General features: G+C 52.7%; 7 non-coding genes and 2 pseudogenes across 7 annotated transcripts; 7 read left to right on the top strand and 2 right to left on the bottom strand.

Annotated features, from left to right (window-relative positions):
- The first annotated feature begins 18,654 nt into the window (after positions 1 to 18,654).
- TRNAN-GUU (transfer RNA asparagine (anticodon GUU)) lies at positions 18,655 to 18,728 on the top strand. Its single transcript has one exon. It is a non-coding gene; the product is annotated as a tRNA-Asn (tRNA).
- Positions 18,729 to 28,409: 9,681 nt separating this feature from the next.
- TRNAF-GAA (transfer RNA phenylalanine (anticodon GAA)) lies at positions 28,410 to 28,482 on the top strand. Its single transcript has one exon. It is a non-coding gene; the product is annotated as a tRNA-Phe (tRNA).
- A 2,169-nt stretch (positions 28,483 to 30,651) lies between these two features.
- LOC144273082 (U2 spliceosomal RNA) lies at positions 30,652 to 30,832 on the top strand (annotated as a pseudogene).
- Positions 30,833 to 33,190: 2,358 nt separating this feature from the next.
- Positions 33,191 to 33,365, top strand: LOC144273081 (U2 spliceosomal RNA; annotated as a pseudogene).
- A 5,230-nt stretch (positions 33,366 to 38,595) lies between these two features.
- TRNAN-GUU (transfer RNA asparagine (anticodon GUU)) lies at positions 38,596 to 38,669 on the top strand. The gene has a single exon. It is a non-coding gene; the product is annotated as a tRNA-Asn (tRNA).
- A 2,093-nt stretch (positions 38,670 to 40,762) lies between these two features.
- Positions 40,763 to 40,838, top strand: TRNAK-CUU (transfer RNA lysine (anticodon CUU)). Its single transcript has one exon. It is a non-coding gene; the product is annotated as a tRNA-Lys (tRNA).
- A 4,997-nt stretch (positions 40,839 to 45,835) lies between these two features.
- TRNAN-GUU (transfer RNA asparagine (anticodon GUU)) lies at positions 45,836 to 45,909 on the bottom strand. Its single transcript has one exon. It is a non-coding gene; the product is annotated as a tRNA-Asn (tRNA).
- Positions 45,910 to 51,914: 6,005 nt separating this feature from the next.
- Positions 51,915 to 51,996, top strand: TRNAS-CGA (transfer RNA serine (anticodon CGA)). The gene has a single exon. It is a non-coding gene; the product is annotated as a tRNA-Ser (tRNA).
- A 5,348-nt stretch (positions 51,997 to 57,344) lies between these two features.
- On the bottom strand, positions 57,345 to 57,438 carry TRNAI-UAU (transfer RNA isoleucine (anticodon UAU)). Its single transcript has 2 exons — positions 57,401 to 57,438; positions 57,345 to 57,380 (listed from the first exon to the last, which is right to left on the bottom strand). It is a non-coding gene; the product is annotated as a tRNA-Ile (tRNA).
- Between the last annotated feature and the right edge of the window lie 12,848 nt (positions 57,439 to 70,286).

Here is a 70,286-nt window from a genome sequence, read left to right as displayed (position 1 = left end):
CCTTATCACCCCCAAGGTGATCCTCAGCCAGAAAGGTTCAATCGAACCCTATTAGATATGTTGGGAACTTTGCGACCAGAGCAGAAGGCAACCTGGAGCCAGCATGTCGCATTTCTGGTGCATGTCTACAATGCCACAAAGAACGATGCCACGGGAGTCACCCCATATCTCTTGATGTTTGGGCGAGAACCAAGATTACCCATAGACTTGTGCTTTGGTGTATCAGAGGATGGAGATAGCTATGAAACTCATCAGCAATATGTATCCCGACTAAGAGAAAAGCTGCGGGATGCTTATCGCTTAGCTACCGCTGCGGCTCGGAAGAACGCAGACCGCAACAAACATCGATATGATGCTAGAGTGCGTTCGCAGGAGCTCCAGCCGGGGGACAGAGTCCTGCTGCGAAATTTGGGTATTGCTGGCAAACACAAGATAGCTGACAGATGGAAGGCAATACCTTACCTGGTGATGGAAAAGCTGGGAGATCTGCCGGTCTACAAGATCAAACCTGAAGACAGTCCAGGGCAAATAAAGACGGTGCATAGAAACCTTTTGCTCCCTGTGGGGAAATTGGTAAGCACCCCTTATGAGATGGGCCATGACAGGGCAGCCGGGCAGAACAGAAGTGCTAGACCAAAGCTGCCATCCAACACAGACAGTGGGCCCCCTGCAGCTAACTTACCCCTATTCTGCACATCTGAGAGTGAGTCTGAGGAGGAAGACACAACCCTGGTGTATCCTGGGATGGAGACAAGATTTCAGTCTCGATCAGCTGAACCAAACGAGAGTTTTCCCTCTTCCGCCCTAAACCCAATGGCGGAACTATTTAGGCCCCTTTCTGATACCCCGGTGCTGCTGATGAGACCCCCCTGTGATGACGCACACAGGTTACTGGACAATGGGGACAGACAGGTAGAGGATGTCCTGGGCACCTTGGACCCTCCAGCGTTAGAACTAGGAGTGCAGGGGCCTACGCCAGTAGCCGAGGGACCCTCCAGGGAAGCCTCTCCATCCATCACTCAAGAGGATGTTCCCCCTACCTCGGCAACAGAGATTCTCAATAGACGAGACAGGGTGATAAGACCAGTGAAACGGTTAACTTATGATGCACCTGGGGTGACTAGTGAGGAGCCAATACATTTAGCACACAGGCTTGTGGAAGCTAAAGTGGGCTTCCTGAGGCCCTTTGGAGGAAACCAATGAGTTGGTATAAAGGGGGTGTGATTTGTCGGGACGACAAAGTCTCGGCTGGGGGGAGGATGTAAGCAGAGACAGGGTGGGCTCCACCCTGACATCTGGTGGTGAGGTGTGGCAAGTTGTGGAAAAGAACTTCAGGGGCTGATCTCATTTGCATAGGCACACCCACCCCGCCTAGAATGAGGCCATAACTGCCCAAATGGTCACTTTGGCTGCTGTGGGATCCCCAGTGTCTCTGTTATTGGGGCGGGAAGAATAAATTGTTAGTACCCTGATTATGGGAACTGTGCTTGGAACTGAACTTGGCCTTTTTGTTATGATGGAGGACTCACCATCAACTGAGTAGCACTCGCTAGGCAAGGGACATGGGTTCCAAAACTCTGTGAATTGAGAGAGACTTGAGACAGGTATTAGTGCCTGGTGGTGTAGGCCCCTTTGTGAGGGCCTGAAGCACCAATTGCACCTCTGTCTCTCTCCACTGTGGAATGTCAGAGCTAATTTTGGGTCTATTAAGAGTTTTGTTACAGGTACTGTGCTGAATTCACTTCAGCCTTATGGTGCACCAGCACTAAGGCTCCCACTACTATGAGCTGAAATCACTGAGCACTGTGTCAAGTAGTGGGGAGCCGGAAGATCTAGTGTGCAGCGGAGCTGTTCGTGAGACGGCGAGCTGAGCGGAGCTGGTCGTGAGACAGCGGTGTGTTCGTGAGACGGCGAGCGGAGCTGGTCGTGAGACGGCGAGCAGAGCTGGTCGTGAGACAGCGGTGTGTTCGTGAGACGGCGAGCGGAGCTGGTCGTGAGTCAGCAGTGTGTTCGTGAGACGGCGGTGTGTTCGTGAGACGGCGAGCTGAGCGGAGCCGGTCGTGAGACGGCGAGCTGTGCAGAGCGGAGCCGGTCGTGGTGGAGCGGAGCGGAGCAGAGCCCTGTGGGGCAGTCAGCTTCAGGACACGTAAGGTGCCCCTTACCTCTTTTCCCCCCCCGCCCCCAGGCACATTCCGGCCAGACTGGGGAGTAACACTCTGCAGATGAACTTTTGAACTCCGGGGCTGGACTTTTTTGGACTTTGGGTGATTTGTGGATTGCTGGACTCAAGAGACGTTTGGGTTCTGGGACTCAAGGGCCTAAGGGAAAGGATGTGGCCCAATTTTTCTGGGGTGGGTCGGTGTTCATGGTTTGGTTAATGAACACTAGTTGTGGTGTTTCCCCAATTTAATGCTGATGTTGTTTACCTCATGTTATTAAAGATTCTCTACTACACCGAGACGCCGTGCTTGCGAGAGGGGAAGTATTGCCTCCTTGAGGCGCCCAGGGGGTGTGTAAGATTTTCCCAGGTCACTGGGTGGGGGCTCGAGCCAGTTTTGCATTTGCTTTAATGAGAGGGAACCCCTGTGTACTGAACCCGGCCCTTGCTGCTATCAACTTGGCCTGGCAGAAGGGTTACACGAATGTAGAAAACCCAGCAGAGCAGTCCAGCAGCTGAAATCCGCTCCAGTCCTCACGTCTCCAAGAGGGACACTCTGTATTTGGGGCATGTGTGACACCTCTGGGACGGTGACAGGTGAAAAATGCTGGATTCCATGACAGCTGAGACCACAGAAGGGGAAGGTGAATGGCAGCACCGCACAGGGTCATAACACTCAGACCCGGGGCTTCACTGTCGCTACCCCTGTGTTTGCCCTCATTTATATCCTAAGAAACACACCCTTCCCCCTCCCCCACACACTGTCACACCCAACCTTTTCCCCTGGAGCCCACCCCAACCCTGCCCTACCCCTCTCCCCCACACAGGCCATGGGACACAGCCTCTCTGTGACTCACCCAGGTCGGGACTTGCCTCTGCATCACCCCAACAGGGGAGCAGAGAGCCTGAAGGGCCAGAGGAGACAGATGGAGATCGGCCGGAATAGAAAAGCCTTCCCTTCGCTTCTTCAGAGTCTCATTAACCTCACCCAGGAGAAGTTCCAGCACCGGGTGGGCTCAAAGCACCAACCTTCCCCTCAGCAGTGGAAGGTGGGAACCAGCTCGATCACACAGAAGGAGGCTCCCCACCTCTGTTGCTGCTGTCCTGCAGCCTTTCATATGGATTTGTTTTAGGTAATGCAACCCCCTCGCCCCCCAATCCATCCGTTGAATAGTGAGACTCCAGTGGGGCAATGGGTTAGCCCACATTACCTAGAGAGCAGTGCTGTGTAGAGTGATGTTTACGTTACGAGTTCAAACCTCAACCGAAGCACCCACTTTCTTTAAGCGAGTGGCTTCTGCTAATCATTTTGCCCTGCGGAAAATACAATTGCAACCCAGCAGACACCGAGTTCCCTTCCTTTACTGAGTGCAAGGCAGATTCCACACATCTGCAAGGCTCCGCTCTCCACCCGCCACCTGTGTCAGGAGGGGTAAAGCCGAGACAAGAGCTCTGCCCATCCTGTGATTCTTCACCCCTTGACTCCTCCTCAATCTTTGATCCCCAAACCACCCTTGTGCACACTTTTGTTTTGTGCTCTTTGTTTACGAGTTGTTTTCTCTTGGGACTGACAGAGGCCAGACAGAAATCCATCTTCCTCATCCAAGTCTAAGATATTGCATCCAGTATTGGTAAGCCAGGCAAGGCGGATTGCTTCATCTTTTGTTTTATGTGAATTTTCCCTGTGTTAAGACGGAGGTTTATTCCTGTTTTCTGTAACTTTAAGGTTTTGCCCAGAGGGGGATCCTCTGTGTTTTGAATCTGAATACCCTGTAAAGTATTTTCCATCCTGATTTTACAGAGATGATTTTTATCTTCCTTTTTTTTAAATAAAATCCTTCTTTTAAGAACCTGAGTGATTTTTCCATTGTTCCAAGATCCAGGGGTTTGGGCCTTTGATGATTTTGTAACCAATTGGTGAGGATATTATTCTCAAGCCTACCCAGGAAAGGGGGTATGTAGGGCTTGGGGGGATATTTTGGGGGAAGACGTCTCCAAGTGGGCTCTTTCCCTGGCCTTTGTTTAAAACGCTGGGTGGTGGCAGCATACCGTTCAAGAACAAGGCAAAGTTTGTACCTTGGGGAAGTTTTTAACCTAAGCTGGTAAGAATAAGCTTAGGGGGTCTTTCATGCAGGTCCCCAAGTCTGTACCCTAGAGTTCAGAGTGGGGAAGGAACCCTGACAGCTAGACTGGACGCACCTGGAGCTCACGCCCTAGCTTTTGTGATGCCCAACCCCCAGCTCCTTCCCAGGGCTCTAGCTGAAGCCAGAGCATTGGCCTGAGCGGCAGAGAAGAGGTTTCAATCCTGAAGAAAGCAGGACTTTCAGCACAAAGGGAAAACTGCACAAGCCCATCTGCGAAGGGACTTGCGCCCTCAATTGCCTGATCGGAAGTCAGATGCCTTATCCATTAGACCACAAGAGAAAACCCTTTCCAAGCACTTCTTTTGAAAAGGTGGACACTGTGTTTCTCAGGTCAGCTACTGAGGGGGGCAGAGACTCTCTGGGCACAAGAAGTTGAGTTCCCAGCGAGACGTGAGACTTAATTCTATGGAGCCAGGTGCAGGACTTTGGCAGGGAGGCTTAGGCATGGGGGGATTGGGGTGCAGCAGGCGTGCCGGCTGTCTAGGTGCAGAGATTTATTGACCCTGAGGTGCAGGAGGGAGGAAGAGGAGGAGGAATCGGCAGTGGGCATGGAGAAAAAGAGGACGGGGAGAGGCTCTCAGCAAGCCTGGCCAGCTCAGTCCATTGAACGTCAGGCTCTTAATGGGAGGGGCCAGGGTTCAAGCCCCTGTCCAGGCACTCAGCTCTTGAGGTCCAGGAGCCAAATCATTCCTGGTGGTGTCCAGAGCTATGTGTGGGAAAGGGAGGCTGAGACTTGTGCACCCTGCTCTGTGGCAGGGATCCTGGTAGCTCAGACTCAGGGAAGGCTTCTGTACTCAGAGGTGCTGACTTGGAGACTTCCTGGGGGTTTCCTGCCCCCACCCCTGTCCAGTCTCTTGCCATGCCACCCTATTTCTTCCTCTCCCCAGTCCTTCCGCATGCCTGATCACTGGCAGGTGGGAGGAGCTGAAGGAGAAGAGGAGGAGCTTGTGGGCCAGGCCTGCTAGCAGGTGGGAGGTGCTGGTGGGGAGCTGGCTGCCAGTGGGTGCTGAGCACCTGTTTTTTTGTTTCTGTTCGTGCTGCAGCCCCATAGCACCCAGGGAGTCGGCGCCTCTGTCTGCACTGACGGCTCCTTTCACACTCTAGAGGGAGGAACAGAACCAGGGTTATGGCTGATCTATGGGGCAGGGGGCATTAGGTGAGTGGCAGAGGCTTCAGGTGCTGAGAGTTTGCCTGACACCTCAGGGGCACAGTGTGAGGTGGTGTCCCAGGGATCTCTATGAAAGGAGCAGAACAAGATTTACTTGGGGTGGGGAGAGAATTGAGAGCATCTCAGGGGTTGTAGAGAGTATTGGCTGGGTTAGAAACTGGCTGTCATAAATATAAAGGGAAGGGTAAATACCTTTAAAATCCCTCCTGGCCAGAGGAAAAATCCTTTCACCTGTAAAGGGTTAAGAAGCTAGGATAACCTCGCTGGCACATGACCAAAATGACCAATGAGGAGACAAGATACTTTCAAAAGCTGGGAGGAGGGAGAAAAACAAAGGGTCTGTGTCTGTCTGGGTGATGCTTTTGCCGGGGACAGAACAGGAATGGAGTCCTAGAACTTTGTAAGTAATCTAGCTAGATGTGCGTTAGATTATGATTTCTTTAAATGGCTGAGAAAATAAGCTGTGCTGAATAGAATGACTATTTCTGTCTGTGTGTCTTTTTGTAACTTAAGATTTTGCCTCAAGGGATTCTCTATGTTTTGAATCTAATTACCCTGCAAGGTATTTACCATCCTGATTTTACAGAGGTGATTCTTTTTTTTACTGTTTCTTCTATTAAAATTCTTCTTTTCAAGAACTGAACGTTTTTTTCATGGTTCTTAAGATCCAAGGGTTTGGGTCTGTGGTCACCTATGCAAATTGGTGATGATTTTTACCAAACCTTCCCCAGAAAGTGGGGTGCAAAGGTTGGGAGGATTTTGGGGGGAAAGACATTTCCAAACAACGCTTTCCTAATAAAATAAACCCGGATAAACGTTTGGTGGTGGCAGTGGAAGTCCAAGGGAAAGGGTAAAATAGTTTATACCTTGGGGAAGTTTTAACCTTAGCTGGTAAAAGTAAGCTTAGGAGGTTTTCATGCAGGATCCCACATCTGTACCCTAGAGTTCAGAGTGGGGAAGGAACCTTGACACTGGCTAAAACACAGGCCTCGCTGTGAGCAGGATTCGAACCTGTGCAGGGAAACCCTTATTGGATTTCGACTCCAACGCCTTAACCACTTGGCCCTCACAGCTGCGAGCACACTCGTGCTTCAATGCCACAGAAACTGGTGAATAATCGCAATGCCCAGGCTTGACGTCATCTGAAATATAGAATTCCCACAGCAAACCTGGCTCCGAAAGCACAGGGGGGATTTGGGGTTTGTTCTCTTTGCTTTGCCATATGCAGTTGCACACAGAGGGCTTTCAAAAGTCTCCCCTCCCACAAAGTGGGAATGGGAAATGATTCTCAACTTGCAGCTTGATGTGAATGAGGATGTCTGGACCACAGGGCCAGGGACTGACCTGTGCTAGAGAAACTAGTGACACATGGAACCATGGAATAGCAGCAGGACTGTGCAGGAAAATGTCTCACAAGAGGCATTAGTGCATTCGTGGTTTGGTAGCAGAAGTCACAGAGATCGGGGGGAGGTCTAGCTTTGGGTTCTGGCCAACAGAGGGATGAGTTTTATTGTCTCCAAATTTCAGTAGAAAAATTCAGACCCAAACTGTGTGTGGTGGGGGTTTCTGGGGTTTGCATTTGGTTTGTTTTGTTTTTCTCATTTGAAATGTTCTTGATAATTTGTCTGAGAAAACTGTTTGGACAAGGACAAGGACAATTTAGAACAATTAAAAATCTCCATGGGAGTGAGGGGGGTCCCTCGGCGCCGGGAGAGGGGTGGAGATTTTCATGAGGGGAGTTGAGGCGATAAATGAGAGGCTTTTGCTCCAGCAGCAGGAGAGGCTTGGCAGGTTCATTTTTACCAAGTGAACCCCTCCCCCCCCCCCCAACACACACACAAACACACACACACATTGCTCCCCTGCTGCTGCTGCCCCAGCTCAAACCCCACTGTCACCCCCGGCATGTGACCTACAGCTTCCTGCTGACAAAGCCCTTATATATCAGAGACAAACTCCCCTAGTCTGCCCTTTCTCCCGGCTGAGCCCTCTCCCCACAGAGCCCAGGACAGCCCCGACCTAGCTGGATATCGTGGCAGTTGACCGAGGTTGCGCGTTGCTGACACAAGGAGCCAAGTGGGTACACACCCAAGCAATGTAATAACTGTGTCGGTTCCAGTGACATAACTGTGCAGTACAGACATTGCCTGAGTATTTCACTCCTTGCACGGAGATGGGAGCATAAAACACCCACCCACCATTGGAATCCCCCAATTTACTATCTCTGCCCTCTGCTATCTCTGTCAGAACTCTTGAAATCGCTTGGTCCTTATATTTGATCAGCCACAGAACTAAAGGGATTTGAAATAAACCCCTGTTCAGAGTCAATGAGGAGTGAGGGATCTTGGGGCTTTTCATTTCTTAGCCTCTGGCACCATGACGTGGCCATTTCAGTTTACTCCTTATAACAGTGCTCAGCACCCGTCGATCCTGCAGCCTCGGCCAGTCGATCCCGATCTCTGAGCCACTAAAAGTCCAGCAGCAGAGCGGGGCTCAGAGGCTGCCTGCCTGCCCTGGCCCCGGGACCCTCCCAGACCAGGCTGGCTGCTGGCACATCTCTGCGGCCCATGGGGAAAGGGGAGGATGATGCAGCTCCACGCGCTGTCCCCGCCCCCAGTATTGTCCCTGCAGCTCCCATTGGCTTGGAACTGGCCAATGGGAGCTGTAGGGGCAGCGTTGCTGGTGCGGCAGCACATGGAGACCTGCTGCCCCCCTCCCTCCCAGGGGCCACACGCACAGAGATGCCAGCAGCCAGCTGCTGACTGGGAGCCACCTGTGGTAAGCGGCTCCCAGCAGGAGCCTGCACCCCAACCCCCAGCCCAGCGCTCCCTCCAGGCCCCGCACCCCAACACTCTGCCCCAGACCAGAACCCCTCCTGCACCCAAATTCCCCCCCAAGCCTCCACCCCACAGCCCCTCCTACACTCCAATGTTGCCGGCACCCAGTGCCAGAGGCAAGCAACAGCAGAGATTCGTTGCCCGGTGTGCATCACCCAATAATCACAACTGGGTGAAGAAGCAGAAAAGTTTATTTGAAGCTTCAAAGAAGGTACAGGGAGAATGGAATCTCAAATCCTGCACACAGAGCAGGAAGTTACACAGGCTTTTATACATCCTTTCTTTGACATACTTATCCAACAGCAAGCTGCCCTAAGTATCCATATAGCCAGCCAATCCAGTTACCAGCTAGTTCCCTTGTTCTCTGTACCATCTGTTAAACCATACATAAAGCTGCTTTATTCAGCATTGTTCTTCCATATCTGCCCTGTTTGGCCTTGTTTAGTTTCAGGCAGTCTGACTCTGCAACATATTCTTGCAGATCCTCAGCATAACTGCTGTGAGTGCCTCCAGGCCGGGGGGGCCAAGGACACTTGGGCCTAGTGCGAGGGAGCTTCATCGACACTCGTGGTCTTCCATCCCCTCGAGTTACCTAGTGGCCATGCCCAGTGTCCCCAACAACTCCCTCCTTTGAGAACACTCAACAGCCTTGGCTCCAAGTTTTCTCACTTGAGCTTTACAATAGGACTTTGCATAAGCACTTTGTGATAGCCCTGAAGAGAATGACTTATTAACTTTTGCAAAAGGGTCCTGACACATGATACTGCACAGCATAATGCCAGTAATACAAGCAATACAGGAAAGAGAAGTTTCAATAACAGGCTAAATAAACCAACAAGCCAGTATAGGCAACCTGTGCTCCAGCTCGGGCATGGGCCTCAGCCTGTACCACCTTTTCATAGATCTCATAACTGCTATCATTTACATATACACAACATCGGGGCCTGACGAGGGCACAAACCCCTCCTTGGGAAGCCAGCCTGTTTTGGAGGAAAAAGGTCCTGAGCTGCTGTACCTCTTTATTTAATGTTTTTACTGCTGACCCTAAATCACTAACGAAGTCCTCTAACTCTAAGGCAACTTTCTCAAGTACCATTTGCAGCCTTACAGTATAGCGGCATGCCATGGCTGGTCTGGTAAACAGTGGCGCTATTCCCAGTACAGAGCACCTTACAAGCTTCTCGGTTGTGAGGGAATTCTTTATATTGCCCTCCAATGCCGTAGTCAGTCGCCGCAGGGTCTTTTCTCGTGACTCAACAGAGGTATCTCGGGCATTTCTAATCTTTCCTTTGGGCAGTGTGGCAGTTATTGACAGATGAGGAACTCCATGGGCTATATAACAGCTACCTGTGCAGTTGGCTGGCAGCAGCTTGTAAGCCTTTCAGCCACATACAAAATAGTGACCCTGTAGGGCCCAGTAAGGACTGTTTTTTAAGGGGATTCCAGGGATATTTAAGGCTGCTTTGGCTGCTTTTCCAAACAGTTCATATGCCCCTAAGGGGGCATCCCATCCTCCTGATTGAGTACAAGTGGGAGTGTTTCTAATTGTGCCGTTCAAATTATACTCGCCATAGGGGCCACTACAAACCCACCATTGGCTTGCTACATTGGAGATATTAACTGGACGGCAAGTTATATTTCCAAACCTTTCTTTTGTGGTAAGATTATTCGTAAGAGTTTCCCTAAAAGGGGAGGAACCATTACAGCCACACTGCTGGCCTCCCCTGTTGGTCTTTATCCAATACTCATCAGCCCACTGTGTAATAACACAGGAGCTTTTTCCCACAGGACGCCCATAATGATCAGATTGGTTTCGGATAAAACATAACACTCCCTCAGTGAGTACTGCAACTGAATACTCCTGGTCCTGATAGGTGGCTTGCTGTAAAGAGGTCTTATTCCAGAACGGCGAGTCCGTTCCTTCCTGCTCTTTGGTGGCAGCTAATTCTGCTAGGGTCAGGGGCAGCATGTCAAGGGGCATTCCCGTTTTGGGGGACAGTGGAGGTGGAGCACATACCCAGCAATCAGTCTGGTTTGTTAAAGTAGCAACATGGTGCGCAAGTGAAACAAAGGAGTTATGCTCCCGATATGCACAGTTTGGAAATACCAATACAGAGAATAACAATGTTACCCAATTAATTATTACCAGAGTCTTCCCAACCCAGGGTCTCCAGTACCTGGGTGGGCCCATTTTGGCGTTAAGGTGCCCGCTATTTGTGTCTTTTAAACAGTAGCTTTAGCCCGAGATCGTCACTAGATGAGGAGTCAGCAGGTTGGACAGTCCACTGTTCTGCTGACGAGGGGGCGGGTACTGCCTTCAGACGAGAGTAATGGATCCAGTTCTTGTGTCCCTCGATCTTTGCCGCTGTATGGGAGATCAGCAGGACGGTATAGGGTCCTTTCCACTTTTCCTGGAGAGGCTCGTCTTTCCAGGTACGAACAAGCACGGAGTCACCGGGCTGTAAGGAGTGGATGGGAGAGTCCAAGGGGAGAGGCTGGGAATCCTTGGTATACCTGTGAAGAGACAAGAGAACAGCAGACAGGGAACACATATACTGAGACAAAAAACCATTACCCAGCTCCCATTCCCCTGACAGAACCGGGGTGCCATTCATAGGCCATGCCCTTCCAAACATAATTTCAAAGGGACGAAGCCCTAATCTACCCTTTGGGAGAACGCGGATACGGAGTAGGACGAGGGGCAAAGCATCAGGCCATTGCAGTGAAGCTTCTTGGCACACTTTTGAGAGATGCCGTTTAAGGGTCTGATTGGTACGCTCCACTACACCACTGGCTTGCGGTCTCCAGGGCGTATGGAGTTTCCAGGGGATCTGTAAGGCATGTGAGATGCTTTGGATGATTTTTGACATGAAGTGTGTCCCGTTGTCAGATTCCATCCACCAGGGGAGTCCAAAGCGAGGAATGATCTCCTTAACAAACTTGAGGGCCACTGTCCTGGCAGTGCAATTACGGCATGAGAAGGCTTCTGGCCATCTGCTGAACCGATCCACTAAGACAAGGAGATATTTGAACCCTTGGGTCCGGGGAAACTCAGTAAAGTCTATTTGCCACACTCGTCCGGGGCCCAGAATGGGTTCTAGGGCAGCTGGTGGCACAGGATGTCCCGGTCGGGGGTTATTCTTTTGGCAGACTAAGCAGTCCGCTTGTACCTGGGCAGCCAGGGGTCGGAGTCCAGAAGTGATAAAGTATTTTCCCATTAGTTGGATAAGTGCTTCCCTGCCAGCATGAGTGGTTTCATGTAGTTTCTGCAGCACCGGCCGGATCAGGCCCTTTGGTAGGAGGACCTTCCCTTCCGGGGAATGGAGCCATCCCTCCTTTTCCCGGAGACCGAGTTTGTCAGTTAGCTGTCTCTCCTCCCCAGAGTACTGAAGGGTTGGAAGCTCCCCTACTGATGGGATAAGGGCATGCATATGGGCGTTCTCAGTCTGAGGGGATGGCAGGGTGGCAGCATGCTTAGCCTCTCTATCTGTCCAGGCGTTACCTCTGGCCACATCTTGATCCTCCCTTTGATGGGCTTTACAGTGTACCGCCACTTCCGAGGGAAGTTGTACGGCTTCTAGGAGCCGGAGGATTTGGGGCCCGTACTTGACTGGGGAGCCTTGGCTGTCAGCATTCCCCTTTGCTTCCATAGGCCAGCATGAGCATGCAGCACACCAAAAGCATACTTTGAATCAGTAAAAATGTTGACCCGCTTTCCTTTTGACAGTTCAAGTGCACGGGTCAGGGCTATCAGTTCGGCAAGCTGGGCAGAGGTCCCAGCAGGCAAACCTTCAGCTTCCACAGTGTCATGGAGGGTCACAACAGCATAACCCGCCCTCCTTTGCCCATCTATTACAGTACTGCTACCATCAGTGTACCACTCATAATCTGCATTTGGGAGGGGTACATCCTTTAAATCCGGACGGCTGGAGTACTGGGCATCTATGATCTCTAAACAGTCATGTTCTGTTCCTCTGTTTCTGGCAAGAGAGTGGCTGGGTTAAGGGAGGGGCAAGGCTGTAAGGTGACTTCAGAGTTCTCTAACAGCTTAGCCTGGTACCGAGCAATCCGAGCCTGGGTGAGCCAAAGCCCTCCCTTTGCATCCAATAAGGCTCGGACCATATGGGGAGTATAGATTTGCATAACCCCTCCCAATGTTAGCTTCTTGGCTTCCTCAAGCACTAGGGCAGTAGCTGCGACCGCCCGTAAACATGCTGGCCAACCCTTTGCAACCTGATCCAGTTGCTTAGAAAAATAAGCCACGGGACGTCTCCATGCTCCTAACAGCTGTGTGAGCACTCGTAGGGCCACCCCCTTTCGTTCATGTACATACAACTGAAACGGCTTAGAGAGATCCGGCAGGCCCAGAGCCGGGGCTTCCATCAACTTCCTTTTCAAGATTTTAAATGCCCTGTCAGCCTCTGGGGTCCAATAGAAGGGGTCATGATCTACTCCTTTTACACAGTCGTACAAGGGTTTAGCCCACAGTCCAAACTCTTGGATCCATATCCTGCAAAAGCCTGCCATACCCAGAAATGCCCTGAGCCATTTATGAGTGCTTGGGGTAGGGACTTGACAGATAGCTTCCTTTCTTTCGCTTGAAAGCTGACGCTCCCCTTGCCGTATGTGAAACCCGAGGTACTGTACCTCTGGGAGGGCGATTTGAGCCTTATTCCGTGCTACCCGATATCCCCGGAGTCCAATAAAATTCAGGAGGCTCACGGTGGCTTTAAGGCAGGGGGTTTGGCCCACAGTGGCAATTAACAAATCATCTATATACTGCAGAAGGAGGGCCTCCTCATTATCCCACTCCTCTAGGTCCCTGGCCAGAGCCTGGCCAAAGAGGGTGGGGGAGTTTTTAAATCCCTGGGCCAACACTCTCCAGCAAAGTTGCTTTTTAACCCTATTTTGGTCTTCCCACTCGAAGGAGAAGATCTCCTGTGACGGGGTGGCAACTGGGATGGTAAAGAAAGCATCTTTCAGATCGAGGACTGAAAAATGGGTATACTGTCCCCCTATAGAAGCCAATAAGGTATACTGGTTAGGGACAAGAGGGTGCAGAGTCTTAACCCGTTCATTGACTGCCCTTAGGTCCTGTACCAGCCGATACGTGCCATCAGGCTTTGGTATGGATAGAATGGGAGTGTTCCAGGCTGACTGACATTCCCAGAGAATACCATACATTAGGAATCGATCTATAGTGTCCTGTAAACCTTCTCTGTCTTCCCTCTTGATTGGATACTGTTTTACTTGCACTGGGCCTTTCCCTGGTATGAGCTGAATAGTAATGGGGGTCTGGTGGGTGGCCTTTCCTGGGATCCCTGATGCCCACACGAGGGGGTACACCTGGTCTTCCCACGGGCTACATTCTGGGGCTTGCATTGCTGAGGGCTCAACTGCAAGGGTCATGATCCATGCATTCTCAGGGGGTAAGGTAAGGGTTATTTCATCCTCAGTAAAATGCAGGGTGACACCTAGGCGGCAGAGCAGGTCCCATCCCAGCAGAGGTGTTGGGCACTCAGGGAGGTATACCAGCTTGTGGGATGTAGTTCTGTTTCCCAAAGCACATTCCACTGGGGCATACAGTGGGCACTTGGTGTCTTTGCCTGTGGCTCCCACCACGGTAAGGGAATCTGCTACTGGCAGCTGAAGGGGTCGATTTATGGCAGTTCGTGCCACTCCAGAGTCCACTAAAGAATCTATTTCTGAGCTTCCCACCCGCATCTTTACTCAGGGTTCCGGGGGTAGGGTGGTCCGTCTCCCCTGACACCCCTATTCCTGCTCCACCATCGCCATCATAGGGGCACCCCCCTTTTCTTTCCTCTTTGGGCACTCATTCTTCCAGTATCCCTCTTCTCGACACAAGGCACACTGGTTGCGACCCAGTTGTCTCTCCTGTGAGCCCGGACGTTCGCGTCCATGGCCCCTTCCTCCCTGGCCACTTCCCTTAGTGCCGGCCTGTACCACTGTTACCATCAGTCTCACTTGCTTTCTCTCCTTCTCTGTATCTCTCAGATTATAAGCTCAGTTTGCAGTCTCTAAGATTTGTGCCATGGTCATGCCCATTAAATCCTCCTTTTTTTGTAACTTTCTCTTAATATCAGGGGCTGCTCTGCTCGTAAAAATTCCCTTAATAATTGACTCAGTTGCCTGATCTTCGGGGTCTGCATTAGTGTTCTGTCGAATTGTGTCCCGAATACACTGTAGAAAGGCCCCTGGGCTTTCTTTTAAATCCTGCATTACTTCATATGGCTTTGCCCAATTATTATGTCGGACAGCTGAGTGACGGAGTCCCTGGAAAAGCAATTCCTTATAGGAGGTAAGGCGGGTCATATCCCCAGGGTTATTTGGATCCCACTTGGGGTCTGCTCGGGGGACTTGTGCATCCAGGTCAGGGACATTAATACGATCCTGGTCGTACTGTTTCTGCACCTCCTCCCTTGCCTTGGACACAACCTGTTGTCTTTCAACCTCAGACAATAGGGTTCATAGGAGGATCTTACAATCATCCCAGTCCGGCTTGTGGCTGCTAAGACATCCCTCAAAAACTGAAATAAACCTGCTTGGGTTGGTGGAAAACTCTCCTGCCTGTGCTTTGAAAGCAGCCAAATCCACAGGATTAAAGGGAACATGAGTATAAACCTGCATAGTCATGGCCGGACACCTGTCCGATCCAGACTGGGAGACTTTAGTTTTGGTGATTAAGGGGTATAGGCCAACCATTGGGGACTTACAAGATGTGGGTGTAGGGGCCGAAGGGGACACCGGCTCTGCCATTACAGTGGGGGTGGGGGTCTGGGGACTAACATTAGCTGCTACCGAACCAGTCGGAGTTAGATTACAGTGCTGTAAAATATCTGGTCGAGTACATAAAGCCAAAAACAAATGCGCATACATATGTTCATTCCACTTCCTTGTTCTCTGACAGAACAGGAGTAACTGGAGGATCGTGTTGTAATTAATTGACCCTCCTAGTGGCTACCACTCCTGGTCCTCTAGTTGATATTGAGGCCAGTCAACTGTACTGAATCGTTTTAATTGACTCTTAGTCATCGGATCCACACCAAAAACCTTCCAGTTTGCTAGAATGCATTCTAGGGGTGTACACTGTGCCCTAACCCCTGAGCTCTGTCCCTGTCCCATACCTACAGGGTAACTCTGGGCGTCCCCAGGTTCCAACAGAGCATACAATCCGGATCTCAAAAGGTTCCTACCTTATCCAAGGGACCGGTTCCTCACCATCGCCCGTAGCTGCTCCTCCCCTATGTCCAAGGAACCGGTTCCTCACCGTCGCCCACAGCTGCTTCTCCACTATATGAGTGTGTTGCACTGTTGTGCCCTCTGGGGTCGATCAAATCGCGTCTCCTCCGAGGCCCCCGATGAACTCACCGGTGCGCACTCCTTGACCTCCAGTAGGGGTCTGGGCAAGGCTAAATAGCGGCCTCGTTGCCCACTCAGGGACGCCAAAATCTGTTGCCAGCACCCAGTACCAGAGGCGAGCAACAGCAGGGGTTCGTTGCCTGGTGTGCATCACCCAATAATCACAACGGGTGGAGAAGCAGAAAAGTTTATTTGAAGCTTCAAAGAAGGTATAGGGAAAATAGAATCTCAAATCCTGCACACAGAGCAGGAAGTTACACAGGCTTTTATACATCCTTTCTTCAGCATACTTATCCAAGAGCAAGCTGCCCTAAGTATCCATATAGCCAGCCAATCCAGTTACCAGCTAGTTCCCTTGTTCTCTGTACCATCTGTTAAACCATACATAAAGCTGCTTTATTCAACATAGTTCTTCCATATCTGCCCTGTTTGGCCTTGGTTAGTTTCAGGCAGTCTGACTCTGCAACATATTGTTGCAGATCCTCAGCATAACTGCTGTGAGTGCCTCCAGGCCGGGGGGGCCAAGGACACTTGGGCCTAGTGCGAGGGAGCTTCATCGACACTCGTGGTCTTCCATCCCCTCGAGTTACCTAGTGGCCATGCCCAGCGTCCCCAACACCAACACTCTGCCCCAGCCCGGAGCCCCCTCCTGCACCAAGCTCCCTCCCAGAGCCTGCACCCCTCACTCCCCGACACACTGCCCCACACGTGCAGACTGCTAGGCAGCAGCTTTGGTAACAGCACATCAGTCTCTAGGTGTCTCTGTGGTGCAAGGGGTCAGCGCGTTCGGCTGTTAACTGAGAGGATTGTGGTTCAAGCCCACCCCGGGAGGACGATAAGCTTGGGCAACTTCCTTGCTCCTCAAGACCTGCTGGAAGCCTCAAAGTCCCTTTTTTGCAACCTCAAAACCATCCCTCTTGGCCTCAATGGTTTCAGCTGGTGGCCCTCAGAGTGCACTGGATGTGACCCAGAATCCCATCTCCCAGCAGCCATGCCGGGGGCTTGGGCTTAATCCTCAAGGCCAAGTGCAAAACATGCAGCCGGGAACATTTCACTCCCTTCCCACCCAAGCAGCAAGGGAGAAACGGACGAGACACGCCAGCTCAAAGACACCTCCCTCCCACTTCCCTGTTGGCTGCGCAAAGCCCTTGCCTCGTCAGGGAAGCGCGGCCATGCTGCCCCAGCCTGAGTCCCAGCCACAGCCTGGCCTGCCCCGGATGACGGAGTGCAGAGCCCCGCAAGTCAATGGCAGGTCGAGTCGGGAGCCTCGGCTCTTTCCCTAGACAGCCGCACAGAGCTGCCCAGCGTCCTGAGAGACTCCCTCGTGTTCTCCTGCGGGTGCGGGTGGGAGAAGGGGACGAGGAAGCACGGCTGTCTCAGGCTGGGACAGGAGCCCTCACCACACGCAGGCCTCTTGCCTTCAGCCCAGACAGCCAGAGGTGCCAGGGAGCTCCCTGGCAGGCCCCCGCCTCAGCCACCTCTGGCCTCATGGCCAAGGCTCTTGGCACTCTGCTGGTCGCCGACTCACTTGAAGGCCCAGAGCAAAAAGAAACAAGTGCAGCCCTAGCAGGGGACGGTTTCGATCCATTGACTTGTAGGTTATGGGCCCAGCAAGCTGCCGCTGCGCCACTCTGCTGGGTCTTCACCCACAGCCCCTGGCATCTGGATTTAGGGGCAGATTAACCTTTTGTGGGCCCTGGTGCCAAGCATATTTGTGGGCCCCTATGTCGTCACTGTGGGCTCCGAGCATGGGCCTGGTGTGGCAGGGCCATTGGTGACCTAGTGTCCCCGGTCCTGAATCTCAAGACATTTTTCATTTTGATCACACACCTCTACATGACTAGCTGCATTGCCATACACAGCTCCCTCAGCCCCCAGTTCTTCTCACTGAGCTCTACCCGTGTGGGTTTACCAGTGTCCACAGTGAACAGAACTTTCAGAGTGATCAGGGAAGCTCCCCACAGATTTATCTCCTTCCTCATTCAGACCTTCTATAGCCACGTCTCCAGTGCCACCCCATGTCACCAGTCACTGTGTGTGGTCCCACTCTCAGCTCAAAGATCCAAAGCCAGCAGATACCTGATCAGTTCTGACAAATCCCCTCCCCAGCACCCATCCTGCCATTCGAGCAAGTCCCTTGCAAACACCATTTCCCCAAAGTGAAGACTTAGCCCTTGAGAATCTGAACACACCAGCCTTTCTCCCTCTGCTCCCATCTACAGGCTAGTCTACTGCCTGGTCACCACCACCTCTCCCCATGCTTGTTTCCTTTCTACTTTGGACATGCTCCCCAACCAGCTGGGTGACCTCTGTTCCTTGAGGTTAATTCCAGTTTCTTTATCTGCTCTAGCTTTATGGCCCCCAGTAGTCACAGAGCCACCTGCAGCTTCTCTGACTATAGCCATGGGGCCAATTGTCAGAGGCCAGCCTTAGATAGCCGCAGCTACTAGTCAAGGGAGGGGTGGCAATTCCAAGGCTGAGCATGCTTGAACCTAGCAATGGCAGCACTAGGGCCTCTAAATCCTCAGCACTGGCCCTAGGCAGCTGCAGACTCTGCAGTTAAGTGCTTCCCTCCTCTAGGCCATGGCTTTAAGTGCCTGAGATGCCCATCACCTGCAGCAGAGGCCACCAATTCCCACGCACCCTCAGCTGGCATGTAGTCATGCAGAAAGTGCAGCCTGGATGATTTTGGAGGCTGCGGTACCAGGAAGTTCCCATCCCTGAGCAGCAGCTCTGCAACAAGCTCACATGTCCCCCCTCCGCTCTGGGACCAGGACCAGTTCTGCAGCGCTGTGAGAGGAGAGGAAGCGAGTGTTATGGGCCCTGTCTGAGCTCGGGCCTGGCACGATGGAGCCATTGGTGCCACGGTGAATCCGGTCCTGTCCGGACTAGCACCTTGCAAGCTCTAGCGTGGTCAGCAGATCTGCAGGCTGCACAGCCTTGGTAACAGCAGACAGGTCTCTAGGTGTCTCTGTGGCACAATGGGTCAGCGCGTTCGGCTGTTAACCGAGAGGATGGTGGTTCGAGCCCACCCAGGGACACTAGTAACCTCGTTCTATTTCCTTGCTCCTCAATATGTGCTTGGCGCCTCAAAGGCCCCTTTTTGCCACCTCAAAGCCATCCCTCTTGGCCTCAGGGGGTTCAGCTGGTTGCCCGAAGAGTGCGCTGGGTGCGAATCAGAAACCCATCTCCCAGCAGGCACGCCGGGTACTCGGCCTTAATCCTCAAGGTCGAGGGCTAAACCTTGAGCCAGGAATGTTTGGTCCCTTCCTGCCTCCACCAAGCAGCAAGGGAGAAACGGACGAGACATGCCAGCTCGAAGACGCCTCCCTCCCACTTCCCTGTTGGCTGCGCAAAGCTCTTGGTGTGTCTCATGCCTCATCAGGGAAGCGCGGCCATGCTGAGTCCCGGCCGCAGCCTGGCTGGCCCCGGCTGATGGAGTGCAGAGCCCCGTGAGTCAACGGCAGGTCGAGTCAGGGCCGCATAACCCGCCCTTTCCGTGCTCCGGGGCTGGGGAGGCTGGGGCCGCACAGCCCACTTTGGGGCTGGGGGGAAGCCTCAGGGCACAAGCCTCTGGCGGGAGCTGGCTGCTGCAATGGAACCCAGGGTGTCTCTAGAACAACTTTTGGAGCTGACCAGGGGAAAACGCCTTTGATAACAGCTAGCTCACGTTTAAACTGACTTTTTTTAAACCATTTTTATCACACTAACTAACCCTTGAATCCTAGTGTCACCCCCCATAAAATGACTTCAGCCTTGTATTTTACCCAGGGTAAAACTAAACATCCCTTCAAATACAATGGAGTGGAGATCAATCCCTTTTCAGAGTTAATGCACATGAAAGAACCATGTTATGTTTCATCCCGTATGTCCTGGTCCCATCGCCTTTCCCTCCTCTCCGTTACAAGTTGTGGTATTTTGCACAGAAACTTTATTTCCTCAGAGAGACCTGGGAACAAGGGCTGCCTGCTACACGGTACCAGATAAACACCTTTAATAGGAGACAGCCGTCCCTGTCAGGAAATCATCTCCCACCTTCAAAGATGCAGGTGGGGGGAAAGCAGCAGCCTCTCCCTTCAGCGTCCAGCTGTTGCTCCTGGATGCACGGCCTTGGTGTTTGCTGGCGTCACCAGCAGGGGATCGGCGTCATGTACCTCCCAGCCCCTTGGGGCTCCAGGCAGCACATTTGCAGGCATGTGGGGCTGGGGGTGTTCTTGACGGGGTAGGAACCTTCAACTCTGCAGGCAGCTGGTGAGTTCCCAACTCACCTACCAGGGGGCTGAGAGGCTCTGGGGGAAGACTTTGGGCTCCAGCTTGCCAGGGCTCCAGGAGTGGGCTTGGGGTTTCAGGGCCCCTCCCTCCCTCGTGTCAGCCCCAGGGCTCTGGGCTTTAGCCTACCCACCTCCAGCCCTCCCCAGCTCCAGCCACAGGGTTCAGCAGAGGGCTCTGGGCTTCAGCCCATGGGCTATGGCTTCAGGCTTCAACCCCCGGGGTAGTGGGGCTCCGGCTTGGAAAAATTGCCACAGCTGCCACCAGCAAAGTTGGTGGCCACACTCTGAGGCCACCAAAAAAATGGTGATGGAACCCCTGCTCCAGAGCATGGAGGGGCAGCAGCTAAGGCCAGCGGGCAGCCTGGGCTGGGCAGATGCTCAGAGCAGAGCCCCAAAGGGCTGTCCTGTCTCCCTCCTCAGCAGCAAACCATCAATCCCCCTGACCCCTGAGACAGCAGCCCGGGGCTAAGGGCAGCACCCACTGGGGATTTCTCAACTTGCTCCCACTGGGGTAAGCAAGGACCTGGGGGTGTTTCTAGCAGAGCCGTTGGAACTGAAGTGGGGAACCAGCCTTTTATAACAGGCAGCTCAAGAATGGCATCAGATGAGCAGACTATTGCTTTAACTACTAGGCCACCTTGCCCAATGAATGGCCTCTTATTTCCTTGTTTCTATGGTCTCTGCTTCCTGCAACCTATTCCCCAAGTTCGTTGGCTGGCTGGGCACGGGAGGGTCTGTACTATTTGAAAAGACCAAGTGCCAGGGACAAAACACTCCAATCCCGCCTGGTGCAGGGAGCCGGGTTTGCTCTTTAAATTCTGTTGTTCGTAAATGTCCAGGTCTGGGAATGTCCCACAGAAGCCTTTCTAATGGGCAGCTGGCTGCAGAGCAGTTAAACTGCACAGAGCTCCTGTGGAGGACAGATGGGAATTAGAAACATTTTGAGGATCGTTTGGGAAATTAGCCTTTGTTGACCAGGTTTGTCTCTGTTCCTATTTCACCTTCCGGTGCTATGCAGAGGGATCTTTGGCTTATTTTTGTGAGCTTAATAAATATCTCCGAAACTTTATTTACTCAAACTGGCGCTGGCGGGATAAGGAACAATTCAGGCTGTCACGGAACTGAAGGCGGGAGATGATTTTTTGACTGGGAGAGGGACACCTCCTCTTAAAGGTGTTTGTCTGGCTGGCAGCCCTGGTTCCCAGGTCTCTCCTGAGGGAAGAAAGTTTCTATGCAAAATACCAAAACTTGTAAGGGAGAGGAGGGAAAGGTGATGGCCACATGATGGGGCCAGCATGAACCATAACGTGGTGCTTTCATGTGGGACGACTCTGAACATTGACTGATCTCCACTCCCTTGGATTTGAAGAGATGTTTACTTTTGGACTTGGGAAACTATGAGGCTGAAGCAATTATATCAGGGGTCTGAAACTCCCAGCCTCCGGGACATTTGCGGCCCGCGAACCTCCCGAATGTGGCCTGCAGAGCCTTAGCGGTTTTGCCGCCAGGTCTCTCCCTTGGCCCCACCTGCTTCCCCCAGACACTCCCCCCGCCCCCCGACTCCAGGGGCCCCGGCAGTGCAGCGGAGCTGAGCGACGTCTTCCTGCTCGCTCCAGAGGCTGCTGGCCCCTCCCTGTGGCCCCGGGGCAAGGGGGGGCTGTGCCTGCACGTGCTGCCCCTCCCTGAACGCCCCTGCGGCCAATGGGGCACTGTGGGGGTGGTGCCTACGGCCAACAGCTTGCGAAGGCTCCCCCCCACCTTGGAGCCCCAGGTAAGCACCGCACCTCCAACCCCCTCCCAGAGTCTGCATCCCCACCCCACATACCCCCTCCCATCCCCAACTCTCTCCCAGAGCCTATATCACATCCCCCAGCCTCCAAATTCCCTCCCAGAGCCTGCACCCCCTTCCCACACACCCCCTCCCGACCCCAAACACCCTCCCAGAGCCTGCACCCCCTTCCCACACACCCCCTCCCGACCCCAAACACCCTCCCAGAGCCTGCACCCCCTTCCCACACACCCCCTCCCGACCCCAAACACCCTCCCAGAGCCTGCATCCCCACCCCCTGCCCCAGTCCGGAGCCTGCACCCAGGACCCGAACTGCATCCCAGAGCCTGCACCCCAGACCCCCCTCTCCCACCCAAACTCCCTCCCAGAGCCCAACCTCTCACCCCTTCTGCACCCAAAGTCCCTTCCAGAGCCCGCACCCCAATCCCCTACCCAAGACCTCTTCTCCCACCCAAATTCCCTCCCAGAGCCTGCACCCCCTTCCTCCGCACACCCCCCGTGCCTCCAAACTCCCTCCCAGAGCCTGCACCCCCTTCCCACACACCCCCTCCCGACCCCAAACACCCTCCCAGAGCCTGCATCCCCACCCCCTGCCCCAGTCCGGAGCCTGCACCCAGGACCTGAACTGCATCCCAGAACCTGCACCCCAGACCCCCCTCTCCCACCCAAACTCCCTCCCAGAGCCCAACCTCTCACCCCTTCTGCACCCAAAGTCCCTTCCAGAGCCCGCACCCCAATCCCCTACCCAAGACCTCTTCTCCCACCCAAACTCCCGCCCAGAGCCTTAGGCAGGTGGGGGGGGGGTGGAGTTTTTTGGGGGGTGGAGTTTTGGGGAGTGGGTTCTGGGCAGCATAAATGACATATTTGGCCCACTGGGAGAATTTGAGGATTGACACTGGCCCTAAGGGAAAGTGAGTTTGAGACCCTGCTTTAAGGGATTGGAGCAATGCTGGGGAGATGGAAGGGCACAGAGCTGGGGAGCAGTGTGTGCTCCAAGGAAAGTTGTTGTTGTGCTCTGGTGACACAGGGCGGGAGTGGGGATCTTGTAAGCCGTGGGGTTTGTGTAGAGATAAAGTTTACTAACCCCCAGGTTCAAAGCCGTTCCTGCTCTGGGCTATACAGGACAGTCTTTATTGAGAGTCTAGCTCACTGGTTGAATAGTTGCCTGCAGGGCAATGGGTTCCTAGTTCAAATCCAAGCGCTTCCCTTTAAAAACTTTTTCAAATGAAAATCAATTTCCGGACCCATCTCTGGTGTGTTCAGGAGTCCACTGAATGGGGATGCTTGAAATGATTGTAAACACTCAGCAGTTCCCCTTGCGAATGCAGAAAACCCAGCAGAGCTGTCCAGCAGCTGAAATCCGCTCCTGTCCTTGCGTCTCCAAGAGGGACACTCTGTATTTGGGGCATGTGCAACACCTCTGGGATGGTGACAGGTGAAAAAATGCTGGATTCAATGACAGCTGAGACCACAGGAGGGGAAGGTGAATGGCAGAACCACACAGGGTCATAACACTCAGACCCGAGGCTTCACTGTCGCTACCCCTGTGTTTGCCCTCGTTTATATCCTAAGAAACACACCCTTCCCCCTCCCCCACACACTGTCATACCCAACCCTTTCCCCTGGAGCCCAACCCAACCCTGCCCTACCCCTCTCCCACACACACACCATGGGACACAGCCTCTCCGTGACTCACCCAGGTCAGGACTTGCCTCTGCATCGCCCCAACAGGGGAGCAGAGAGCCTGAAGGGCCAGAGGAGACAGATTGAGATCGGCTGGAATAGAAAAGTCTTCCCTTTGCTTCTTCAGAGTCTCATTAACCTCACCCAGGAGAAGTTCCAGCACCGGGTGGCTCAAAGCACCAACCTTCCCTTCAGCAGCGGAAGGTGGGAACCAGCTCGATCACACAGAAGGAGGCTCCCCACCTCTGTTTCTGCTGTCCTGCAGCCTTTCCTATGAATTTGTTTTAGTAATGCAACCCCCGCCAACCCATCCATCTATGAGCTAAAGAGACAAGCCCCTAAACATGGGCTCCAGTGGTGCAATGGGTTAGTGCACAGGACTTATAGAGCAATGCTGCAGTTGTGAGTTCAAACCCCAGCTAGAGTACTGGTTTTCTGTAAGCAGGTGGCTTCTGCCAATCATTTTGCCCTGTGGAAAATACAATTCCAGCCCAGCAGACACCGAGGTCCCTTCCTTTACCGAGTGCAGGGCAGATTCACACATCTACAAGGCTCCGCTCTCCACCAGCCACCTGTGTCAGGAGGGGTCAAGCAGAGCCCAGAGCGCTGCCCATCCTGTGATTCTTCACCCCCTGACTCCCCTTCAATCTTTGCTCCCCAAATCACCTGTGTGCACACCCTCCTGGCTGTGAGACTCAAACCCTGCCTGACTTCTGTATGTTGGTATGTTTTGTGTCTGTTGTGTTGATGTGCATGTGCGTCCTGGGTGATTTTTGTGAATGCCTTCCCCAGTTTTGTGTGCATGTGTGTATGATTTTTGCATGCATATTCTTTTTTGCTTCGTATTCTTTTGGTATGTGGATTTTGTGTTATCTTGTTGTGTGCTTTTTCTGTGTTTTTTGGTGTGGATTTGTTCTTTGTATGTTTTGAGCCATTAATTAACTCTAAGCGATGCTTTGTAATTGACATGGACACCTTACAACACAAACTGCTCAATTGACACTACTCTCTCTGAAAAAAGAAAAGGAGGACCTGTGGCACCTTAGAGACTAACAAATTTATTTGAGCATAAGCTTTTGTGAGCTACAGCTCACTTCATCCGATGCAGTGAGCTGTAGATCACGAAAGCTTATGCTCAAATAAACTGGTTAGTTTCTAGGGTGCCACAAGTCCTCCTGTTCTTTTTGCGGATACAGACTAACATGGCTGCTACACTGGATACTCTCTCTGAGTTGACACTTTTGCTTGCTTGTAATTGAGATTGACCCTGTCAAGGTTCCTTCTCCACTCTGAATGCTAGGGTACAGATGTGGGGACCTGCATGAAAACCTCCTAAACTTACTTTTACCAGCTTAGGTTAAAACTTCTCCAAGGTACAAACTATTTTATCTTTTGCCCTTGGACTTTCGCTGCCACCACCAAACATCTAACACCAGTTATTGGGAAAGAGTTTGTTTGGAAACGTCTTTCCCCCCAAAATCCTCCCAAATCTTACCCCCTTTTTTCTGGGGAAGGTTTGATAAAAATCCTCACCAATTTGCATAGGTGACCACAGACCCAAACCCTTGAATCTTAAGAACAGTGAAAAAAGCATTCAGTTTCTTAAAAGAAGAATTTTAATAGAAGAAAAAGTAAAAAGAATCACCTCTGTAAAATCAGGATGGTAAATACCTTACAGGGTAATTAGATTCAAAACATAGAGAATCCCTCTAGGCAATACCTTAAGTTACAAAAAGACACAAAAACAGGAATATCCATTCCATTCAGCACAGCTTATTTTCTCAGCCATTTAAAGAAATCAGAATCTAAAGCATACCTAGCTAGATTACTTACTAAGTTTGAAGACTCCATTCCTGTTCTGTCCCCTGCAAAAGCATCACACAGGCAGACCCAGACCCTTTGTTTCTCCCCCCCTCCAGCTTTGAAAGTATCTTGTCTCCTCATTGGTCATTTTGGTCAGGTGCCAGCGAGGTTATCCTAGCTTCTTAATCCTTTACAGGTGAAAGGGTTTTTCCTCTGGCCAGGAGGGATTTTAAAGGGATTTACCCTTCCCTTTATATTTATGACAACGCTTATGAACGTAAACCGCTCAATTGACTTGACTTGCTCAATTGGTTCTGCTCAATTGACTCTACTCTGTAAACTGATACTTTGTAATGGAGATTGGCACTTTTTGTAACAACAACCGCGGAAAGCCCTTAACTGGCACAGCTGGCATAGGACTAAATTCCTATAAAAATGGACTCTGAGAACTGAGAACTTTGAGTCTCCTGTTCTGCCACCACCCTCCAGGAGCATCGGATATACGCATCTGACACGGACTTGGCTCCATTCTCGTGTCCAGGCCACCTGGCCAGTGCTCTGTCACGGGCAACGTCTAGGCTGGTCACTATAACCTCTATGCAGAACTTGTATGACTCAATGTATGAAAGTATCTGTAGATAAGTAAGGAATAAGTAGTGACATAGTTGTGTGTGAAAAGAAAAGGAGTACTTGTGGCACCTTAGAGACTAACCAATTTATTTGAGCATAAGCTTTCGTGAGCTACAGCTCACTGTGTGTGTTTTCTATATTTTTATTATATTTACAATAAATGTGGCATTTTGCCTTCTCCCTTTTACAAGAGCCTGTTGGTCTTATTTTATTAGTATAACACAGACACGCTCCCCCAGCTTTCCCTGCGCCTTGGGCTCACACCTGGGTGTCTCCCGAATCCTTGGCGTTGTCCAGCATGTCTCTCTCCACAGAAGTCACCTGGCCTCATCTTAGACGCCATCTTCATATTGCTCTTCTCCGTCCCAGAGCTCCTGCTCTGCTCCTCAGACCCATCTGTCCTCAGCTCCGCAGGCAGAGGGGAAGGGGCACCGTGGGAATCACACACGCCCCATTCCAGACACCCCATCGCATCCACAGGGCTCCCAAACCAGGACACCAGGCCCCACCCCGAGGGAGCAAAAAGCCTTTGTGAGCCCAGCACACACCAGACAGGAAAAGATTAACACCCACACCCAGCTGTGACAGTGCTCCCTGTGAGAGCCAGCTGACGTCACTCAATCACGGTGAACTGCAAACAGACCAGGGCAGACAAACCCCAAACACTGGTGGATATTCCAACAGTTAGATTTACCCAGCCAGCCCAAAACAGCTGCTATAGCACCTCCCTGGTTACTCAGACGTCCAAATAATACAGTTCCCTTAAGGTGCCCAGCCTCAGGCCTCCATCCAGACATACATGTCAAGCATATGATGATCAATTCTGAAAATCTTCTTTCATCACACAAAAGAAATGTTCTCCTGACCCCAAAGGACCAAGCCCCAGACCCAGGTCAAATGAGAACTCAGATCTTTCCCCAAATACACGCTTACAGTCAATTCTTATTAACTAACTAAAATTTATTAAAAAAGAAAAGAGAGAGAATTGGTTAAAAGATCAATATACAGACAGACTTGAGTTCAATTCTTGAGGTTCAGACACACAGCAGAGACAAGCTTGTAGTCGCCAAAAGTCCTTTTAGAAATAGTCCACAGGTTACAGTCCGATGTCCATATTCAGGGTGACTCCAGTCAATGACTGGGGTTCTCAATCCTTATGGCTCAGGGTTTCCCCCTCTTGAAACCCAAAGCAGGTCTGAGATGAAGAAGGATCATGTCCCAAGGTTTTTATACATTTCCTGTCGGAGAAAACAATTGGCTTAACTTTCCTTCTTCCAAACATCATGGCAATTAGCACAGGATAATTTATCCATTAAACAGTTCAGATACAGGTGATCACAACCTTCAAAGAGACACAGACAATAATACTATGTCACTCAAGAGTCTTCCTAAATGTTAATATTCCTTTTTTGATCTTTGAATCAAAGCTCTGGCCCTAGACAAGACTTGTTTGCTTACATCACAAGACCTGAGCAAACATCTACTCTTCTACCTCTAACAATGCAGACTTGCATTTCAAAGCTCTATTCAATTACATCTCTCCCTACCCAGTCTTTAAAGTTCGGGGGAGGAGGAGGTCAGGGGCGGGGTGATGAGGATGGTGGGGAGAGGAGGAGGAAGTTGGGGGAGGGGTGCTGAGTATGGTGGGGGTAGGAGGAGGTTGGGGGATGGGTGCTGAGGGTGGGGGGAGGAGGCGGTCAGGGGAGGGGCGCTGAGGACAGGGGGGAGGAGGAGGTTGGGGGCGGGGTGCTGAGGACGGGGGGGAGGAGGAGGTCAGGGGAGAGGTGCTGAGGACAGGGGGAGGAGGAGGTCAGGGGCAGGGTGCTGAGAATGGGGGAGGAGGTCGGAGGTCGGGGGCGGGGCACTGAGGACGGGGAGGGGTTTGGGGGCAGGGGGGTTGTGGGGCGCAGGCTCCAGGAGAGGTTTTGGGGTGGGAGGGCGGGGCAGTTGGAGGTTCGGGGTCCAGCCGGGTGGCGCTTGGCTCAGGTAGCTCCCGGTTGGCAGCTCCGCGGGACTCAGGCTGGCTCCACACTCAGGGGGTGACTCCAGATTCACCCCGAGGCAGCTGATCCTAATCTGGGCAGAGGCCCCAACTCTGTGGGTGCTCTGGGGCTGGAGCACCAGGGGGAAGAAGAGGGGTGCTCAGCACCGACTGGGGTGACCAGCCATCAGGTGACCAAGGGAGCCCAGCTAGCTGGTTGGGGCAGGGTGGTTTATGGGGGGAAGCCCCGACAGGAGACAGGGGAAGCCAGGACAACAAGGTGGGGTGGCAAGTGGTGACCAGACTCTCGCCACCAGGGTCTAGTCTAGCTCAGGGTCCAGCTCAACTTCCTCCCTGCGCCACTGGCCCCCTAGTCCACTTCTGCTACCAGGTCAACCCAGGAACTAAGTCAGGAACGGGGTGAGGCAGCAAGTCAAGCTGAGCAAGGCAGGCAAAAGTGCATCTTGCCTTCATGGGCCTCTCACAACGATGTCCTTTTTGTGTGCCATGGCTGACAAAACATCCCTGACAGAGAAGCAGGAGGCCAAAGGGGAGCCATGCAGCTGCTGAAGTAGCTCAGTTGGGCGCGCGTTAGACTGAAGATCTAAAGGTCCCTGGTTCAATCCTGGGCTTTGGCAGGTCCTTTTCTCCCTCTTTGGTGCAGAGGTGGCTTGTTTTCTGGAGCACAGCAGCACCTTTACCTGCTACAGTGTCCAGTCCAAAATATCAGCCCCCCGGTGCAAAAACGTTACCTTAGGATGTAAACAGGAGGTTTCCAGCACTGGGATACCTGACAGAGAGCTCAGTGGGGGGAGTAACAGCTGCTGACTCTGAGGGTCCTGGGCTAAATCCACTTGCAGGTGGAAGCGTTTCAATTTATTTCACTGACAATGAGTAAGGTGACGATTTAATCACAGGTATTTTTCGTAAAAATCACGGGCAGCTCCCTGCCCCACCCCTGTCTCCAGGTCACCTCCGCCTTTGCCTCCTCCCCTGAATGCGCTGCCCCGCTCTGCTTCTCCGACCCCCCCACCCTGGCTTCCCTCGAATCAGCTGTTCGCGCGGGAAGCTGGGGTGCTGAGAAGCGGGCGGCAGCTTCGCGCTCAGGTCCAGGGATGCGGAGGTGAGCTGTGATGGGGGAGCGCAAGGAGGGCCGCCCGAGCCGCAGCAGGTAACACGGGGGGGGGGGCGCAGGGGAACCGCTCCTCGCCCCAGCTCACCTCTCCCACCCTCAGCCTGAGCGGGAAGCCGCGGCCTGCTTCTCAGCCCTCCCCGGCTTCCCGCCGAACAGCTGATTCACGGGGAGCCGGGTGGGGGCAGAGAAGCAGAGTGGGGCGGCGCGTTCAGGGGAGGAGGCGGAGCGGAGGTGAGCTGGGGGTGGGGCAGGGAGCTACCGGTGGGTGCTCTGCACCCACCAAATTTTCCCCGTGGGTGCTCCAGCCCTGGCGCACCCACGGAGTCGGCGCCTAAGGCACCACTTTTGATGTGATCCGTGGGGGGAGCGGCTCCCAGCTCCCATCTTCCCCCAGTAGCTCCTACAAGGCAGCTGCCCCTCAGTTGTGTCATGCATCCAGCACCCGCAGAACAGGGCCCTGATCCCTGTGTGGGACCCGGTTGTGCTACTGCAATCCCCATAAGAAGGATACCCGCCTCACCCAGCTCCGGGCCACTTGGGGGCAGTGCGAAAGAAATCCAATCTACTGTCAAAGCATGGGGGAGAGGGCGAGGGTTTGGGGATGGCAGTGCTGGGTAATTGCAGGGTATCTGCCAGGTGGTATAAAGTGCTGCCTAGAGCTGCTATTTACCCCTTTCCATTGTAAAAACTGACTATTTATTCCTACCCTTTGTTTCCTATCTGCTAACCAGTTACTGATCCATGAGAGGTCTGGAGCCATCTGGAGCAGCTCGTAACTGTGAGTGCCAACCTCAGGGCAGACTGTTAAGGAGCAGGTCACAATCCCCAAATTGCTTGGGTGTTCTATACTTAGATTTCACCAAGTATCAGTGTCACGGAGTCCCTGGGCGATGCTCTGGAACTGCTCCCCATGAAGCCAGGCAGGACTCTGGGGAAGTCTCCTCTCTGGGAGCAGCCTGTCTGCAGGACACACAGCTCACCCGGCTTCCACCTTCCTGGGTCTGACCTCAGAGCATTCAGCATCCTCTGCCCCCCCGTGCGCTTCCCACAGCGAGTCCGCTCAGGCGGGGTCCTGGGGGGGCCAGGGGGTCCTGCACCCCAACTTCGCAGTCAGACGTGACTCTCAGCCAGCCAGTAAAACAGAAGGTTTATTAGATGACAGGAACATGGTCTAACACAGAACTTGTAGGTGCAGAGAACAGGACCCCTCAGCTGGGTCCATTTTGAGGGACCAGTGAGCCAGACAACCCCATCTGCACTTCACTCCATGTCCCAGCCAGCCCCAAACTGAAACTCCCTCCAGCCCCTCCTCCTCTGGGCTTTGTCCCTTTCCCGGGCCAGGAGGTCACCTGATTCCTTTGTTCTCCAACCCTTTCACTCTCACCTTGCAGGGGGGAAGGGCCCAGGCCATCAGTTGCCAGGAAACAGGGTGTCGGCCATTCTCTGTGTCCAGACCCCTGCACACACCTGCTCTCTAGATCTGCAATGATCATATCCCCTTACCCCACCATCTAGATACTTAAGAACTGCATAGGGGAAACTGAGGCACCCCCACACTATTCAGAGGAAACGTTAAGAACAGTCCCACTTCAGATTATAGGCGATGTGCCTTTTTTGACTTTTTAAACCAAATGTGCTATTTTTGGATAATTTAAGTATTATATGCAGAGGACTAGCTTGAATACAAATGTTAAATCTGTTCCTATCACTTTAATAACTGAGACTTCCTCTATCTGAGGTCTATCTATTCAACTGATTTTTGGAATCGGGAGATGGAATAGCAACTGGCTCCATCCACTGCACACATCACCCTGTTATTGCAGTACTGAACCTCCAGGACTGGTGGACCTCCGTATGGGGAAAATATCATGGTTGAAGAGTAGCAAAGAAATGTGATGTTGTCCATGTCAACATTTGGTTTGTACGAAGAGTATGGTTTGAGTCATTTCTAACCCTTTGGTTACTTATTAGTAACATCTTATTATTAGGCCTCTCAGTTGAAAGGCTGCTCTTGCAGATTTTCCTTTGTCATTGTTTGCAGGTTAGTAACCAGTTTAATAGTTTCTTACTCTATTCTATTTAGGTTCCTAAACCGCTCTCCTTAGAACCCTTCCAGAACTGATAGCATGCTGCAAGATGCTCTGAGGCGAGCACCTCCCACGCCCCGCAGCTGCCCAGGTCCCTGAAGCTGGTGGTGCTCTCGCTGCTCTACACACCATCAAGAGAGGAATCTCCATAGACGGGACCAGCATCTCTCCAGAGACCACCCAGAGGGTCACCAGCGCCTCGCCGGATACCTGCCTAGCATCTGAAACCACACAGAGAGACCTCAGGTCCATGCCGGATGCCCGCCCAGCCGGACCTCTCGACCCCACCCGCCCACATCAGGATGAACCAGCCAGCGATACCGCTGATGCTGCTGGAACCCCCCCCTCGCTGCGGACATGCTCATCTGCCCCATCTGCTCTCCGCCCCGAAGCTTCCACCTCCTCGGTGGCATCACCAGGCACCTGAAGAGATGCCACAGCAAGAGGGTCGCCTTCAGCTGTGCCCTCTGCAGCCTGCCCTTCGAGGTACCATGAAGGTACCCCTCAACAAGGCAGACAAGATCGTCCGGCAGCTGGTGAAGAAGTGGCTGTTCCTTCCCCAGAGAGCCAGCAACGAGCTGGTGTATATCACAAGCAGTCATGGCAGTGCCAATGTCCCCCACATGGGTGACCTGTGTGACATCGCGGTGATCACCCACGCCTTCCACCTGCTGACGTGTCCCGACGCCATGGTAAGGAACATCGCAGCAAACGCCCTCCATGGATGCAACAAAGAAGCGATCGGCAGAGCCCCCTCCAACCAAGAAACCGCCAGCTTCCTGAGCGGTTCCCTGGATGGCGAATTCGGACGGGATGGGCGTGACATCGCTTCACTGTGGTCCTGCGCTCGCAGTGCCACGCATCACCTGGGGAAGCGCATCGGCTGCCGCTGGGAGTGGTGCGAGGAGCGCCAGGAGCTGGGAGTCCTGGGGCCGCAGATCAGGTCTGAGGACAACACCATCGTCACCCCGAGCGCCAGAGGCATGCTGGAGAGGACCCTGAAGGCGGCCATCCACTCACTGTACATGGAAGCTCTGAAGCATAAACCAGACCAGGGTAAAGCCTTCGACTGACCAGTGGGAAGCCAGCAGCCACTTCCTTGCCTGGGGGCGGCTTCACCCATTTCCGTGACTGGCGGTTCAGCCACTGCACCCGGCTCAACTGCGTCCCGCTCAACGGAGCCGTCCACCACGGGAACAGAGACAAGCGTTGCAGGAAGTGCGGCTACTCCAACAAGACCCTGCCCCACATCCTGTGCAGCTGCAAGCCCCACTCCAGAGCCTGGCAGCTGCGCCACAACGCCATCCAGGACCACCTGGTGAAAGCCATTGCACCAAGCCTGGGGGAGGTTGCCATGAACTGCGCTGTCCCCGGCACTGACAGCCAGCTGCGACCCGACGTGGTAGTCACCGACGAGGCCCAGAAAAAGATCATCCTCGTCGACATCACGGTCCTCTTCGAGAACAGGACCCCAGCCTTCCGAGAAGCCCGAGCTCGTAAGCTGGAAAAATACGCCCCTCTGGCCAACACCCTGAGAGCGAAGGGCTACGAGGTGCAGATGGACGCCCTGATCGTCGGAGCCCTGGGCGCTTGGGACCCCTGCAACGAGCGTGTGCTGCGGACCTGTGGGATCGGTCGACACTACGCGCGGCTCTTGCGGTGCCTCGTGGTCTCGGACACCATCCGATGGTCCAGGGACATCTACATCGAACACATCACCGGCCACCGACAGTACCAGGAGGTGTGAGCTGGTTCGACATCGTGCATCCACTATGGGAAAGGGACTGAGAGGCTTTTTCCATTGGACCGTATGAACTGGAATCATAAACTCCCTGAACATTAAATCCCACCAAATGAGGGTAGATCCATCCCCATCATCATACCCGCTCATTATACTCCACACCTGAACATAGCCATTATATGGACAACATACCCCCATATCTCGATGTCTGTACTTTGATCGGTTAAACTTTTACCCCCAATCAGAGAGATTGCAGATTATGTATTCCTTATGCCACCAGCTCCTAAACCGAATTTCGCACCCCTTGATAATCTGTACCTTATCCCCTCATAACCAGAAAGTTCTATGCTTGAACCCTGTACCGTTTTCTTTTTATTTCAACATTATCTTAATAAAATTATTAAATCTGTTCTTATCAGTTTAATAGCTGATATGTCCTTTATTTGAGGACTGTCTATTAAATTGATTTTTGAAACAGGGGGATGGACTAGGAGCTTGCTCTGTCCACCCCACGCATCGGCCTGATATTGCAGTGTCTCCAGGAACGGTGCAGCTCCTTTTGGGGAGAATCTTCTGGTTAGAAAAGCAGAAAGTTTTACTGTGACAAGGCTTCTTGAGAGCAGATTTCTTCAAGGGGCTGGAAAAAATTGGAACCTTCTAGTGCTTTACTTTCTTTATGACAAACTATTGTTACAATTTCTTGGGAGTGTTTTGCGAATCGATAGATGTGAGGTTCTTTGTCTTGCTAGAGGATTGTTTAAGAAGTTGGGATCTTTCTCTCTCATAACACTCAGACCCGGGGCTGAGTGTTTTGAGAAAGACTTGGAGAGTTGGAGGGCAGAGAGTGAAGAGTTGGAGGGCATAGTCTCCCCACCTTTAAAAGTTGGGGGCCAGGCCCCACTCCCTCCCCCGCATTCCAGCACCTCTGCTTCTGGGACTATTTTATTCTTCAGCCATCTCTCGCAATTAACCATTTCCCGCCTTCAGCTCAGTGACAGCCCCACACTCTTTGCTTCCTACACGCAAAGACTGACACAGAGACCTTGCAAGGAAAATGTCCCCAAGGAGTCAGAAGCACCTGAAGTGCTGGAAAATAGAGGAGATTTGACAGTGGGACCCAGAGAGGTTCCCCAGCAGATGAAGGGGATCCCCTGCTGCCCAGGATCACCAATTGTAGGGAAGAACCAATTGGGTTTGCTTTTGGGAAGCTGCCAGGAATCAGATCTAAAATCATTATTCAGTCTGAGATATGGTTACAGCATCCATAACCCCAGTGTCACAACTCTTCAAATAGCTAGAACCTTATATTTTACTAGCCACAGAATGAAAGGGATTTGAATTAAACCCCTGTTCAGAGTCAAAGAGGAGTGAGGGATCTTGGGGCTTTTCATTTCTTAGCCTCTGGCACCATCGCATGGCCATTTCAGTTTACTCTTTATAACAGTGGTCACCACCCGTCGATTGCGATCAACTGGTTGATCCTGGAGCCTCAGCCAGTCGATCCCGATCTCTGGGCCGCTAAAAGTCCAGCAGCGCAGCGGGGCTCAGAGGCTGCCTGCCTGCCCTGACCCCGGGCCCCTCCCAGACCCGGCTGGCTGCTGGCACATCTCTGGGGCCCATGGGGAAAGTGGGGGGTTAGGCAGCTCCATGCCCTGCCCCCACCTCCAGAACTGTCCCCGCAGCTCCCATTGGCTTGGAACCGGCCAATGGCAGCTGTAGGGGCGGTGCTTGCAGGTGTGGTCAGCGCACGGAGACCCGCTGCCCCCCTCCCTCCCAGGTGTCGCATGCACAGACGTGCCAGCAGCCAGCTCCTGACTGGGAACCACCTGTGGTAAGCACCTCCCAGCCAGAGCCTGCACCCCAAACCCCAGCCCGGGGCTCCCTCCAGACCCTGCACCCCAACACTCTGCCCCGGCACGGAACCCCTCCTGCACCCAAATTCCACCCCCAGAGTCCACACCCCACAGCTCCTCCTACAACCCAACACCCTGCCCAGCCCGGAGCCGGCTCCTGCACCAAGCTCCCTCCCAGAGCCTGCACCCCTCACTGCCTCCCACAACCGAACACTCTGCCCCACACACGCACGCTGCTAGGCACCAGCTTTGGTAACAGCACATCAGTCTCTAGGTGTCTCTGTGGCGTAAGGGGTCAGCGCGTTCGGCTGTTAACCGAAAGGCTGGTGGTTCGAGCCCACCCAGGGATGGTGGTAACCCTGTGCTACTTCTTTGCTCCTCAAGACCTGCTGGGAGCCTCAAAGTTTCCCTTTTGCCACCTGAAAACTGTCCCTCTTGGCCTCAGTGGTTTCAGCTGGTGGCCCTCAGAGTGCACTGGATGAGACCCAGAATCCCATCTCCCCGCAGCCATACCACGGGCTTGGGCTCAATCCTCACGGCAGAGTGCAAAACCTTGAACCTGGTATGTTTCGCTCCCTTCCCGCCTCCGCTCAAGTGGCAAGGGAGAAACGGATGAGACGCGCCGGCTCGAAGATGCCTCCCTCCCACTTTCCTGTTGGCTGCACACAGCCCTTGGCCTGCCTCATGCCTCGTCAGGTAAGCGCGGCCATGCTGCCCCAACCTGAGTCCCGGCCACAGCCTGGCCCACCCCGGCTGACAGAGCGCAGAGCCCCGCGAGTCAATGGCAGGTCAAGTCGGGTGCGTCGGCTCTTTCCCCTGACAGCCGCACAGAGCTGTGTATTGTCCCGAAAGCCTCCCTTCTGTTCTACGCAGAAGCCGCCTGCCGGTGCGGGTGGGAGAAGCGGACAAGGAAGCACGGCTGCCTCCAGCTGGGACAGGAGCCCTCACCACAGAGCCAAAGAGCTCCCTGGCAGGCCCCCGGCTCAGCCACCTCTGGCCTCATGGCCTAGGCTCTTGGCACTCTGCTGGTCGCCGACTCACTTGAAGGCCCAGAGCAAAAAGAAACAAGTGCAGCCCTAGCAGGGGACGGTTTCGATCCACCGACATCTGGGTTATGGGCCCAGCAAGCTGCCGCTGCGCCACTCTGCTGGGTCTTCACCCACAGCCCCTGGCATCTGGATTTAGGGGCAGATTAACCTTTTGTGGGCCCTGGTGCCAAGCATATTTGTGGGCCCCTATGTCGTCATTGTGGGCTCCGAGCATGGGCCTGGTGTGGCAGGGCCATTGGTGCCCTAGTGTCCCCGGTCCTGAATCTCAGAGACATTTTTCATTTTGATCACACACCTCTACATGACTAGCTGCATTGCCATACACAGCTCCCTCAGCCCCCAGTTCTTCTCACTGAGCTCTACCATGTGGGTTTACCAGTGTCCACAGTGAACAGAACTTTCAGAGTGATCAGGGAAGCTCCCCACAGATTTATCTCCTTCCTCATTCAGACCTTCTATAGCCACGTCTCCAGTGCCACCCCATGTCACCAGTCACTGTGTGTGGTCCCACTCTCAGCTCAAAGATCCAAAGCCAGCAGATACCTGCTCAGTTCTGACAAATCCCCTCCCCAGCACCCATCCTGCCATTCGAGCAAGCCCCTTGCAAACACCATTTCCCCAAAGTGAAGACTTAGCCCTTGGGAATCTGAACACACCAGCCTTTCTCCCTCTGCTCCCATCTACAGGCTAGTCTACTGCTTGGTCACCACCACCTCTCCCCATGCTTGTTTCCTTTCTACTTTGGACATGCTCCCCAACCAGCTGGGACTATTCTCCCACTGCAAGCCTCAACTGCTTTCTCATTTCCTGATCCCCTTGACATTCCTTTCCTATGGGTGACCTCTGTTCCTTGAGGTTAATTCCAGTTTCTTTATCTGCTCTAGCTTTATGGCCCCCAATAGTCACAGAGCCACCTGCAGCTTCTCTGACTATAGCCATGGGGCCAATTGTCAGAGGCCAGCCTTAGATAGCCACAGCTACCAGTCAAGGGAGGGGTGGCAATTCCAAGGCTGAGCATGCTTGAACCTTGCAACGGCGGCACTAGGGCCTCTAAATCCTCAGCACTGGCCCTAGGCAGCTGCAGACTCTGCAGTTAAGTGCTTCCCTCCTCTAGGCCATGGCTTTAAGTAGCTGAGATGCATCACCTGCAACAGAGGCCACCAGTTCCCACGCACCCCTCAGCTAGCACGCAGTTGTGCAGAAAGTGCAGCCTGGATGATTTTGGAGGCTGAGGTACCAGGAAGTTCCCATCCCTGAGCAGCAGCTCTGCAACAAGCTCACATGGCCCCCTTCTGCAGTGGGCCAAGGACCCTGGGAAGACAGTGGAGTTACCCTGTGTATAACCAGTTCTGTCCAAAGCTTGTTGAAGTGAGTGGGAGTCTTTTCATTATCTTTAATGGGCTGCGTACAGAATCAAAGGACCCCATTCTCGACTCTGGGAGCAAAGCGCATTCTGTGCTGTACTGGTTTACTATGGTAACAGGAAGGTCTCACACTCCCCAGTGAATAAGCAACACCTCCTACAACACCTAACTTTTCCTGAGAGGCCTCCTGCCCAATTACGAAATGTAAACCTGCTTCGCTTACAAGGGCTGAAAATATCTGGTAGTGTGGTCACAAAAGCAAGGCCCTTCTGAATTCAGGAGGAATTTTCGATGTGCACAGAACACAGACGGGACTGGTCCCTGCACGGTTACAGAACTGCGGTAAAGTGGAACAATTTTCAGCTTGTGTGATTGGAGGATATCTGGATCCATATGATAAGACTGTCCTACATAAATGAGGAAAAAGTGAGGTGCTTTTGTTATTCTCTTGTTCCACTCTTTGTTTCTGTGGGGAATTTGCCAGTGCAATATTACTGTCTTCCCTTTCAACAATCAAAACTAAAACAAATGAGAATGGCTGTTGAAAATAGCAATTCCAGTCCGAGTTAGCACTGGGGAGATGCCAGCATTTGTTGCTCAATTTTATTCTACTTTTTCCACAGCACGTTTCAGTGGATCAGCATATTTGATTGGGGAGAAATGAAGTAACAAGCACCCCAAATTGAGCTTGAGCACTCCTGAGTTTTGAAAGTGTTCAAATATGGAAGGCAGGTGCTCGATTCCCTTTCTGAATATTGGATAAATCAAGAAAGGAAAAGCCAATTTCTGCTTCCCTGGCTCAGAATGGAAATCCTCCTACGGGCCTGGTACTGTATCTACAGCTGCCCAGGTCCTCGAGTAGAGCCTCCCCTCCCTTACTTTTCATTTTCACTTCTTGTGGGATCCACAGACCCTCCCTTGCTAGGCTTCAGACAGAGAGGGGCACTGTCCATTCAGTCCACCCAGTTCCTCCTTTGGGGGCTGCCAGGTGAGGTCACACCAGCATCCCTCATCCAGCCTGGGGAAGTCTTTGAGGGTGATATCTGGACCAAAGCCTTCTACTCCTTGGACACACTTGTTCCCCATTCACAGCGCCACCCCGTTCGAGCAGCCAGCTCCCCATTCACAGCAAGCTGCAGCGCATGGGGTCTCAGCTACCCCACTCCCTCCTGCTCCCTTTCCTGTGGATAGTGGCCAAGGGAATGCTGGGAAATGTAGTTCCTTCCCTGCTCCAGGGCTGGCTCTCTAGGCAGGGAGCTGGCCAAGGAACTACAGCTCCCAGGGTCCTGTGGGCTCTCAGCTCCCAGGCTGGATCCCTGCTGCTCCAAGGCTCCACTTTGGCAGCTCTGCAAGAGGGGAGGAAGCGAGCGTTATGGGCCCGTCTGAGCTTGGGCCTGGCACGGTGGAGCCATTGGTGCCACGGTGAATCCGGTCCTGTCCGGACTAGCGCCTTGCAAGCTCTAGCGTGGGCAGGAGATCTACAGGCTGCACAGCCTTGGTAACAGCAGCCAGATCTCCAGGTGTCTCTGTGGCGCAATGGGTCAGCGCGTTCGGCTGTTAACCGAGAGGATGGTGGTTCAAGCCCACCCAGGGACGCTGGTAACCTCGTGCTATTTCCTTGCGCCTCAAGATGTGCTGGGAGCCTCAAAGGCCCCTTTTTGCCACCTCAAACCCGACTCTCTTAGCCTCAGGGGGTTCAGCTGGTGGCCCGCAGAGTGCGCTGGATGGGAGTCAGAAACCCATCTCCCAGCAGCCATGCCGGGGGCTCGGGCTTAATCCTCAAGGCCTAGTGCAAAACCTTCAGCTGGGCACATTTCATTTCATTTCATTTCATTTCATTTCACTCGCTTCCCGCCCCCGCCCCCATGCTGCAAGAAACCAACACACACACAATCTCTCCCTAACCTGTTTGCAAACCCTTGGTGCACGTTCCCCAAGCTGGGCAACGTGCTCCCAGCTGAAGGTGACCACACACCCTGCCAGGGGCAGGCTCTGCTCAGCCAGGCTCTGCACCACCTGCACTAGACAGGTGGGTCCCAGCCCCAAAACTTACTCACATTTCACCCCAAGGGCCCCAAACTGCCGCTTTTAATATGCAAATAAGGAGCAGCCACGCTCAGGCCTCTCCCCAGCTCTCCAGGGCAGCCTGCAGGCAGAGAACAAGGTGAGATTTAAATTAGCCAGGATGAAAAGGAGGACTTGTGGCACCTTAGAGACTAACCAGTGTATTTGAGCATAAGCTTTCGTGAGCTACAGCTCACTTCATCGGATTCATTCAGTGGAAATTACAGTGGGGAGATTTATATACACAGAGAACATGAAACAATGGGTCTTACCATACACACAGTAAGCAGAGTGATCACTGTGAGCTCACAGATGAGCTATTACCAGTGGGGTGGGGGGGGTTGGGGAGAGGGAAAACCTTTTGTAATGATAATCAAGATGGGCCATTTCCAGCAGTTGACAAAAACGTCTGCTGGAGGAAGGGGATAAACATGGGGAAATAGTTTTACTTTGTGTAATGACCCATCCACTCCCAAAGTCTCTATTCAAACCTAAGTTAATTGTATCCAGTTTGCAAATTAATTCCAATTCATTTCAATTCAGTAATCTTTCGCTGGAGTCCAGATGATGAAGATGTCATCAATATAGCGCAAGTAGAGTAGGGATTTTAGGGGACGAGAGCTGAGGATGCGTTGTTCTAAATCAGCCATAAACATGCTGGCATACTGTGGGGCCATGCGGGTACCCATAGCAGTGCCACTGATTTGAAGGTATACATTGTCCCCAAATGTGAAATAGTTATGGGTGAGGAAAAGTCAGAAAGTTCAGCCACCAGGTTTGCCAGGATGTCGCTCACTCAATTCCCTCTGCTCTCCAGCAGGTGGCGCCGGAGAGCGCCGAGCTCGCTCACTTCCTTTTCTCATGTCGGCTCACCCCGAGTTCAAGGCACCAGCCGGGTGGGATTCCAGCCGCAGAAGGTCCCTTCTCCCCGGGGCTCAGGGAGTGCGGAGCATGGGGCTGCTCTGCGGGGACAGACTTGCCCACTTGGGATGTTAGCGAAAAACATTCCTTCTTGGTTGAGTGAAGGGCAGAGATCTGCACTTAGCCTGCCCGGAGTGCGAGGTCCCCCAAACCGACCCTCACTCGCTAGGCAGGCATCACCCTTCTGCTGGGGGAAAAGGCCACACATCCCCACTCCCCAGCTGTGCGGGGGCAGAGAGCCAATGAGACCTTCTAGTAACAGGGAAAGAGAATCAAGCCTGTGTTTGGGAAAACCACATGACCACATTCAGGGCCATCCCTAGCCATTTGAGTGCCCTACGCAGCCCGCCCTCTGGGGGGCTGTGTGGGGCCCCAGGCCTCCCCCTCCCCCCACGGTCTGGGAGGCAGGAGCTGTGGGGGCACTTTTGGGGGCCCCACAGGCATTAGCAGGGGGCGGGGAGCAGCCCACTTTGCTTCCCTTGCCCTGGACCCAGCCGTGTTGCTCGGGAGGTGGGGTTGGGGAAAGGGAAAACCGCCCCAGCCCGCACTCACCGGCCGTGGTGGGAAGCTGAGCAGCCCGGCCCCAGCCCAATCTACTCCACCAGCTCCCAGCCCCGGCGCTCTGCTTCCCGCCGCAGGTGAGTGCTGGAGCCGGGAGACCTTTGTGCTAGGGACTTTTGCACTCACTACAGGCTTGTATCTATGTCTCTCTGTGGCACAATGGGCCAGTGCGTTTGGCTCTTAACCGAGAGGATGGTGGTTCGAGCCCACTCAGGGACGGTGATAAGCCTGAGCTACTTCCTTGCTCCTCAAGACCTGCTAGGAGCCTCAAAGGCCCCTTTTTGCCAAGTCAAAACCGTCCCTCTTGGCCTCAGTGGTTTCAGCTGGTGGCCCTCAGAGTGCGCTGCATGCAACTCAGAAGCCCATCTCCCAGCAGCCATGCCGGGGGCTCAGGGTTAATCCTTAAGGCCGAGCGCAAAACCTTCAGCCTGGAACGTTTCACTCCCTTCCCACCTCCCCCCAAGGAGAAGGGAAGGGAGAAACGGATGAGACGCACCAGCTCGAAGACGCTTCCCTCCCACTTCCCTGTTGGCTGCACACAGCCCTTGGCATGTCTCATGGCTCACCAGGGAAGGGCGACCATGCTGCCCCAGCTTGAGTCCCAGCCGCAGCCTGGCCTGCCCCAGCTGATGGAGAGCAGAGCCCCGCGACTCAATGGCAGGTCGAGTCAGGGCTGCGTAACCCACCCTCCCGGTGCTCCGGGGCTGGGGCAGCTGGGGCCGTGCAGCCCACTCTGGGCCTGGGAGGAAGCCTGGGGGCACAAGCCTCTGGCAGGAGCTGGCTGCTGCAGTGGGGGGCCGGCTCTGGGCTCCAGCAGGGTTTGTGGAAGGGGCGGGGCCTCAGGTGGCAGGGGCGGGGCAAGGGGTTAGTCCTTAAGGCCGAGCGCAAAACCTTCAGCCTGGAACGTTTCACTCCCTTCCCACCTCCCCCCAAGGAGAAGGGAAGGGAGAAACGGATGAGACCACCCCGGTGTTGCAATGAAAGAGGCTGCCCACTATGCACTTGTAGCGAGGTTCCCCCATTACGTGGCCGTGCAAAGGCTGCAGGAGACAGGCGGGTGATGGCAGGGGAAGGGGCGACGCGGGAGACAGGCGGGTGATGGCAGGGGAAGGGGCGACGCGGGAGACGGGCGGGTGATGGCAGGGGAAGGGGCGACGCGGGAGACGGGCGGGCGACGGCAGGGGAAGGGGCGACGCGGGAGACAGGCGGGTGATGGCAGGGGAAGGGGTGACGCGGGAGACGGGCGGGTGATGGCAGGGGGAGGGGCGACGCGGGAGACGGGCGGGCGACGGCAGGGGAAGGGGCGACGCGGGAGACAGATGGGCGACGGCAGGGGAAGGGGCAAGGCGGGAGATGGGCGGGTGATGGCAGGGGAAGGGGCGACGCGGGAGACAGGCGGGTGATGGCAGGGGAAGGGGCGACGCGGGAGACAGGCGGGCGACGGCAGGGGAAGGGGCGACGCGGGAGACAGATGAGCGACGGCAGGGGAAGGGGCAACGCGGGAGATGGCGGGTGATGGCAGGGGAAGGGGCGACTCCGGAGACGGGTGGGTGATGGCAGGGGAAGGGGTGACATGGGAGACGGGCGGGTGATGGCAGGGGAAGGGGTGACATGGGAGACGGGCGGGTGATGGCAGGGGAAGGGGTGACGCGGGAGATGGGCGGGTGATGGCAGGGGAAGGGGCGATGCGGGAGACAGGCGGGTGATGGCAGGGGAAGGGGTGACATGGGAGATGGGCGGGTGATGGCAGGGGAAGGGCCGACGTGGGAGACGGGCGGGTGATGGCAGGGGAAGGAGCGACGCGGGAGACAGGCGGGTGATGGCAGGGGAAGGGGTGACGTGGGAGATGGGTGGGTGATGGCAGGGGAAGGGGTGATGCGGGAGACGGGTGGGTGATGGCAGGGGAAGGGGTGACATGGGAGACGGGCGGGTGATGGCAGGGGAAGGGGTGACGCGGGAGATGGGCGGGTGATGGCAGGGGAAGGGGTGACGCGGGAGACAGGCGGGTGATGGCAGGGGAAGGGATGACGCGGGAGACAGGCGGGTGATGGCAGGGGAAGGGGCGACGCGGGAGACAGATGGGCGACGGCAGGGGAAGGGATGACGCGGGAGACAGGCGGGTGATGGCAGGGGAAGGGGCGACGCGAGAGACAGGCGGGTGATGGCAGGGGAAGGGGTGACATGGGAGACGGGCGGGTGATGGCAGGAGAAGGGGCGACTCCGGAGACAGGCGGGTGATGGCAGGGGAAGGGATGACGCGGGAGACAGGCGGGTGATGGCAGGGGAAGGGGTGACATGGGAGATGGGCGGGTGATGGCAGGGGAAGGGCCGACGTGGGAGACAGGCGGGTGATGGCAGGGGAAGGAGCGACGCGGGAGACAGGCGGGTGATGGCAGGGGAAGGGGTGACGTGGGAGATGGGTGGGTGATGGCAGGGGAAGGGGTGATGCGGGAGATGGGCGGGCGACGGCGGGAGAAGGGGCAACGCGGGAGCTCCCAGCAGCAGGGAAACGACAATGCCGTGGAGCAGCAGTGACGCAGAGAGAACAGGGCAAACTGAGAGCCAGTTGAGGGAGTGGCAGCAGCAGAAGCTGAGGTATCGCTTGATGCCTTCCCCTCCCTCCCCCACCCCTGGGGTTTGCTGACCGTGGGGAGTGGGGGTTAGGGGAAGGAGCGCGGCGGGGGGGGTCTGTTAAAGGAACATTGGATGGGACTGTCACACAGCAAGGGGAGAAACTGAGGAGAAGGACACTGCCCAGCGTACTCTGGGGTGGGAGTTTTGCTTATGATGTAGATTTGAATTTGCGATTGTAGATTTGAGTTAACTGCAATTAATCGACAGCCCTCATTTTTACTATATTAATTAAACCCATAACTTTATTTACTCAAGCCTAAGAATTAGTGTCACTTAATGTTTCTCTGTCCTAGCAAGAATGAACTGGATTTTGTGACTTTCTGGAAAATGCAGTGAGATTAAATGTGGGGAATTCAGTCTCTGTGTTTGTGAGTTGATGTTTTCCTCTCACGGTTCATTGCACGCACTGAAATGCTCAGAGAGATCTAAGGGCTGATGTACTCTGGACACTTAACGGGCAGAGCTACGTCTCTCCGGGTGTGAGAAATCCACCCTCCTAACCGATGTCGTTCAGCTGACCAAAGCCCTGGCGTGGATAGCGCTAGGTGGATGGAAGAATTCTTCTCTCCACCTGGCTACTACGGCGATGGGAAAACGCCTCCGATCACGGTAGCAACTGTCTACTCCAACGTCCTACAGCCATGTTTTAAGTGCAGACAGCCTACGGGCAGGTCTACATTACGGGGCTCAGTCGACCTAAGTTACGTAACTCCAGCTACGTGAATGATGGAGCTGGAGTTGATGTAGCTTAGATCGACTTATTGCGGTGTCTGCGCCGTGCTGGGTCGACGGGAAAGTTTATCTTATGACTTACCTTATGCTTCTCCTTCCGGTGGCATACCGGAGTCGACAGGAGAGCGATCAGGGGTCGATTTAACAGGACTTCGCTAGACCCACTAAATCGACTGCCCCCCCGCCGCGGTGGATTGATCGCCATGCATCGATCCACCGGCACACAGAGACAAGCCCTAAGAGTGAGACCAGCTCTGGGTCCCGTTGGCACTGTGGATGATCAGACACTGACCCTGCAACAAAGAGATCACGCTAATGCTTCCGTAGTCGGCAGGATTCAAACCTGCGCAGGGGGACCCGAGTGGATTTCTAGTCCATCCCCTTAACTGACTTTTCAGTTTTTCTCACTACGTTATAGTTCTGTACTCTGGAAGTTCTCACTTCCCGTTGTTTGCCCGGACCAGCTCCCCCAGCACACTCACTGCTGTGAGCGAGAATTTCTGCCCAATTCCCGTCTGGCTGGAGCACGATGAGAGTGTGTTTGTGTTAATGCCATTGCAGTAGACTGTTCATTTCCAACTTTGACCATTCACACAGTCCCTTTCCCATTCAAATCTCCAGCCACTCAGGGATTCCAATAGCAGGGGTCAAGTTTTCTCTGGGGCACTGAAATGTCTCAGGGCACTGGTGCGTGAACTCAGCCTTGCGTTCCAGCTTTATTGTTTCACGGACTAACAGCAGAAGCAGGAAGAAAGAGCTGAGTGTTCCTGCTCCGTAAAGAGGAGTTTGATTTTGCTGCTTTCAATCCTTGGGCTCCACTGGGAGAAGGAACAATTCAGGTATCACTGAACTGAAGGTGGGAGATGATTTCCTGACAGGGACGGCTGTCTCCTATTAAAGGTGTTTATCTGGTACCGTGTAGCAGGCAGCCCTTGTTCCCAGGTCTCTCTGAGGAAATAAAGTTTCTGTGCAAAATACCACAACTTGTAACGGAGAGGAGGGAAAGGCGATGGGACCAGGATATAAGGGATGAAACATAACATGGTTCTTTCTTGTGCATTAACTCTGAAAAGGGATTGATCTCCACTCCATTGTACCTGAAGGGATGTTTAGTTTTACCATGGGTAAAATACAAGGCTGAAGTCATTTTATGGGGGGTGACACTAGGATTCAAGGGTTAGTTAGTGTGATAAAAATGGTTTAAAAAAAGTCAGTTTAAACGTGAGCTAGCTGTTATCAAAGGCGTTTTCCCCCGGTCAGCTCCAAAAGTTCTTCTAGAGACACCCTGGGTTCCACTGCAGCAGCCAGCTCCTGCCAGAGGCTTGTGCCCTGAGGCTTCCCCCCAGCCCGAAAGTGGGCTGTGCGGCCCCAGCCTCCCCAGCCCCGGAGCACGGAAAGGGCGGGTTATGCGGCCCTGACTTCACCTGCCGTTGACTCACGGGGCTCTGCACTCCATCAGCCGGGGCCAGCCAGGCTGCGGCTGGGACTCAGCATGGCTGCGCTTCCCTGACGAGGCATGAGACACACCAAGAGCTTTGCGCAGCCAACAGGGAAGTGGGAGGGAGGCGTCTTCGAGCTGGCATGTCTCGTCCGTTTCTCCCTTGCTGCTTGGTGGAGGCAGGAAGGGACCAAACATTCCTGGCTCAAGGTTTAGCCCTCGACCTTGAGGATTAAGGCCGAGTACCCGGCGTGGCTGCTGGGAGATGGGTTTCTGATTCGCACCCAGCGCACTCTTCGGGCAACCAGCTGAACCCCCTGAGGCCAAGAGGGATGGCTTTGAGGTGGCAAAAAGGGGCCTTTGAGGCGCCCAGCACATCTTAAGGAGCAAGGAAATAGCACGAGGTTACCAGCGTCCCTGGGTGGGCTCGAACCACCATCCTCTCGGTTAACAGCCGAACGCGCTGACCCATTGCGCCACAGAGACACCTAGAGACCTGTCTGCTGTTACCAAGGCTGTGCAGCCTGCAGATCTGCTGCCCACGCTAGAGCTTGCAAGGTGCTAGTCCGGACAGGACCGGATTCACCGTGGCACCAATGGCTCCATCGTGCCAGGCCCGAGCTCAGACAGGGCCCATAACACTCGCTTCCTCTCCTCTCACAGCGCTGCAGAACTGGTCCTGGTCCCAGAGCGGAGGGGGGACATGTGAGCTTGTTGCAGAGCTGCTGCTCAGGGATGGGAACTTCCTGGTACTGCAGCCTCCAAAATCATCCAGGCTGCACTTTCCGCATGACTACGTGCTAGCTGAGGGGTGCATGGGAATTGGTGGCCTCTGCTGCAGGTGATGGGCATCTCAGACACTTAAAGCCATGGCCTAGAGGAGGGAAGCCCATAACTGCAGAGTCTGCAGCTGCCTAGGGCCAGTGCTAAGGACTTAGAGGCCCTAGTGCTGCCGTTGCTAGGTTCAAGCATGCCCAGCCTTGGAATTGCCACCCCTCCCTTGACTAGTAGCTACGGGTATCTAAGGCTGGCCTCTGACAATGGGCCCCATGGCTATAGTCAGAGAAGCTGCAGGTGGCTCTGTGACTATTGGGGGCCATTAAGCTAGGAGCGGATAAAGAAACTGGAATTAACCTCAAGGAACAGAGGTCACCCATAGGAAAGGAATGTCAAGGGGATCAGGGAATGAGAAAGCAGTTGAGGCTTGCAGTGGGAGAATAGTCCCAGCTGGTTGGGGAGCATGTCCAAAGTAGAAAGGAAACAAGCATGGGGAGAGGTGGTGGTGACCAAGCAGTAGACTAGCCTGTAGATGGGAGCAGAGGGAGAAAGGCTGGTGTCTTCAAATTCCCAAGGGCTAAGTCCTCACTTTGGGGAAATGGTGTTGGCAAGGGGCTTGCTCGACTGGCAGGATGGGTGCTGGGGAGGGGATTTGTCAGAACTGAGCAGGTATCTGCTGGCTTTGGATCTTTGAGCTGAGAGTGGGAGCACACACAGTGACTGGTGACATGGGGTGGCACTGGAGACGTGGCTATAGAAGGTCTGAATGAGGAAGGAGATAAATCTGTGGGGAGCTTCCCTGATCACTCTGAAAGTTCTGCTCACTGTGGACACTGGTAAACCCACATGGTAGAGCTCAGTGAGAAGAACTGGGGGCTGAGGGAGCTGTGTATGGCAATGCAGCTAGTCATGTAGAGGTGTGTGATCAAAATGAAAAATGTCTCTGAGATTCAGGACCGGGGACACTAGGGCACCAATGGCCCTGCCACACCAGGCCCATGCTCGGAGCCCACAATGACGACATAGGGGCCCACAAATATGCTTGGCACCAGGGCCCACAAAAGGTTAATCTGCCCCTAAATCCAGATGCCAGGGGCTGTGGGTGAAGACCCAGCAGAGTGGCGCAGCGGCAGCTTGCTGGGCCCATAACCTACAAGTCAATGGATCGAAACCGTCCCCTGCTAGGGCTGCACTTGTTTCTTTTTGCTCTGGGCCTTCAAGTGAGTCGGCGACCAGCAGAGTGCCAAGAGCCTTGGCCATGAGGCCAGAGGTGGCTGAGGCGGGGGCCTCCCAGGGAGCTCCCCGGCACCTCTGGCTACCTGGGCTGAAGGCAAGAGGCCTGCATGTGGTGAGGGATCCTGTCCCGGCCTGAGACAGCCGTGCTTCCTCGTCCCCTTCTCCCACCTGCACCGGCAGGCGGCTCCTGCAGGAGAACATGAGGGAGGCTCTCGGGACACTGGGCAGCTCTGGGCAGGTCTGTGTGGCTGTCTAGGGAAAGAGCCGAGGCTCCCGACTCGACCTGCCATTGAGTCACGGGGCTCTGCACTCCATCAGCCGGGGCAGGCCAGGCTGCTGCCGTGACTCAGTCTGGGGCAGCATGGCCGCACTTCCCTGACGAGGCATGAGGCAGGCCAAGAGCTTTGCACAGCCAACAGGGAAGTGGGAGGGAGGCGTCTTCGAGCTGGAGCGTCTCGTCTGTTTCTCCCTTGCTGCCTGGGTGGGAAGGGAGTGAAATGTTCCCGGCTGAAGGTTTTGCACTTGGCCTTGAGGATTAAGCCCAAGCCCCCAGCATGGCTGCTGGGAGATGGGATTCTGGGTCGCATCCAGCGCAATCTGAGGGCCACCAGCTGAAACTGCTGAGGCCAAGAGGATGGTTTTGAGGTGGCAAAAAAAGGGCCTTTGAGGCTTCCAGCACGTCTTGAGGAGCAAGGAAGTAGCCCAGGCTTATTGTCCTCCCTGGGTGGGCTTGAACCACCATCCTCTCGGTTAACAGCTGAACGCGCTGACCCCTTGCACCACAGGGACACCTAGAGACTGATGTGCTGTTACCAAAGCTGCTGCCTAGCAGCCTGCATGTGTGGGGCAGAGTGTCGGGGAGTGAGGGAGTGAGGGGTGCAGGCTCTGGGAGGGAGCTTGGTGCAGGAGGGGGCTCCAGGCTGGGGCAGAGTGTTGGTGTTGGTGACACTGGGCATGGCCACTAGGTAACTCGAGGGGAAGGAAGACCACGAGTGTCAATGAAGCCCCCTCGCACTAGGCCCAAGTGTCCTTGGCCCCCTGCCTGGAGGCACTCACAGCAGTTATGCTGAGGATCTGCAACAATATGTTGCAGAGTCAGACTGCCTGAAACTAACCAAGACCAAACAGGGCAGATATGGAAGAACTATGCTGAATAAAGCAGCTTTATGTATGGTTTAACAGATGGTACAGAGAACAAGGGAACTAGCTGGTAACTGGATTGGCTGGCTATATGGATACTTAGGGCAGCTTGCTATTGGATAAGTATGTCGAAGAAAGGATGTATAAAAGCCTGTGTAACTTCCTGCTCTGTGTGCAGGATTTGAGATTCTATTCTCCCTGTACCTTCTTTGAAGCTTCGAATAAACTTTTCTGCTTCTCCATCCCGCTGTGATTATTGGGTGATGCACACTGGGCAACGAACCCCTGCTCTTGCTTGCCTCTGGCACTGGGTGCCGGCAACATTGGGGTGTAGGAGGGGCTGTGGGGTGGAGGCTCGGGGGGGGGGAATTTGAGTGCAGGAGAGGTTCTGGTCTGGGGCAGAGTGTTGGGGTGCAGGGACTGGAGGGAGCGCTGGGCTGGGGGTTGGGGTGCAGGCTCCTGCTGGGAGCCGTTTACCACAGGTGGCTCCCAGTCAGCAGCTGGCTGCTGGCATCTCTGTGCGTGCGGCCCCTGGGAGGGAGGGGGGCAGCAGGTCTCCATGTGCTGCCCGCACCTGCAACGCTGTCCCTACAGCTCCCATTGGCCAGTTCCAAGCCAATGGGAGCTGCGGGGACAGTTCTGGGGGTGGGGGCAGCGCGTGGAGCTGCATCATCCTCCCCTTTCCCCATGGGCCGCAGAGATGTGCCAGCAGCCAGCCTGGTCTGGGAGGGTCCCGGGGCCAGGGCAAGCAGGCAGCCTCTGAGCCCCGCTCTGCTGCTGGACTTTTAGCGGCCTAGAGATCGGGATCGACTGGCCGAGGCTGCAGGATCGACGGGTGCTGAGCACTGTTATAAGGAGTAAACTGAAATGGCCACGTCATGGTGCCAGAGGCTAAGAAATGAAAAGCCCCAAGATCCCTCACTCCTCATTGACTCTGAACAGGGGTTTATTTCAAATCCCTTTAGTTCTGTGGCTGGTAAAATATAAGGACCAAGCGATTTCAAGAGTTGTGACACTGGGGTTGTGGATGCTGTAACCGTATTTCAGACTGAAAAATGATTTTAGATCTGATTCCTGGCAGCTTCCCAAAAGCAAACCCAATTGGTTCTTCTCTACAATTGGTGACCCTGGGCAGCAGGGGATCCCCTTCATCTGCTGGGGAACCTCTCTGGGTGCCACTGTCAGTTCTCCTTGATTTGCCAGCACTTCAGGTGCTTCTGACTCCTTGGGGAGGTTTTCCTTGCAAGGTCTGTGTGTGAATCTTTGTGTGTAGGAAGCAAAGAGTGTGGGACTGTCACTGAGCTGAAGGACGGAAATGGTTGGTTGAGAGAGATGGGGGAGAATAAAATAGTCCCAGAAGCAGAGGTGCTGGAACGGGTGGGGGAGGGAGTGGGGCCTGACACCCAACTTTTAAAGGTGGGGGGACTATGCCCTCCAACTCTTTACCAGCACTAAGGAAAAGGGACTGCAGGAGAGGGTAGAGAGGAGCAGGCGGAGGGCAGGGTCTTGGGGAGATGGGGCGATGTGGGGTTGGGATCTTGGGGGGAGAGTGGGAGCTCAGGGGGAAGGGGTGGGCCACAGTTTTTGTGCCTGTGGCCCCCAGACTTTTAGAGGGCTTCCGCAGCTCCTGCCCACAAGGATGACAAAAGATTAGCAGGCTATTGTTTTAACTACTCGACCACTTTGTGAGGTGGGCTTGTTGTGACCTAACTGTTTCTAAGGTCTCTGCTGTCTGTAACCTTTTCCCTGTTCATTGGCTGACTGAGGATGGTGTAGGGATGGTTTGGCTTTTGAAAAATATTTCTCTGTGGTATTATAAAGGAGTAAGTGACAGGAAGACACCCCCCCCCCCCGGCCCTTGGTGCAGGGAGCTGGGTTTGCTGCTCAAATTCTGTATTTCACCAGTGTCCAGGTCTGGGAATGTCCAACAAGGGCAATTCTAATGGGAAGATGGATGCAGGGCACTTAACCTGTACAGATGTCCTATGGCGGTGGGTGGGAATTAAGAATATTTTGAGGATCTTTGGGGAAAAGAGACTTTACTGACAAGGTTTGTCTCTGTTCCTGTTTCACCTTGCGGTGTTTTGTCCAGAAATTACTGTTAATTTTTCTATTATTTTAATAAAACTCTAAACATTATTTAATCAATCGTAAACATAAGTGTCACTTGAATTTCCCCTCTGCTAGCAAGAATGAACTGAAGTTTATGACTTTCTGGGAAGAGAAGAGATAGTAAATTGGGGGATTCCAATGGTGGGTGGGTGTTTTACGCTCCCATCTCAGTGCAAGGAGTGAATTACTCAGGCAATGTCTGTACTGCACAGTTATGTCACTGGAACCGACACAGTTATTACATTGCTTGGGTGTGTACCCACTTGGCTCCTTGTGTCAGCAACGCGCATCCTCGGTCAACTGCTGCGAGATCCAGCTAGGTCGGGGCTGTCCTGGGCTCTGTGTGGGGAGGGCTCAGCCGGGAGAAAGGGCAGACTAGGGGAGTTTGTCTCTGATATATAAGGGCTTTGTCAGCAGGAAGCTGTAGGTCACATGCCGGGGGTGACAGTGGGGTTTGAGCTGGGGCAGCAGCAGCAGGGGAGGAATGTGTGTGTGTGTTTGTGTGTGTGTTGGGGGGGGGAGGGGTTCACTTGGTAAAAATGAACCTGCCAAGCCTCTCCTGCTGCTGGAGCAAAAGCCTCTCATTTATCGCCTCAACTCTCCTTATGAAAATCTCCACCCTCTCCCGGCGCTGAGGGACCCCCTCACTCCCATGGAGATTTTTAATTGTTCTAACTTGTCCTTGCCCTTGTCCAAACAGTTTTCCCGGACAGAATTATCAAGAACATTTCAAATGAGAAAAACAAAACAAACCAAATGCAAACCCCAGAAACCCCCACCACACACAGTTTGGGTCTGAATTTTTCTACTGAAATTTGGAGACAATAAAACTCATCCCTCTGTTGGCCAGAACCCAAAGCTAGACCTCCCCCCGATCTCTGTGACTTCTCCTACCAAACCACGAATGCACTAATGCCTCTTGTGAGACATTTTGTCACTAGTTTCTCTAGCACAGGTCAGTCCCTGGCCCTGTGGTCCAGACATCCTCATTCACATCAAGCTGCAAGTTGAGAATCATTTCCCATTCCCGCTTTGTGGGAGGGGAGACTTTTGAAAGCCCTCTGTGTGCGACTGCACATGGCAAAGCAAAGAGAACAAACCCCAAATCTCCCCTGTGCTTTCGGAGCCAGGTTTGCTGTGGGAATTCTATATTTCAGATGACGTCAAGCCTGGGCATTGCGATTATTCACCAGTTTCTGTGGCATTGAAGCACGAGTGTGCTCGCAGCTGTGAGGGCCAAGTGGTTAAGGTGTTGGAGTCGAAATCCAATAGGGTTCCCCTGCGCAGGTTCGAATCCTGCTCACAGCGAGGCCTGTGTTTTAGCCAGTGTCAAGGTTCCTTCCCCACTCTGAACTCTAGGGTACAGATGTGGGATCCTGCATGAAAACCTCCTAAGCTTACTTTTACCAGCTAAGGTTAAAACTTCCCCAAGGTATACACTATTTTACCCTTTGCCCTTGGACGTCCACTGCTGCCACCAAACATTTATCCGGTTTTATTTTATTAGGAAAGCGTTGTTTGGAAATGTCTTTCCCCCCAAAATCCTCCCAACCCTTGCACCCCACTTCCTGGGGAAGGTTTGGTAAAAATCATCACCAATTTGCATAGGTGACCACAGACCCAAACCCTTGGATCTTAAGAACCATGAAAAAAAACATTCAGTTCTTGAAAAGAAGAATTTTAATAGAAGAAACAGTAAAAAAAGAATCACCTCTGTAAAATCAGGATGGTAAATACCTTACAGGGTAATTAGATTCAAAACATAGAGAATCCCTCGAGGCAAAACCTTAAGTTACAAAAAGACACACAGACAGGAATAGTCATTCTATTCAGCACAGCTTATTTTCTCAGCCATTTAAAGAAATCATAATCTAATGCACATCTAGCTAGATTACTTACAAAGTTCTAAGACTCCATTCCTGTTCTGTCCCCGGCAAAAGCATCACCCAGACAGACACAGACCCTTTGTTTTTCTCCCTCCTCCCAGCTTTTGAAAGTATCTTGTCTCCTCATTGGTCATTTTGGTCAGGTGCCAGCGAGGTTATCCTAGCTTCTTAACCCTTTACAGGTGAAAGGATTTTTCCTCTGGCCAGGAGGGATTTTGAAGGTGTTTACCTTTCCCTTTATATTTATAACAGCCAGTCTCTAACCCGGGTAATACTCCCTACAACCCCTGAGATGCTCTCAATTCTCTCCCCACCCCAAGTAAATCTTGTTCTGCTCCTTTCATAGAGATCCCTGGGACACCACCTCACACTGTGCCCCAAACTCTCAGCACCTGAAGCCTCTGCCACTCACCTAACGCCCCCTGCCCCATAGATCAGCCATAACCCTGGTTCTGTTCCTCCCTCTAGAGTGTGAAAGGAGCCATCAGTGCAGCCAGAGGCGCCGACTCCCTGGGTGCTTATGGGGCTGCAACATGAACAGAAACAAAAAAGCAGGTGCTCAGCGCCCACTGGCAGCCAGCTCCCCATCAGCATCTCCCACCTGCTAGCAGGCCTGGCCCACAAGCTCCTCCTCTTCTCCTTCAGCTTCTCCCACCTACCATTGATCAGGCGTGCAGGAGGACTGGGGAGAGGAAGAAATAGGGTGGCATGGCAGGAGACTGGACAGAGGTGGGGGCAGGGGTCAAGCAACCCCCAGGAAGTCTCCAAGTCAGCACCTCTGAGTACAGAAGCCTTCCCTGAGTCTGAGCTACCAGGATCCCTGCCACAGAGCAGGGTGCACAAGTCTCAGCCTCCCTTTCCCACACATGGCTCTGGACACCACCAGGAATGATCTGGCTCCTGGACCTCAAGAGCTGAGTGCCTGGACAGGGGCTTGAACCCTGACCCCTCCCATTAAGAGCCTGATGCACAGGTAACTCGAACCCCTTCATCCTGATAGATTTAATGCCCAAATAATTCCATGTAGACCAGAAGCGCAGAGCTCCTCTGAGTGTCAGCCCTATCCCGGTGTCGGTCCCCAGCAGTGAGTGTGGCCTACAATGCAGAGGTCACTTTTTTATAGTTTGAACATTTGTGGTTCTCCGGTGGAGTTATTGTCTCTCATACGGCAGACCACTAAATCCCACTGGGGATCTGGACTGTGGCACTGCCATGCAATCTGTAGCTGGAGCAGGATATCACTGTGAGGGGTGAGCTGCCCCAATGAGATGTTCAAGAGACAGTGACTCCGGAAAGGACTTCGGAGACATGGTGGAACTGAACATCAGCTCCCATTGTGCGGTGGTGGCGAATGGGATCCGTGGACACCTCCTTTCCATGTGTCAGGGCTTTGCTGGCTGGGTTGGATCCAGAACCCTGAGTCTGTCATGCTGAGTCATGTCTCCGAACACATTCCTTCCCCAGCCCCGGACCTCATTCGGCCAGTGAAGAGCTGAGTATTATTGTCCAATGTAGAAGTTACAGAATTTAAACTAGGAAGAAGGGTCAATTTTCCCATCATTTCACATCTTTACATCCAAACAAGATGATTTTCTGAATGACCCATCCTCGTTCATGCAGAAGATGTTGGGGGTGGGATGTAGGAGTCACTGGGGAAAACACAGAGACACAATTTCCTTTGCAAAGATCCATGAGCAGCAAAACCTCCCTATGTGTCTTTTCTGAGCCAGGGCATTCAACTCCAGTGAACCCTTCTCTCCTGCAATAGCAATGGTCAGACAGAGGGGATGTGGCCACCTGCATCCCTGACAGGGAGATATTGGCTCAGCTCTTTCTTTATGCTGCTCTTGTTAGTCCATGAAACATCAAGGATGGAATGCAAGACTGAGTTCATGCACCAACCCCCTGAAAAATGTCCATGCCCCAGAGAAATCCTGACCCCTGCTATTGGAATGATGTGCTGGAGATTTGACTAGGAAAGGGACTGTCTGAATTGTCAATTTGGGGAATGAACAATGATCTACAGCAATGTCGTTAACACAAACACACTCTCATCTTGCTCCAGCCGGAAGGGAAAAGGGCAGGAATTCTCGCTGTTCAGCCATGGACACACTTACACTAAGGCACAGCCGTGATTGTGCCTGGGAAGTGGATCTGAGCAATTTGAAGTGACAATTCAGTGAGAACTGAATCATAGTGTAGTGAAATAGCCATACATCATGTAGTTGTGGCCGAGCGGTTAAGGTGATAGACTTGAGTTCCATTGGGGTCACCCCATGCAGGTTCAAATCCTGCCAACGATGGAAGCACAAGAATGTTATGACTACTGCAATCTTAGTGCTGCAGCATGTGAACTGGAGCCAGATCTGGTCTCACTCTGAGGTTGTCTACACTTCTTAAAACACTGCTGTGACACTGCGATAGCGCTTTGGAGTAGACAGTTGCTAAAGCGAGTGGAGGGGTTTTCCCATTGCTGTAATAGTTACATTGACGGAACAATTTTTCCTTCTATTTAGCTCTATCTAACCAGGGCTTAGATCAGCTTAACTGTACTGGTTTGGGGGTGTGGATTTTTCACACCCTGAGACACGTAGCTCTGCCAGTTAAGTGTCCAGCGTACACCAGCCCTTAGATCCCTCTTAGGATTTCCATGCAAGCACTGACCTGTGAGAGGAAAACATCAGCTCACAAACACAAAGACTGAATTCCCCACAGTTATTCTCTCTGCACTTTCCAGAATGTCACAAAATTCAATTCATTCCTGCTAGGAGAGAGAAAAAATAAGTGACGCAAAGTTTTTAGTTTGATTAAATAAAGTTAAGGGTTTAATTACTACAGTAAAAATATGTACCGATTCCTCTAAATAACACCATAACGTGAGATAAGAACAGATTCAAATCTTGTCAGTGACGACTAATTTAACAAATGATCTTCCCATTATTAATTTCCACTGTGCCCCCTCTGCAGGTCTGGGTCCCTCCAGTGTAACTGCTCTGCATTCGCCTTCCCGTTAGAATTGGTTTTGGACATTCCCAACTTTGGAAAATTGTGCAATTCAGAATTTGAATAGTGACCCCGGCTCCTTCCTGCACCTGCTCTACATCGCTACACAGCACCTTCTCCACCTGCAGAGTCACCCACAGGGTTCAGCAGGGACCCCTGGCAAGGACAGTGGGTGCAGCTAACAGCCCGGTGTGCCTGGCAGTGAGGCAGGGGCAGCCCGAGGCTGGAAGCTCTGAGTCAGCTGTGGAGAAACACCCCCCCACACACGAGTACAGCGATTGAATTCCCCAACTTTAGCATCATGACGCCCTGTAGAAAGCCCCACGTGTCCGCTGTTTTTTCACAGGGCGATGCAAAAATCAGGTGACACCAATTTTGAAGTTTGAGTAAATAAAGTTTCGGAGATAGTTATTAAGCTCGCAAAAATATGCCAAAGATCCCTCTGCATAACACCAGAAGGTGAAATAGGAACAGAGACAAACCTTGTCAGCAAAGGCTAATTTCCCAAACGATCCTTGTTAGAATAGAAATATTCAGGCCCGCCTGTAAAGCCTATACTTTAAGAGTACAGGCTTTTTTTTAATCACAGTGTATTTTTACTGTGTGTTTTCATCACTTAGCTAGTTACAGGGTGCAAAACAAAGAATCAAAATCACAGTCTGCCTGTGTGCGGGCCTTCTCTCCCAAGGAGAGTCTGAGGCTGGGTTCTTAGGCTAAGGCCTTTGGCTAAGCTGCAGGGGCAGCCATAAACTGGGAAGCGAATGGTCACATCCTCACATCCCCAACCCGTCCCATTGAAATACGGTGGTATTGGACGGTTAGGAAGATGATCCTGTCCTGATAGTGCCCATCACCACCAGATACAGAAACAGATCTTAAGAGAGCCTCCTGTCTGGCAAGAAATCCCTTCTCAATGGTTGTGGTTGTGAAACCCTCATTTCAATATCTTTTATCTTTACGGCCCCCACTTTTCTGTTGTCAATCTGTCTGGTTCTCTAATTGTTTCTGACTGTTGTATAATTAATTTTGCTATGTGTAAGTTCATTAGTGTAATGGGATATAATTGGTTAGAGAATTATGTTACAATATATTAGGATTGGTTAATTACATTTCAGTAAAATGATTGGTTAAGGTATAACTGAGAATATTACCATATAATCTGGAGTCAAACAGGAAGTGGAAGTGGAAATTGGAATCATGTTTGCGAAGTGGGGGAATGGGAACAGGGAAGAGAGACACAGGCAAGGCTCTGCAGCGTCGGAGCTGGGAAGGGGGAAGCGGGGTAAACGCTTTGCAGTGTCGGAGCTGGGAAGGGAACTCTGGGGAACAGTGTCTATCGGTGTATAGAGATAAGCCCCAGGGGTGTGAAGGGCTTCAGAATATGCTTCCTTGGAAACTAACCCCAGGAAACATCGCATTCTCTGCACTTCAGACTTCTGGTCTTTTGCTGCTTGCTGCTTGCGTGACAAGAACTGGGGAAGAGGGCAAGGGAAGAGAAAGCCCTCTAACAAAATGGCTACCTTGCTCCTCTCCCTCCCCAGGCGTCAAGGATCCGCAGGACTCGAGGCTCTGCTTGAGGGATCCTGGCACAGCGGCTGGTGGGGGAGAAAGGATTGTAGATTCTGACCTGCACTCTGGAGGGGAGGGAATAATTGAAGGGGGCATTTTTGAGTCCTCCCCCATCCTCAGTGTCCCCCGGGCTGGCATTCTACACTCCACAGGGCCAAACAAACAAGTGGGTGAAGCCATTTGGTTAATGAAAACCAGTGCTCCAGGTGAGGCTTGAACTCACAACCTCAGCATAGCTCCTCTCAGCACTGCCCTATAAGTACTGCGCGCTAACCAATTGCGCCACTGGGGCACCTGGCTATGGCTACTCTCCCAGGCCCCTAGGGTGAGAAAGGCGAGGCGTGACCCCCCAAAACTTCTCAATGGAGCTGAGAGCGGGAGGAGACAAGTGTTGGTCCTTGGTGGGGTGGGTTCTTCTGAAGGGTTCCCGGTCAAATGGTGATTTGACCCTCTTGTTCTTCTCTGTCCGATACCAGAGCTGACTGAGACTCAATGGAGAGTCTTCACGCAGATCAACAGATCTGAAATCCCCAAGAACCAGGTCTAAGCGTTAGTCCTGCTTTGGGACAGTGTCTCTCAGGCAGGAAACTGCCGAGTCTGCGCGAGCCGTGAGGCTCCCTCGCTAACAGCTGAGATCAGTGAGAGCTGTGTGAAGTGCCGGGACCCAGGGGTGCGTGAACAGGGGGGCACAATGCCCCAGGACTTTTAGAAATGGAAGGGCTCTGCCTTACCACTTTATAATGACCGTAAGGGCAAGGGAGGGTGGGGAGGGGGCGGAGAGCAGTGATCGGGAGGCGGGGTCTTGGGGGGAAGAGTCAGCGCAGGAGTGGGACCTCGGGGAGAAGGGGTGATGCAGGTGCGTGGAGTCAAGAGGAAGGGATGGGGCTACTGTTCGGGCTCTGGTGGCCGCTGCTTTTAGGGAGCCTGCACCGCTCTTAGTGGGACCGCAAGACATCCCAGAGGGGAGAGGTGGGCAGCAGAGCAGTGACAGGATGGAATGGCAAGTGACCAGCAATGTGGGCAGACAGGGGAGGGAGAAAGGGGCTTTCCCCCCTGGAGGTGAGAGGTGATCTCTGGGTTTTCATTGACCCAGGACAGCAGCTGGGAGTGAGGTGCAGTGAAGGGAGGGGCACTTCCAAAGAGCTTTTGGTCTCTGGATTTCAGAGCCCGAGGCAAAAGGACACCGCCCAGTGTACTGTGGGCGGGTGTTTTGCTCATAGTGTCGTGTTATGAATCCTGATTGTGGTGTTTTCCAAAGTTAAGACAAGGTGATTTTCCTCCTTTTTATTAAAGTTTCTTTTCTCCACTCAGTGCTGGTGAGTGGGGAAAGTATTGCCTCTTAGAGGCACCCAGTGGCCCTGGTTAGTTTCCCCAGATTACTGGGTGGGGGCTTAAGCGGACTGTGTGCTGTACTGTTGAAGAGGAGCCCCAAGCACCCAAACAGGGAATTGTAACTTCAGCCTTCAGATTAAGAGCCAGATGAGGGAAGAGCATCTTTGCGAGCAGGCTGGCTAACCTAGTGAGGAGGGCTTTAAACTAGGTTCACCAGGGGAAGGAGACCGAAGCCCTGAGGTAAGTGGGGAAGTGGGATACCGGGAGGAAGGAGCGTGCGAGAGGGGAGGGGTCCTGCCTCATACTCGAGTTATCTCAAGTGCCTATACACAAATGCAAGAAGCCTGGGAAAGAAGCAGGGAGAACTGGAAGTCCTGGCACCGTCAAGGAATTAGGATGTGATTGGAATAACAGAGACTTGGTGGGATAACTCGCATGACTGGAGTACTGTCATGGATGGATATAAACTGTTGAGGAAGGAGAGGCAGGGCAGAAAAGGTGGGGGAGTTGCACTGTATGTAAGGGAGCAGTATGACTGCTCAGAGCTCAAGTATGAAACTGCAGAAAAACCTGAGTCTCTGGATTAAGTTTAGAAGTGTGAGCAACAAGGGTGATGTGGTGGTGGGAGTTTGCTATAGACCACCGGACTAGGGGGATGAGGTGGACGAGGCTTTCTTCCAGCAACTCACGGAAGTTACTAGATCGCAGGCCCTAGTTCTCATGGGAGACTTCAATCATCCTGATATCTGCTGGGAGAGCAATACAGCGGTGCACAGACAATCCAGGAAGCTTTTGGAAAGTGTAGGGGACAATTTCCTAGTGCAAGTGTTGGAGGAACCTACTAAGGGCAAAGCTCTTCTTGACCTGCTGCTCACAAACCGGGAAGAATTAGTAGGGGAAGCAAAGGTGGATGGGAACCTGGGAGGTAATGACCATGAGATGGTCGAGTTCAGGATCCTGACACAGGGAAGAAAGGAGAGAAGCAGAATACGGACCCTGGACTTCAGAAAAGCAGACTTTGACTCCCTCAAGGAACTGATGGGCAGGATCCCCTGGGAGAATAACATGACGGGGAAAGGAGTCCAGGAGAGTTGGCTGTATTTTAAAGAATCCTTACTGAGGTTACAGGGACAAACCATCCCGATGTGCAGAAAGAATAGTAAATATGGCAGACGACCAGCTTTGCTTAACAGTGAAATCCTTGCTGATCTTAAACTCAAAAAAGAAGCTTATAAGAAGTGAAAGATTGGACAAACGACCAGGGAAGAGTATAAAGGTATTGCTCGGGCATGCAGGAGTGAAATCAGGAAGGCCAAATCACACCTGGAGGTGCAGCTAGCAAGAGATGTTAAGAGTAACAAGAAGGGTTTCTTCAGGTATGTTAGCAAGAAGAAGAAAGTCAAGGAAAGTGTGGGCTCCTTACTGAATGAGGGAGGCAACCTAGTGACAGAGGATGTGGAAAAAGCTAATGTACTCAGTGCTTTTTTTGCTTCTGTCTTCATGAACAAGGTCAGCTCCCAGACTACTGCACTGGGCAGCACAGCATGGGGAGGAGGTGACCAGCCCCTGTGAAGAAAGAAGTGGTTCGGGACTATTTAGAAAAGCTGGACGAGCACAAGTCCATGGGGCCAGATGCGCTGCATCCGAGAGTGCTAAAGGAGTTGGCGGATATGATTGCAGAGCCATTGGCCATTATCTATGAAAACTCATGGTGATCGGGGGAAGTCCCAGACAACTAGAAAAAGGTGAATGTAGTACCCATCTTTAAAAGGGGAAGAAGGAGGACCCTGGGAACTACAGGCCAGTCAGCCTCACCTCAGTCCCTGGAAAAATCATGGAGCAGGTCCTCAAGGAATCAATTCTGAAGCACTTAGAGGAGAGGAAAGTGATCAGGAACAGTCAGCATGGATTCACCAAGGGCAAGTCATGCCTGACTAATCTAATTGCCTTCTATGATGAGATAACTGGCTCTGTAGATGAGGGGAAAGCAGTGGACTTGACTTTAGCAAAGCTTTTGACACGGTCTCCCACAGTATTCTTGCCAGCAAGTTAAAGAAGTATGGGCTGGATGAATGGACGATAAGGTGGACAGAAAGTTGGCTAGATTGTCGGGCTCAACGGGTAGTGATCAATGGCTCCATGTCTAGTTGGCAGCTGGTATCAAGTGGAGTGCCCCAAGGGTCGGTCCTGGGGCCAGTTTTGTTCAATATCTTCATAAATGATCTGGAGGATGGTGTGGATTGCACCCTCAGCAAGTTTGCAGATGACACTAAACTGGGAGGAGAGGTAGATACTCTGGAGGGTAGGGGTAGGATACAGAGGGCCCTAGACAAATTGGAGGATTGGGCCAAAATAAATCTGATGAGGTTCAACAAGGACAAGTGCAGAGTCCTGCACTTAGGACTGAAGAATCCCATGCACCGCTACAGACTAGGGACCGAATGGCTCGACAGCAGTTCTGCAGAAAAGGACTTAGGGGTGACAGTGGACGAGAATCATAGAATCACAGAATCACAGAATCATAGAATATCAGGGTTAGAAGGGAACTCAGGAGGTCATCTAGTCCAACCCCCTGCTCAAAACAGGACCAATCCCCAATTAAATCATCCCAGCCAGGGCCTTGTCAAGCCTGACCTTAAAAACTTCGAAAGAAGGAGATTCCACCACCTCCCTAGGCAACGCATTCCAGTGTTTCAGCACCCTCCTAGTGAAAAAGTTTTTCCTAATCTCCAACCTAAACCTCCCCCACTGCAACTTGAGACCATTACTCCTTGTCCTGTCCTCTTCTACCACTGAGAATAGTCTAGAACCATCCTCTCTGGAACCACCTCTCAGGTAGTTGAAAGCAGCTATCAAATCCCCCCTCATTCTTCTCTTCTGCAGACTAAACAATCCCAGTTCCCTCAGCCTCACCTCATAAGTCATGTGTTCCAGTCCCCTAATCATTTTTGTTGCCCTTCGCTGGACTCCTTCCAATTTTTCCACATCCTTCTTGTCGTGTGGGGCCCAAAACTGGACACAGTACTCCAGATGAGGCCTCACCAATGTCAAATAGAGGGGAACGATCAATGCCCCTACGTATACATCCCAAAATTCCATTGGCCTTCTTGGGAACAAGGGCACACTGTTGACTCATATCCAGCTTCTCTACTAAATACTAAACTGGGAGGAGTGGTTGATATGCTGGAGGGCAGGGATAGGATACAGAGGGACCTAGACAAATTGGAGGATTGGGCCAAAAGAAATCTGATGAGGTTCAATAAGGATAAGTGCAGGGTCCTGCACTTAGGATGGAAGAACCCAATGCACAGCTACAGACTAGGGACCGAATGGCTAGGCAGCTGTTCTGCGGAAAAGGAGCTAGGGGTGACAGTGGACGAGAAGCTGGATATGAGTCAGCAGTGTGCCCTTGTTACCAAGAAGGCGAATGGCATTTTGGGATGTATAAGTAGGGGCTTAGCCAGCAGATCAAGGTACGTGATCGTTCCCCTCTATTCGAGGGGGGATTTGATAGCTGCTTTTGACTACCTGAAAGGTGGTTCCAAAGAGGATGGATCTAGACTGTTCCCAGTGGTAGCGGATGACAGAACAAGGAGTAATGGTCTCAAGTTGCACTGGGGGAGGTTTAGGTTGGAGATTAGGAAAAACTTTTTCATTAGGAGGATGGTGAAACACTGGAATGCGTTACCTAGGGAGGTGGTAGAATCTCCTTCCTTAGAAGTTTTTAAGGTCAGGCTTGACAAAGCCCTGGCTGGGATGATTTAGTTGGGGATTGGTCCTGTTTTGAGCAGGGGGTTGGACTAGATGACCTCCTGAGGTCCCTTCCAACCCTGATATTCTGTGATTCTATGATTCTATGTGCAGCCAGCTGAACTAGCCAGGCCACCTAAGTGTATTCACCCGTCCACCACAAGAGCAAGCCCTGGGTGCTTCTCAGAAGCTGGGGAAAAGCCTCTTGGGGAAATATGTCCTGCGCCACCGCCAAAAGGACCCCTTTAGTGGGAACGGTCAGAGGCCTCACTGCTGGGCTGGCCGTGGTTTCCTACCACCTTGTGATGCTGGCCGCAGAGAGAATGCTGGTCTGTGGGTGGCCTTCACTGGGGGTTCGGCATGCCAGGGAGCAGGGAGCAGGCTGTCTGTCTGTCTCTGTGGCTGTCTGCTGGCACACATAGGCATGTTCCTCCTCTCCTCTTGCCCCACCCATGGTTGCTCTGTGCCTCTTAAGCCTTCCCTTGGAGCTGTCAGCACCAGCCGCCTCTGCTCTAGGTGCCCAGAGGAGGAGAGGTGCGCTGGGCTCCAGCCTGGGACACTTCCTCCCTCCTGCCTAGCCCTGACTATGAAGCCTGTCCCTGGCACTCCTTTATTCAAGCACCATGTGGGCAAGAGGAAGAGGTTGGCAACTGCAGGTACAAGGACCAAACTTGTAAGCATCAGGTGAAGCAGCGAGAAACACAACGTTCAGGTGCCTCTAGCCAGACTGTTAAGTTCCAGGGCCCCAACCTATTGTGGCCAGACCACTGAACCAGCTGGACCAAAGACCTATCTCCAGTGGGCATCAGTCGCCCAGGAAGAGGGAAAAAATTCACTCTGGTTCACCCAGAGACACAGAAACCAAGCACCCTAAACTCTAAGGCTTTGCAGCAAACCAACATAGCCCCAGGAGGTCCCACTGAGATTTGAACTCAGATGGCAGGATTCAGAGTTTTGCATGCTGACCATTACACCATGGGACCTGCTAGCATTTCCATTTCTGGACCCCTGTGACTCTCAGCTGGCTGGCTAGCACTCTGCACTTATTGCTTCCCTCCGGCTGCTTCCTCTTGCAGGACTCTCTCTCCTCCATCAACTGTAGCCCCGCACTTCCGGATCTGCGGGTCCTGCCCTGAGTCCCTGCATCCTCCTGCTTTGCCTCCATTCCCTGCAGGCCGCAAAAATGTCTGGGGAGGCCGCCCCTCCCCTCACTTGGTTATCCTGCTCAAATCATCCAACTGCAGCCTCATCTCCTGGAACTCGGCCAGCTGACACTTGATCCAATTGTACAGCAGCCCACAGCCTCCCCCTGGGTCTGCCCCACCTGGTTATTCCTTACAGGCTGACCTGACCCCCCTCCCAGCCCCAGATTCACCCACTAATCATCCTACTGGCACTCAGAGCCACAGACATGGAGGTGCTGGAGGAGGGAGGTGTGACTCTAGGGTGGGGTTCCTCTCTAAAGATGGCTGGCAGAAAGATGGTGCTCAGCTCTGTCAGTGACCTGCCCCATTGCCTCACTGCCAGGGGATGCAGACAGTTATGTAAAGTGCATAAAGGGAGTATTTGGTTCCAAGTGAATGTGAGGAATGTGCAATTATGAGAGGGAATTTCCATCCCTCCTTCACTTATGCAGCAGGGCCCCAGGGGCCTAATGGATAAGGCATTGGCTTCCTAAGCCAGAGATTGTGGGGTCAAGTCCCATCTGGGGTGAAAAGCTGCTTTCTTCTTCTATATTGCAAGGAAACCTTGGTCTTATTTTCACCAAGGAAGCTGGGAGATGTTGGAACACAAAGTACTGGATCTTGGGAACAATCCCCCACAAATGTCATCTTCCACTCGACAAACGCTTTCTAAACCCATCAGTAGCAAACAGTTAATACTAGTGTTTGTCTGAGAACAGAGTGAAGGGGAGTGTTTACTCCAACATGTCAATGAATGAAACAGATGGAAAGAGCAAGGCCGTTCTGAAAGAGAATGGATCTGTCTGGAGACAAAGCAGAGCCTGAGGATGAGCAATGGTGTGAAAAGAAGAGGTTCAGATGTGTGTTAGATGTTAGTTAGGTTGGTCTGGCAAATTTAAAGAAAATACCAATGCCCTTAGCATGATGTGGACACTGCCTGTTTCTGACCTTTTACTGAGAGTTCATTGAGAAATATTTTCCTTAATTATGTTATGGAATAAAGGGTGTCTTGCCCTTCGAGACAACATGGCTACATGGCATGGGCCAATGCGCACCTTCCAGTCAACTGCTAGAGAAGACAACAGCAACACAGGCAGGGATGGCAGCAGGGCAGGCTGCAGCTCCAGGAAGATGGTGGTACCAGGTCTCATCAATGGGGAGGTGGCCACCCCAGCGTGCACATGGCTGAGCCAGCAAGTGTGGTGTGTGCTGCAGTGTGCTGCTACTCACTTTTGCAACCGTGTTGCCCTGAGGACACTCATGTATCTGGGTAGTATCAGATCTCTGGACGGGCTCACAGAGCAGCTCAGCCTCGCTTGGCAGAGAGTGGCCAGACCCCAGGAAGAGGAGGGTGTGCACTCAGGCCCTGTAAGGTGGTTCGCTCACCAGGGTGGCGCCTCCCGCTGTTTGTCTCAGGGATTAGCTCACTCAGCCGGAGTTCCCTCTCCTGGTGGTGCTTTGTCCATCGTTGTCGCCGCTTGCAGACCCACCTCAGTCCAAGTACAGCCGCATCCTCTTTATGACTCGGCCATCCGGCCGTGCCATGATCTGTGCTCCTTCCTTCCAGGGTGATGGGGCAGGGGGCAGATATCTCCAAATCCAGCCATGTCCCCAGTGGTGAGTGGCAGGGAACCAGGCCCACAGTACTCTGGGTTCCAGCCCAGGGATCCTGTAGAAACAGCTTCTGCTTCCTCTCCTTAACTGTCTCCACCAGTGCTGCTTCAATTCCCGGGGCTGCTCTCCCACAGTCCCAGCACGTTGTTCGCCCTCTTCTCAGGGTCTCAAGCCTGCAAGTCCCAGCAACCAGCCAGGAGCTCTCTCTAGCTTCCCCTGGTCCCTGCTAGCAGCTGCCCTGCCAGAGGTGCTGTGACCCTATGCCCCATATTCTTCAGAGAGATATTGTTATGATATACATATGGCATTACTAACGTGTGTTTTATGCAAGATGGGTCATGTGAGATATCACTGGAAAGGTTAGACTGTTCTTGAACTCAAGATTTAGGCGCACTAAGTCCAGAGTCAACATGGCTGTCCTTGGGTTCAGGATTGCATGGTCTAATGTCTTGAGTCAATATGGCACCGTGAAGTACAGGGATGAATGACCTAATGGCCAGTGTCAATATGGCCACCCTTTGGTTCAGGGTTGCAAGGCCTAATTGCCAGATCCAGGGGCTACTTTGGAAGGGCCCAGCTAACTCCACCGGGTCCCAGCCCAAGGCCCTCTCAAGTTAAGTGCATTTGCCACCCAGCCAGCCGAGATCCTACCGCAACATGCTGACCTTACACGGGTACGAGATACCACTCACTCTGCCTCCCTGGGCCACTTTCTACCTTATTTCCTGTAGCTCTCATCCAAATATCATCGGGATCTCTGGGTTCCCTGGCACTGGCAGCTCCGTGGAACTTTGTACATCAAACAAACAATTTTTTAGTGTAGACAAGGCCTCAGTGTGCCTCGTTTTTTTAACCATTCCTCAGAGACCAGGTTTTTTTAAACCTTGTATCATTTTTGTTGCCTTGCTATGTCTGAAAGGGGACTAGCTCCAAATCTGGGCTTTTCAATCTTTTCCAAGATGTCTTTATTAATGATGAATAAAACTGATTCTGTAATAAGTGAGTCCCTTACAATTTTTATATGTCGCAGTACTGAGCATATAATACTCAATGGATTGACTCAGTTCCAGGGTGAGGGGAGGACCTGTAGCTCTGGATCTCTGCAAGAGGATCTGGACTGGACTCTGCTGTTATTTTTAATGACAGTTATTACAGTGGTGCCTAGAGATCAACCCAGCATGCAGTGCCACTGTGCCAGGGGCTGTACAAACACTATAGCACACAGTCCCTGCCCCAAAGAGCTGTCAGTCTCCATAGAGAAGCCAGCCCCAGGGTCTATAATAGAAATCTCCAGTAGAATACAGACAATAGCCAGGGCCCCAGCTCAGAATCTGAGTGCCCCCCCGGACCCTCTGGCAAGGGGCATGCAGAGTGCGAGTGCACACTGGGTGTCAAGAGGAAATGGTGGAAGATGCAAGACAGCGGAGGGGATTCACATCTGCAGAGCTAGCTGGCAGACCCAGCCAGCACTTCACCGTTCCCCATCCCAACCAGGGAACAATTCCTCTGGGTGGAAAACCTCACAACCCCTACGGCGGCAGCTAGCAAAATGATTCACGGCATGGTTTGGCTTCAGTGGATGTTTGCAGCAGAACCAAAGCTCATTAACACTATCTGTGAACTTTTATCTTTAAAGCTTTACAAAATCACCAGGACTTTCTCGTAAAATATTGTCCTTTTCCTTTGTGATGAGCATGTCACTGGCAGAGGACAGCCTGGAGATCATCTGAAATCTAACCCGTTAGAAGAGCTGGCGTGCTCAGTGCTCACCCCAAGCATTCAGGCGTGTGGAGTGGGACACCGGCGTGTGCTATGGCAAGTGCACTAGTTATTACTGCTCCAGGTGCCCATATTTACAATTTCTATAGGTTCCAACGTTCAGACAATGCTCTGTTCTAACAGCGTCTCATGCCTGTTTAAAGAACAGAAAGGTTCTATCCTGAGAGTCCCTGGCAAAACTAGTCTGTCCTCATGAACACTGACTCGTCCTGCAAAACGACCCACACACCCACTGCCCTCGGGCAATCGTCCAGGTAGAGTGTCTCTGAACATGCGAGTGACTGCAAACGCCGCATCTCTGGCACACCTGGGGCTGCCTGCAGTTAACAGGTATCGAATGGCATTTTCTCTTATGGCTGCTACAGAGACTCAAACGCAAGACTGCTATGCTTAAAGTGTTGATGATCTAGGCTGAGATTTTCAAAGGTGATTTGGCTAAATGGATCCAAAGTCCCACTGGATGTGCACAGTGAACTCCCGGAGGCTCCTGCAGATTTCCTTACACCAGCACTCATTCACTTTTCTTCTATTTACATCGCCCATTCCCATGTGTTCCTGGGAGCCCCTGACAACCAGAATGGGACATCAGTGCATGGTTCGATTTCTAAAACAGTTGTGATTCCAACTCTCTAATACCGGGGCTACTCCAAAGTGGGCCAGTGAGATTCCCCTGCTATCCCTTGGCTCGGACGGGGCAGGCCAGCCATGCTGGACTGTTTGGGGTTCCCTGCGTACATGAAAGGAGGAAAGCAGGCATTCTGTGCCACGTGTGATCAATCACAGCTTTTATACCTGTCTCATGTAGAAGCCAAATTCCATGGTAATGAGAGATATGCCAGGTGGTGGCAAAGATTTTTCTCATGCTTTACAACCCCTGGCAACATGAAATATTTCGAATAATCTCCATCAGCTCTTGTTTCACATGTAGCCAGCGACAGGGGTTGGCCTAAGGCCCAGGGGCAAAGTGGGAGTTTATTGCCCTGTGTTGGGGTGGAATGAAACGACTAGACGCAGTCCCTCTCACCAGGGCTGAAGAGAGCAGTTCTGAGCGGGGGGCAGAGCAGCAAGTGACACCGAGGCCGACTGATTCCACGGCAGAATTTGACAAACCACCCCTGAGTGCGGAAGCAGCTACAGAGCCAACAGGCTCAACAAGATGGAGGTTCGGGTCACCAAAAGCTCCCCTCTCTGTTGGGAGCTTTGGGTCCTGCCATCAGCTGGGGCACCAAGTCCCAGGGCCTCTGGCTCTTCACTAGAACTGAACTTGGAGGGTTACCCGTGGGGATGAAAGAGACATTCGGTCCTTGGCCTGACACTGCTAAAACGTGTCCATCCATGTGGGCACCTGTCTTCTTTTAGGTTTCAGAGTAGCAGCCGTGTTAGTCTGTATTCGCAAAAAGAAAAGGAGGACTTGTGGCACCTTAGAGACTAACCAATTTATTTGAGCATGAGCTTTCGTGAGCTACAGCTCACTTCATCGGATGCATACCGTGGAAACTGCAGCAGACTTTATATACACACAGAGATCATAAAACAATACCTCCTCCCACCCCACTGTCCTGCTGGTAATAGCTTATCTAAAGTGATCATCAAGTTGGGCCATTTCCAACACAAATCCAGGTTTTCTCACCCTCCACCCCCCCACACACAAACTCACTCTACTGCTCGTAATAGCCCATCCAAAGTGACAACTCTCTACACAATGTGTATAATAATCAAGGTGGGCCATTTCCTGCATAAATCCAGGTTCTCTCACCCCCTCATCCCTCTCCAAAAACCACACACACAAACTCACTATCCTGCTGGTAATAGCTCATCCAAAGTGACCACCCTATGCCGGAAACCTACTGACCGCTATTCCTACCTACATGCCTCCAGCTTTCACCCTGACCACACCACACGATCCATCGTCTACAGCCAAGCTCTGCGATACAACCGCATTTGCTCCAACCCCTCAGACAGAGACAAACACCTACAAGATCTCTGTCAAGCTTTCTTACAACTACAATACCCACCTGCGGAAGTGAAGAAACAGATTGATAGAGCCAGAAGAGTTCCCAGAAGTCACCTACTACAGGATAGGCCTAACAAAGAAAATAACAGAACGCCACTAGCCGTCACCTTCAGCCCCCAACTAAAACCCCTCCAACGCATTATTAAGGATCTACAACCTATCCTGAAGGATGACCCAACACTCTCACAAATCTTGGGAGACAGGCCAGTCCTTGCCTACAGACAGCCCCGCAACCTGAAGCAAATACTCACCAACAACCACATACCACACAACAGAACCACTAACCCAGGAACCTATCCTTGCAACAAAGCCCGTTGCCAACTGTGCCCACATATCTATTCAGGGGACACCATCACAGGGCCTAATAACATCAGCCACACTATCAGAGGCTCGTTCACCTGCACATCCACCAATGTGATATATGCCATCATGTGCCAGCAATGCCCCTCTGCCATTTACATTGGTCAAACTGGACAGTCTCTGTGTAAAAGAATAAATGGACACAAATCAGATGTCAAGAATTATAACATTCATAAACCAGTCTTAGAACACTTCAATCTCTCTGGTCACGCAAATACAGACATGAAGGTCGCTATCTTAAAACAAAAAAACTTCAAATCCAGACTCCAGTGAGAAACTGCTGAATTGGAATTCATTTGCAAATTGGATACTATTAATTTAGGCTTAAATAGAGACTGGGAGTGGCTAAGTCATTATGCAAGGTAGCCTATTTCCCCTTGTTTTTTCCTACCCCCCCCCCCCAGACGTTCTGGTTAAACTTGGATTTAAACTTGGAGAGTGGTCAGTTTGGATGAGCTATTGCCAGCAGGAGAGTGAGTTTGTGTGTGTGTGTCCGTCCCCGGAAAAAAAAAGGGCGGGGGGGTGAGGGGGGGTGAGAAAGCCTGGATCTGTGCTGGACATGGCCCACCTTGATTACCATGCACATTGTAGGGAGAGTGGTCACTTTGGATGAGCTATTACCAGCAGGATAGTGAGTTTGTGTGTGTGGTTTTTGGAGGGGGGTGAGGGGGTGAGAGAACCTGGATTTGTGCAGGAAATGGCCCACCTTGATTATCATGCACATTGTGTAGAGAGTTGTCACTTTGGATGGGCTATTACGAGCAGTAGAGTGAGTTTGTGTGTGTGCGGGGGGTGGAGGGTGAGAAAACCTGGATTTGTGCTGGAAATGGCCCAACTTGATGATCACTTTAGATAAGCTATTACCAGCAGGACAGTGGGGTGGGAGGAGGTATTGTTTTATGATCTCTGTGTGTATATAAAGTCTGCTGCAGTTTCCACGGTATGCATCTGATGAAGTGAGCTGTAGCTCACGAAAGCTCATGCTCAAATAAATTGGTTAGTCTCTAAGGTGCCACAAGTACTCCTTTTCTTTTTGTCTTCTTTTAAACGTGCATAAAACAGATTGACAGCAGGGTTGGCGCCTTGTACACCTGCTCGCAACTCAGG

This window comes from Eretmochelys imbricata, chromosome 12, assembly GCF_965152235.1.
Source record: "Eretmochelys imbricata isolate rEreImb1 chromosome 12, rEreImb1.hap1, whole genome shotgun sequence".
NCBI classification, from domain to species: Eukaryota; Metazoa; Chordata; order Testudines; family Cheloniidae; genus Eretmochelys; species Eretmochelys imbricata.
Note: the sequence above shows the minus strand (reverse complement) of the source record. Positions and strands in the feature narration are given on the sequence as shown.